The sequence below is a fragment of the Lycium barbarum genome, chromosome 3 (genome assembly GCF_019175385.1).
Source record: "Lycium barbarum isolate Lr01 chromosome 3, ASM1917538v2, whole genome shotgun sequence".
NCBI lineage: Eukaryota > Viridiplantae > Streptophyta > Magnoliopsida > Solanales > Solanaceae > Lycium > Lycium barbarum.
This window is the reverse complement of record NC_083339.1, coordinates 75,472,681-75,544,769: the sequence shown is the minus strand read 5'-3', so window position 1 is coordinate 75,544,769 and position 72,089 is coordinate 75,472,681. Positions and strand designations below refer to the sequence as shown.

The 72,089-nt window shown below is 38.8% G+C and overlaps 1 protein-coding gene across 6 annotated transcripts; it reads left to right on the top strand.

Moving 5' to 3' along the window:
- Positions 1-35,738: 35,738 nt before the first annotated feature.
- LOC132631573 (uncharacterized) lies at positions 35,739-54,695 on the top strand. Of its 6 annotated transcripts, none has more exons than XM_060347161.1 (13): positions 35,739-35,945; positions 36,624-36,743; positions 36,827-36,935; positions 39,904-40,155; positions 40,232-40,344; positions 40,530-40,594; positions 47,673-47,917; positions 48,003-48,150; positions 49,149-49,189; positions 49,265-49,444; positions 52,839-52,938; positions 53,041-53,165; positions 53,880-54,695. In XM_060347161.1, exons 1-10 carry the CDS (start codon positions 35,841-35,843, stop codon positions 49,372-49,374), a joined length of 1,308 nt encoding a protein of 435 aa, XP_060203144.1. In that variant the 5' UTR covers positions 35,739-35,840; the 3' UTR covers positions 49,375-49,444; positions 52,839-52,938; positions 53,041-53,165; positions 53,880-54,695. The 6 variants fall into 6 exon arrangements, with proteins under 6 accessions (XP_060203144.1, XP_060203143.1, XP_060203142.1 ...); XM_060347160.1 differs by having other exon boundaries at positions 53,037-53,165; XM_060347159.1 differs by having other exon boundaries at positions 52,839-53,165.
- The last annotated feature ends 17,394 nt before the right edge of the window (positions 54,696-72,089 follow it).

Genomic DNA, 72,089 nt, shown 5'->3' with positions numbered 1-72,089 from the left:
CTGCAGACATCTCAAATGGTGGCTTTTCTTTCTGATGAAATGTATCTCGATAATGTCTTAGCTTAGGGTCTTCATGTTGGCGCTTATTTACCTCTACTACTAACGATCAAACAGTTGGGTTATGAACAACAATCCCCGTACTGCCCGAGTCCATTATGCGAACTCCTAGGCTAGCTAGTTGTTGAAGCTCACGGGCTAATTCCCTTTTCTCAGGATGAACATCACATAGGCTGCCTAAGGATTTGTGTCCAAGAGCATCAACTGCCACGTTCGCCTTTCCAGGATGATATAAAATACTCACATCATAGTCTTTCAACCGCTCTAACCATCGCCCCTGTCGTAGATTCAACTCCTTCTATGTGAAGATATACTGGAGACTCTTGTGATCTGTATAAATATCGATATGAACACTACAAAAATAATGTCTCCACATCTTTAGTGCATGAATAACTGCAGCTAACTCAAGATCATGAGTCGGGTAGTTTTTCTCGTGTTTCCGCAACTGCCTTGAAGCATAGGCAATGACCTTACCGTGCTGCATCAACACACAGCCCAAACCCACACCGGAGGCATCACAACACAGAACATAACCTCCTGATCCTTTTGGAACTGTCAGAACTAGGGCCGAAGTTAATCTATCTTTCAGCTCTTGAAAGTTGTGCTCACAAGCAACAGTCTATTGAAATGTTGCTGATTTCTGAGTTAGCTTGGTCAATGGCGCAGAAATAGAAGAAAAACCCTCTACAAATCTTCTGTAATAACCTGCCAATCCTAGAAAGCAACGAACCTCCGTAGATGTTGTAGGCCTCGGCCAAGTCTTCACAGCTTCAATTTTCCGAGTATCTACTCGAATGCTATTAGTTGATATAATATGGCCCAGAAAAGTTGCAGAATTTAACCAAAACTCACGTTTTGAGAACTTAGCATATAATTCCCGAGTTCGAAGAATTCCAAGGACAGTATGTAGATGATCTGCGTGCTCTGCCTCCGATCGAGAATATACCTGAATATCATCAATGAACACAATCACGAATAGATCTAAAAAAGGCCTAAACACATTATTCATCAAGTTCATAAACACTACCAGAGCATTAGTCATCCCAAACGACATTACCCAAAACTCATGATGACCATATCTAGTTCGGAAAGTCCTCTTTTTTAACTCTCACTTGATGGTATCCCGATTATAAGTCTATCTTTGAAAACCATCTGGCACCATGTAACTGATCGAATAACTCATCGATTCTCGGAAGCGAGTATTTATTCTTTGTTGTCATCTTGTTCAACTGCCTATAGTCAATACACTTTCGTAAGGAGCTATCTTTCTTTATTACGAACAATACAAGTGATCCCCATGGCGATGAACTGGGCCTAATAAATCCCATCTCAAGCAAATCCTTCAGTTGTGCCTTTAGCTCTTTCAATTCTGCAGAAGCCATTCTGTAAGGGGGAATAGATAGGGGTTTGGTATCCGGCAACACATCGATAGTAAAATCAATCTCCCATTCTGGAAAAGTCCTGGAAGCTCATCTGGAAACACATTTGGAAATTCATTCACTACCAGAACAGATTAGAGAGTTGGTGGCTTGGCTTCGGGGTCATGAACCCGAACTAAATGATAGATATAGCCCTTAGTAATCATCTTCCTCACCTTGAGATAGGAAATAAAACTACCTCTCGGGGACGCTGTATTACCTTTCCATTCTAACACAGGTTCTCCGAGAATTGGAATCGAACCACCTTTGTTCTACAATCAACATTGGCATAACAGGATGCCAACCAATTCTTGCCCATAATAACATCAAAGTCCAACATCTTCAACTCTATCAAGTCAGCTACAGTATGACAACTACGCACTTTCTATATACTTGTCTAGCTATTACCGGGTCACCAACAGGAGTAGACACCTCAAAAGGTTTGATTGGCTCGGGTTTCACCCTAATACAATCAGCAATATAAGGAGTAATATATGACAAAGTAGAACCCAGATCAATCAAAGCATAAACATCACAAAAGAATACCGATAATATACCTGTGACCACATCAGAGGAGGACTCAAGCTCCTGTCGCCCGGCTAATGCATAAATACGGGGCTGAGGGCCACTTGAACTGGATGCTCCCCCTCCGCCTCTACCACTGCCTGATGGCACCTGCGAGCCTTGCCCTAAAGGGTGTACGAACGATGAGGAGCCTGTTGCTGATCCTGTGGGCTGGACTCTACCTCTGTCACACATCGATGGACAATCACGCATCATGTGCCCAGTCTGACCACAGGCGTAACAAGCATCTGAACCTTGGCGACACTGACCTGTATTTAATCTACCGCACTAGCTACATCGGGGTACGGGCGGTCTCCTCTGACCAAGATCGTCTCCATACTGGGATCTCAAAACTCTAGGGCTCTGACCTGGTCCAGAATAAATAGGGCGGTCAAATATCCTGCCCGCAAATCGAGGAGGTGCACTAGTCGCAGACTGACCTGAATACCTGAAATACAATTGCCCTTGATCCCCTTTATATTCACTGTGAGCACCTGCCGATCTGGCCTTTTTACTATGCCCTCTATCAATATCACACTCACCCTAGTGCAGCTGTTGCTGCTCTTCCAAATTCTGAGCATGGGCCTGGATACAAGAGATATCCATCCCTTCCTGGAGTGAAGCTGTCAAACAATCCTTAATCAACTGTGGCCCCAAACCACTCATAAACCGGTGGACACGGTCCCCCATGTCGGCTACCATAGCCAGAGCATATCTAGCCAAAGAATTACATCAAAGACTATACTCTCGAGCACTCATATTCCCTTGTCTGAGATTTAAGAATTTGTCAGCTCGGGCCCGTCGGACCTCTGGTGGCATATAATGGCGGATGAAGGCATCTACGAACTCCTGCCATATCGAAGGAGGCAGATTTTCCCCTTCAAAGATAGCTAATTGTTATACCAAAGAACGGCCACATCCCGCAATCTATAGGAGGCCAATTCCACCGACTCAGTATCAGAAGCATGTAGTATCCTCAACGTCCTCAGCATCTCATCTATAAATCCCTGTGGATCTTCATCCGATTTTGACCCGTAAAATTCTGGAGGATTCCCATCCTCTATTTCTTCGTTCCATTAATTTGTATTAGTTTTTCGGGTTGCGTCTCGATGATTAGACTGCCATTCTTTATTCTTAGAAGCTCCATAGTTTACATCCATTCTGTGGGTAGTTGAAGAGTTATTGGGTAACTCTTTGGGCACTTGTTATGTTTTGATTAAGTTATATAACATTAAAAACTTTCGCTGATTTTAATTTTGATATCTTGATTAGAATGCATTTATCTATAAACTGTTGGTAATTGAGTAGTGAACCTTGTGGGTTCTAGTGTTGGATTTTGAATGTTTAGGTTCATCCGATGTTGTTCATGACGTCGGATGCCGGTCACGTTTAGGGTGGATTTTAGGGCGTGACAAGCTTAGTATTAGAGCCTAGGTTTAGATTGTCCTAGGATTACTGTCGGTGTTTGTGGAGTTGTGTTTAGTGGAGTTTTCCTTGCGCAGCCTGATCACCTGCATGACCGAGAAACTCCCAGGACATTCATAGGTGTTTCCTATTCTTATTGATTCTAGATTGTGATGTAGAGCTTAAAGTTCTTTTAGGATCGTTCTAATTCGCTCGTTAATTCGTGTCTTGCAGAAATGGCCTAACTAAATTTGGAACTGGTAACTCAGGACGCGCCACAGGAACTCAAAATTTGGTGAAAGCAAACGCTGGTAATGGGAATAATTGTAGGAATCAGGCGCCACCTCTAGCACCACCTGCTCCTGTTGTTCCAGCTATGGGTGTGCCTGAGATTGGGTCAATGCAGACAGCGATCCAAATATTAACTCCATGAGTTGCAGCTCAGCATCAGAGTGGAGGTATGGAATCTCATGGTGGAGGTAGGCTTAAGCAGTTTCTGGATTTAAAGTCACCAGAGTTCTTTGGGTCACGAGAGTCGGATGACCTCTAATACTTTATGAATGAGACTTTCAAGGCACTGAGGGCAATGAATGCCCAGGGCTCTGAAGCTGTAAGGTTTGCGTCATATCAGTTGAAAGACGTTGCTCACGCTTGGTTTGAGGTGTGGGAGTCTAAAAGGGGTAATAATGTTTTACCTCCTACTTAGGCTGAATTTAAGGAGGCGTTCATGGAGAGAGGTTTACTATGGCTACCAAGTTCTAGAAACTTGAGCAAGGCACAAAATTTGTTCGTGAATACAGCTTGGAGTTCACCCGTCTGTCAAAATATGCACTGTACATAATTCCGACTGAGAAGCATAAGTTGACTCGTTTTGTATATGGGTTGGTCTCACGAATTAAGTCTGTATGTAATACTACTGCTATGTCTCCTACTTGAACTTTCTCATCATTAGTTGGGTTTGCTGAGCAACAAGAGAACCGGAAGAACGAGGAGAGGGTGGAGAGAGATCAAAACAAGAAGGCCCGATCTGCGGGTGGCTTTAGTGGTAATGTTAATGGAGGACAAAGGAAAGGGTACTCAGCATCTACTCAGTCTGGCACTTATTCTAATGCCAATGTGCCTTCTGGTAGACAAGGGCAGCGAACTAATAATGATCAAAACAGATTTTCTCAGAGTAGTAATCGACCAATTGTGTGGAAAGATCGTATTAGGCAACACTATGGGATTAGAGGCCACATTAAGAGAGAGAGTCGGAAATGGCTACATGAGATGGCTAATATGTCCAATCAGAGGAATAATTCGCCTGCTTCTACTTCTATTAGGAATTTGCCAGCTGGCAATGCTGCTAATAATCAGAATGCTCGTGGTAATAGTAAAGGAAAGAAAGTTGCTAACACTTCTAATGGAGGAACAACTCGACTTTATAGGTTGATTTTGAAGGAGGCAACTGAAGCCTCTGACGCTGTGGTTACAGGTATTCTTACTATTTGCTTATTTGATGCGTATTCGTTGATCGATCCGGGTTCAAACTTATCTTATGTGACCCCATATTTTGCTCTCGATTTTGGTATGGAACCTAAACTGTTGTTGGAACCCTTTTGTCGATACACCTTCCAGTATTCTTGTTATTGCTTCTAGGGTCTATAGAAATTGTGCTGTTGTGATTAAGGGTCGTGAGACTATGGCTGATTTATATGAACTTGAGATGGTGGATTTTGATGTCATTATGGCCATGGATTGGTTGTCCATCTGTTATGCTAATATGGATTGTCGCTATAAATTAGTTCGTTTTGCCTTCCTGATGAACCTATTATTATTTGGGAGGGTGAAATTGCTAAGCCCCGGGGTAGGTTTATTTCCTATCTTAAGGCTCGTAAATTGATTACTAAGGGGTTTATGTATCTACCATTTGGTTGTGGTTAATGATACAAAATCCAGAGTACCTGAATTTCCATTTGTTCCCATAGTTAGTGTCCCAAAGTATTTCCCGAAGATATTCCTGGTGTTGCTCCTGATAGAGTCATTGATTTTGGGATTGATGTTATTCCCGACACCCAACCAATTTCCATTCCTCTATATCGTATGGCTCCAGCGGAGCTAAGGGAATTAAAAGACCAATTAAAGGACTTGTTGGGCAAAGGTTTCATCCGACTAAGTTCCTCACCTTGGGGTGCTCCAGTATTGTTTTTTAGGAAGAAAGATAGTTCCCTTAGGATGTGTGTTGACTATCGCCAGCTTAATAAGGTGACCATTAATAATAAATATCCTTTGCCTAGGATAGATGATCTATTTGACCAACTTCAAGGTGCTAAGTTATTCTTGAAGATTGTAAGGTCTAGGTATCACCAATTGAAAATAAAGGAGCCGGATATCTCGAAAATAGCATTCCGTACTCGTTATGGGCACTTCGAGTTTCTAGTCATGTCCTTTGGGTTGACTAATGTGCCTACTACATTTATGGACTTAATGAATCGTGTGTTTAAACCTTATCTGGATCGTTTCATCATTGTTTTCATTGACAATATTTTGGTGTATTCAAAGAGTAGTGAGGATCATGCAAATCATCTCAGAATAACCCTGACAACACTTGAGGAGAACGAGCTTTATGTAGAATTCTCTACGTGTGAATTCTGGCTTAATTCTATGGCTTTCTTAGGCCATGTGGTGTCTGGCGACGGTATTAGGGTTGACCCTCAGAAAATTTCAACAGTGAAGGATTGGCCTAGACCCACGAGTGTGACTAATATTTGTAGTTTCTTGGGTTTGGATAACTATTACAGAAAGTTTGTGGAAGGCTTTTCATCAATAGCCTCACCATTAACTAAGTTGACGCAAAAGGCTGCTAAGTTCCAGTGGTCTGAAGCTTGTGAAAAGAGTTTCCGGGAGATTATGACAAGGTTGACTTCGGCTCCTATTCTGACTTTACCCTCTGGGTCCGGTGGCTATGTGTTGTATTGTGATGCCTCTATGATTGGGCTGGGTTGTGTGTTGATGCAGAATGGTAAGGTGATTGCTTATCCGTCGTGGCAGTTGAAAAAGCATGAGAAGAATTACCCGACTCATGACTTGGAGTTGGCTATTGTGGTATTTGCTTTGAAGATTTGGCGTCACTAGCAGCGAGAGTTGAATCTAAGACAATAGAGTTGGTTGGAGTTGTTGAAAGATTATGACTTGAATATCTTGTATCATCCAGGTAAGGCGAATGTGGTTGTTGATGCTCTGAGTAGAAAGTCTATGGGCACATTGGCATATTTACGTGCACATGACATGCCTATGGGAAAGGAAATTTGAAGACTTGCTAGTCTTGGTGTCAGACTTGATGAAACCGAAGATGGTGAGTTAGTGGGAATCACGCCAGCACGGTCTGCCATTGTGGAAAGGATCAAATCCAAGCAGTATGATGACTAACTTTTGATGAAACTGTGGGATGGAGTGGAAAAGGGTGAGTACATTTCATTCACTGTTGGGACAGGTGATAGTGTCCTACGGTTGCAAGGGCGATTATGTGTTCCTGGTATTGACCGACTTCGACAAGAATTGATGGTGGAGGCTCATAGTTCTAAATACTCTGTGCATCCAGGGTCCACCAAAATGTATAAGGATTTGAAACAGCACTATTGGTGGAAGAGCATGAAGGTTGATAATTCTAACTTTGTGGCTAAGTGTTTAAACTATTAACAAGTTAAGGCTGAACATCAAAGGCCTGGAGGTCTGGCTCAGAATATTGAGATTCCGCAGCAGAAGTGGGAAGTGATCAATATGGATTTCATTGTGGGTTTACCCCGTACAAAGGCCAAATTTGATTTGATTTGGGTGATCGTGAATAGACTCACAAAGTCTGCCCATTTTCTCCCTGTGAAGACGTCATATACCATGGTAGAGTACGCCAACTTATATCTAAAAGAGATAGTTAGATTTCATGGGATTCCGGCATCCATCATCTCTGACAGAGGTACACAATTCACTGCTCATTTTTGGAAATCCTTTCAAGAAGGTTTAGGAACTAGAGTGAAATTGAGCACTACCTTTCATCCTCAAATTGACGGGCAGGCAGAGAGAATTATTCAGACTTTGGAAGATATGCTGCGAGCCTGTGTTATAGATTTCGGAGGAAATTGGGATAAATATTTACCTCTTGTGGAATTCGCGTACAACAACAGTTATCAAACGAGTATTCAAATGGCTCCTTATGTGGCTCTTTATGGGAGGCGTTGTCGATCTCCAATTGGTTGGTTTGAACCAACTGAAGTAGAATTGTTGGGTCCTGACTCAGTTCATGAAGTAATCGAGAAATTTAATCTTATTGTACAACGACTCAAGACAGCTCAGAGAAGATAGAAGTCTTATACGGACATGAGGCGGCGTGAGCTAGAGTTTTCTATTGGTGACAAGGTATTCTTGAAAGTGTCTCCGATGAAGGGAGTAATGCGGTTCGGTAAAAAGGGCAAGCGTAGTCCTTGTTTCATTGGCCCTTATGAGATTGTTAGGAAAATTGGGGCAGTGGCTTATGAGTTGAAGTTACCATCTGATATGGCTATGGTGCATCCTGTGTTTCATATTTCGATGTTGAGATTGTACAAACCTGATCCTTCCCATGTGTTGAATCATGAAATGATTGAAATTAATGAAGCATAGTCTTATGAAGAAGAGCTAGTTCAGATTTTAGATTGTCAAGTTAGAAGGTTGAGAACAAAGGATGTAGCGTCAGTTAAAGTGTTGTAGCGAAACCATAACACTGAGGAAGCTACTTGGGAAGCGGAGGAGGACATGAAGAAAAGATATCCTCACTTGTTCCCTATTACAGGTATGCGTTAGAGTTTTGGTTATTTGTAGACGAATTGATTGTGTTTGTTGAAACCATTTGTGGTATAGTGAACTTCCTACGTTATGATTCTCATTCGAGGACGAATGATCTTAAGGGGGTGATAATGTAACACCTCGTAAAATTTAGTTAAGCGTTTGGGATTGAAATTTCCAACTTTCAGGCTTAGTACCATTTTCCGTAACATTTTAACAGACCGTCAAATGTTTTACGATCCGCAGAATGGACTGTAGAATTCCCTAAATTGTTAGATAAATTATACAGTGCATCTGAGACTTTATACGGACCATAGAAAATTCTACGAACTGTCAAATGGATCGTTCAAAGTGCTGTCCAAAACCTTGTCATTGGAACGGTTCTGCGGTTCATTATACAGACCGCAGAAATGCCCGACGGCTTAGAAACTATAAATACCCGAACGTCAGTTATTTTCTTCACTTTTCATATCATATCAAACCTTAAGGACGAATGTTTTCCCTCCAAGTCTTCCAACATTTAGGTATGAACATCTTTAACATTATTAATCGATCCTAGCATTAAACCCATGATTCTTAACATGATTTTTGAATGCAAAACCTAGGGTTTCAAGGTAATCTTTCTCAAAGTGACTCAAGCCATGGTTTTGGGTCTTCTTCATCGTAAAAGTGAATTGTTGAATTACGTAAGGCTTAATTAAGGTATGTCTCTTTTGAAAACCTTATTTTGGATGTGTGTCTCCTTTTAAAGGTTCTTTATTGAATAAAAAGGTTAACTTTTCATACTTTAAAACCGTATTTCATGCTTTGATTGTGGTTGGTGTGCGTGAGGGGACAAGCCCACATTACACCTTGATTGTATTATACACTATACATGTATACGTAATTCTAATCGTTTTCCTCTATAAGAGATGATCAACAATAATGGCTAAGGGTTTGGTAATGGTGTTTTATGATTAACTTAAATGCTAATTGATAATGTGACTACCTTGAGATATGATTTTGATTCGGCTTCTATGTCATGAACTTTGTTGTTGTGTTTGGCCTAGCTACTCGAGATGAAGGGTAGCCAGTATGGATCCTAGTGTGGTAATATCTAGCCATTCGGGAGGAAGAGTGGCCACCGCAGGTTCGCTACCCGGGTGCGGTTTATGCCTAGCTATTCGGGAGGAAGGATAGCCACCGAGAGTCTAATATTCCGATGTGGTGCGCAGTTATGTTTAGGGAACCTCAAAGGTCATCCCTTCGATGTGATTCATTCTTGTGCCTGTATTGGCGCGTGTGATATCTTTATCTCCTTATAAAAGTATTACTGATGATAATCTGGCAAATTGAAAGGACATAACCGAAAGTTGTAAACTTAATGAAAAGGGGATTTTCATTCATTTTGACAAGCATATTGAACCAGGTTTAGTAACTGTTTAACAATGATTTCACATGGTTTCCAAAACTGATTTCTTTACTTATTATTATATCTGATTTTTTATATGTCACATTGACCCCGAGGCACTCACTGAGTACGAAGTACTCAGGCATACCATTTTTGTTTTTTATGGTATGTTAGGTAATGAAGAAGGGCAAGTTCGTGGAGAATAAAGCGCTAGGAGAACTTGATGTTGCTGTTGATTTGGTGAGCCCACATGCTCATTCATGGGTCATCCTCTATTTATTCGTTCCATTTATTTATATTAATTTTTTGGGTTGCGTTCCGATGATTAGACGGTCATTCTTTATTCTTAGAAGCTCCATAGTTTACATTCATTTTGTAGGTAGTTGAAGAGTTGTTGCGTAACTCTTTGGGCATTTGTTATGTTTTGATTAAGTTATATAACATTAAATACTTCCGCTGATTTTAATTTTGATAGCTTGATTAGAATGCATTTATCTATAAACTGCTGGTAATTGAGTAGTGAACCTTGCGGGTTCTAGTGTTGGATTTTGAATGTTTAGGTTCTTTTGATAAAGTTCATGACATCAGATACCTGTCACGTCTAGGGGGGGTTTTGGGGCGTGACACCCAGTTCCTCCACTAGATGCCTCAAGCCAGAAGATGAGAGAGGTCATCCTTTTGCTGACCCAGTTAGTTGCCGCACAGGTCCAGCGGTAAGGTACGAGCCATGGTGATAGAGCTATCAGTGCCAAAGCCCGTGATTTCATTAGTTTGAACCCTCTAGAATTCTTTGGGTCAAAACCGGATGAGGACTTGCAGAGCTTCATAGATGGAATGTCGAGAACATTGCGAGTAATACATGCTTCGGATGTTGAGTCGGTAGAGGTAGCCTTCTATAGATTATGTGATGTTGCAGTTCACCGGTATGCTGTTTGGATGTCTTCTAGAGGAGTTAACGCACCTCCACCGATATGGCAAGAGTTTTTAGATGCTTTCCTCCGACACTATTTGCCGCCAGAGGTTCGACAGGCCAGAGCTGATAGGTTCTTAAATCTTAGACAGGGGAGTACGAATGCCTTAAAGTATAGCCTTCATTTTAATTCTTTGGCTAGGTATGCTCTAACCATGGTAGCTGATATGGGGGATTACGTGCACCAGTTTGTGAATGGTTTAGGCCACATTTAATGGATGAGTGTTTGACGGCCTCACTTCAGGATGGTATGGATATTTCTCGCATCCAGGCCCATGCCCAGAATTTGGAAGAGCGGCAGCAACAGCGGAGAGTGAGCATGAGCATGATAGGAGTTATAGTAAGAGGGCTAGATCCTTAAGTCATGTTAGTGAGCTTAGAGGAGGTCAGAGGCAGCAGTATTCTAGGTACTCAGGCCATACAGTGACTAGTGCACCTCCACGATTCGCGGGCCAGAGATTTGATCGACCTATTCACTCAGGACCGGGTCACAGTTTCAGGGTCCCGAGTTCTCAATATAGGGGTGATTCAGGCTAGATGAGACCACCCTTACCGCGATGGACTCAGTGTGGGAAGCTACATTGGGGAAAGTGTCGATTAGGTTTGGATGTTTGTTATGCTTGCGGCCAGTCAGGCCATATTATGCGTGAGTGTCCATTCTGAGGTAGTAGAGGTACGTTCAGCCTACAGGATCAGCAGTTGGTTCTTCGTCATCAGTACGCCCTCCGGGGCAAAGCTTACAAACACCAGTAGGTCGTGGTAGAGGTAGAGGAGGAGCGCCCAGTTCGAGTGGTCCTCAACACCGTATTTATGCACTGGCTGGCTGACAGGATCTCGAGTCTGTTATATCCCGTATTTTTGCATATTCGGAAAAATTTGAAATAACTTTGACTTGTAAGAAATAAGGACAAATTGATTTTTTTTATTTAATATATGTGTTGTTTTATGAAAATGTTGACGTGGAAATATGGAGGAAGGTCACGGGCAAAATGGGAAATTCGAGAAACTAGTTTCGGGAATTTTAAAATAAGACCCGCAACAATTTGGGCCTAAATGAAATGAAAAAAAAAAGGAAAGAAGGGCCCAATAACTATGGGGTGGCCGGCCAACTACATGGCCCAAGCCCATACATAAAGTAAAACCCATGTATATTAAAGGAAGGGGGACCATTTATTCTTCATCTTAGTAGAACTTTCAAGAACACAAAAAAAAAAAATTAGAGCAAAAGAGAGGGGCATTCGGCCTCTATAAAAAAAAAAATTGTTGGGCTCAAATCTTTGGCTCAAAATTCATCTCTTGTGAATTCCTACTAAGCCCGGAACCCTCTTCAACGTGGTATAAACCTTGAGGCAAGAAAGTACTTTTTTTACAAAGTGGAGAATTTGGAAAAGGTAAGGATTCTACTCTTTTTAGCTTGGAAGAATTTTATATATATGTTGTAGTATGTGGGAATGAATGTAGAGTATGAAAATTTTGTATCATGGGTATGTGTATGTGTGGCAGAAAATGGGTGTTGATGGAGAGGAATGATCAAATTTTATTTATTATGTTAATTGTGTTGTAATGGCCTTTTTATGCAAATGGAAGAATTCTAGTTTAAGTTGGCATGAAAATTGTTGTTAAGTTGTTATAGGAAATTTTGTGATTTTATTGTAGATTTATGTAATTATGGAAATGGAATTGTTAAGGTGTAAATTGTGGTTGTTGTTGATGAAATGGGAAGATGAAAAATGTGTTGTGAATGTTGTGCCGAAGGTTAGAGATTTCGGATGAATTCTAGTCTTGGAGGATGCTTTTTGTATACTTTGTAAAATGGTATGAAATGCGTTTGAATTGCACTTGAATGATCTTGAATTGGTAGTGGATATGTAAGAATCGATATCGGCTTGAAAATTCGTGATTGAATTGAATGTTGATGAATTATGTTGGAAAGGAAGGTTACTAATGTGGAATGCATTTTAAATTGGTTTTTGATGTTATTGGTTTGGTTTTTGGTATTGTTGGTATGGTTGTTGATGAATTTGGCCGAGTTTAATTCTCGAGGATGTTGAATTTACAGGGGAGGTGCTGTCGAAATTTCGGTAGACAAATACTAATTATAATTAAAAATTCTAAGTACTAGTAGCTAATTTTTAGGTAATTGATAATATTATTGTAGAGATTGGAGAGCCCGAGACTTGATTCGGAAATTGATTAGCGAGCGATTGAGGTATGTAAAGCCTATCGTTCCTTCTTTTTTTTGGCATGATCCTTTTTGGAAGAAACAAAATGTATATGTATGCTTATAAGGAAAATCCTATTCTTAGAGCCACTAGGTTGGCTAACATCTTTGACCTCCATAAGCTATTCCACATGGTTGGATACATATTCTATGATGTTCAAAGATTTTATTTGTTATGTTTCGAATGTTGTTCGAAAGAAAAACGAGAAGACTAAAGCCTTTGATGAATATTTCAATTTGAAAATATGGTCTTAAAGTCCCCATTTGATTTGATCCATAATGTTATCTGCAAGTTTCCTAGTATGAATATGGGATCCACAATGATGTCCGAAAAATATTTGATATGGCCAAAGTTTGGATATGTATATTTTGGATAGGTGCATATGATTCTAAAGCTCCGTTTGAAGTGCTCCATAATGTTATTTGAAAGCTTCTTAATATAAATGGTACTCGAATTTCTAAGTATGACTTATGAAATATTTTCAGAAAATGACCTATGATGTGTTTTTCGAAAGTTTTGTAATTTGAAAGTTCGTAACTTTTGTATACAAATTCCGATGGACTCGATGCTTACCTTGAGCCTTCTAATATCAGTATGTATATGTATTTATTCGTCGAGTCTTGGAATTCATTTAAATATGTATATGCATATGGTTTCCGCACTACTCCGCTCGTGCCTACTACTATGATATCGTTCGCCGGATCCCGGGCCGGTTTTGTGATCGTGCGCACTATGTTATATTCGGCAGTATGATGTGTTACGGTTCCCGAGACCTCGCCATAGGGCCGGGTTCCGCTTATATATATACGGCATTATGATGTGATATGACATATGATATGTTCTGATGTTTTGATATGATATGATGATATGATATGTTCGGGGATTGTACGGAGATTTGAAACCTTCTGGAGTATGATGTGTTGTGGCGCCAGCGTCGGAGTGGCGACCATGTTCCTGAGCCTTATGCATGATTTTATTTGCATTATTATGCTTTTAAAACAGGTTTGATATACTGATTCTGTAACCGCTTTCCATACTCCCTATTTCAGTTCTGACGTGGATTACTGTACTTCATGCTTTACATACTCAGTACATATTTCGTACTGACCCCCTTTCTTCGGGGGCTGTGTTTCATGCCCGCAGGTACAGACGTTCATTTTGGTGATCCTCCGATATAGGATACATATTCTGCCACTTGGAGTACTCCTTTTTGATCCGGAGCTCATATTTTGGTACATATCTTCTGTTATGCATATTCTGTATATATGTGACTATTTGGGTACGGCGGGGCCCTGTCCCGTCATATGTTTCTGTTATTGTTTGTAGAGGCCTGTAGTCATATATGTGGGTCATGGGTCATGTTTGTTCGTTTGTGATTATGATCTGCGTCTTAATGCGGCCCCGTTTGCTATTATGGCCAAAACGGCCCATTTGTCTGTATATGTGTATATATTTGGCGATGTGTATTCCGCCAATCTATCGGATTTGGATATGATGTTTCTGTACGGGCGACCGCTTAAGACGATATTTGCTTCCAGTATTTGCTTAAATTAATGTATGTTAAGTTTGATTAAGTTTTTGATATGTCGATCCGGTATGTAAGTCTGTTTGGGTGTCCAAGTAGGGGACCAGTCGCGGCCCACGGGGCTGGGTCGTGACAGAGTCTTCCCCTGATATTGTCACAGGTTTATTATCAGTATCTTCTCATGACGTATATGCATTGATTGATCCAGGATCTACATTTTCATATGTTATTCCTTATGTTGCTGGTCGATTTGGGGTGAACCCTGCATCAATTAAGCCTTTCGAAGTGTCTATACCCGTTGTGACCCAGTGATAGCTAGTCGGGTATATAGAAATTGTGTGGTTAAAGTCTGTGACCATCGCACCATGATAGATTTAATTGAGTTGAATATGGTATATTTGATGTTATTATGGGTATGGATTGGTTGGCTTCTTGCTATGCCAATGTGGATTGTAGAACCAAAACAGTTCGTTTCAATGTCCTAACTGTCAGCAGGTAAATGTCCTACTCGTCTCACTCATTTAATGCTCTTTTATCAACTTTATACTCAAATTGGAGGAAAATCATATTTTATATGGAAACGTAAATACCTTTATATACATATGCCTCTCGGCCATCAAAATAATATGTACATATAATAGCATTTCGTGAGACCATCTAACCCACACTACGCATCTACGAGCCTCTACTAGAGTACTAAACATAAGGACGGGGCAAGACCACGTCATGCCCAAAAATACATATACACAAATGTACACAAAAGAATCGTCATAAGCACCTCCGAACAAAGGAGTGCTTTCAATCAGCTGACAGCTACTGCGGGTCTGGGTCGAGCTCTCCTCCCTGTCTACCTTTGGGCATGATCACAGCATCCAAAGAAAACAGACGTCAATACGAATATTGTACTGAGTATGAGAGGCATAAACAAGGAAATAAGGCAACGACATACAAGAAGCATCAACATGGAATGATTGTATCTGGCTAACAAGTGTAAAAGAAATAATGCATGTTGGCTTACTCATAGTCATCATCAGGATATGCGTGCATAAATATATGTATATGAGCTGCCCGCCCATATAGGTATGGTGTAATAATGTATAAGCTGCCCGTCCATATCGGATCGGTGTGATAATCATAGCATTAGCCTGCGTCCAGGCCTCCCGCGTCCGGGGTATCATCTCATGGCGCCCACTAATGGTGTCTGCCCATGCCATTTGGCCATGGTGTATCGTATAGCTGCCCGCCTTAGCGATGACTACCTGACCAACTAGGCGCGGTGTTAAATCATCATCATACGTGCTCATCGTAGCATACTTATCATAATACATGCATAAGGCTTATGAACAACTTTACTTTATAGGGGTGACGTAAGGTCGTGGTCCCCCGATTCCATTATGGAGCAAGTATTGACATCCTGCCTCACCTTGAAGGAACTAACATATAAGGCGAGTGTGAGCAATAAATATCATCATATCATATTTCTTATCTTATGTTACCATTCATAGATGTAGGCTTTTAGCTTTCCGGAATATAGGAACCCATGAAGAGGAGGAAAAATTATGCTATGAGATTCATGCCATTAGAAGGAAGGGACTAGCCTCACATACCTTTGACGTTTAACTAAGCTATCGTTTGCTTGTTCTCCTTCGATATCGCGTTTCTACCTTCAAAAGAAAATTCGCACTTACGTTAGTTAATCGACTATAAAAACGCGCTACTATTTCTAGGGAAAATTGAGCGGCACTTCCTTTGTTATACTACTTTTCCCATATTCTATATTAATTCTCAAACGCGCACAACAACGTTCACAATATTGTATTCAACAATCATCATTTATCTACATTTACCACATTCCACCATTTTTCTCCAATTTCTCCACATTTATGGGCTTTATCTCATCATCACATTTTCTCATACATCACACCTACTTCATGGTCTACACGTCATTTATAGCATATTTACACTCCCAACTCATCAACATTCATAATGCAATCCAACTATCATTCAACTATGGCACTATTCACATTTTATGACCCATTTACTACACTCTTCTATAATTCATGTGTTTCAATGTATTAATGCTTCAATCATTATGAGAAGGTCATCAAACTTACCTTGGGTAGTGTTGGAACAAGCCTTGAGTAACAACACTTTTTTATGCCAAAAACCCTATTTCACTTCCTTTGATATTTCTTGGTGTAGATGAACTTTGATAGGCTTCACACTCTTAATTTCATGAATTTGGTGTTGTTGATCTTGATTTTCCTTTGATTCTCTTGAATTCTTGTGGATGGGGTGTTATGGAGTATTCTAGAGAGTTCTTGAATTGTGAAGATGAGAAATGAAATAAAATGAGCTTGGGGTCCCTTATACTTAACTTAAAAAATCTGATTTTTGTGAACAGTAGTCGGGGTGTACAGTGGCCGTAATCCCAGTTTACGAGCCGTATTCTGGTTTACGGTCCGTCCTTCATGACCGTATTTAAGCATATCAGAAACAGAAAGGTTTGCTGTAGGTCATGGTGGTTTACGGTCACAGTTTACGGGTCGTATTTCAATTTACGATCCGTATTCTGAGTCGTATTTTACCATTTCAACATTTGACAGAAAGTTGAAGTTTTGATAGTTGGAAGACGATGGCACTTTACGGTCCGTAAATCACTTTACGGGTCGTATTCTGTTTTACGACCACTGGGCCGCAATGCAAATCCGCAACCTTCGCGTTTTCAAAACTCATGGGTAGTCATTCCCTTCTTAGTAGAACATCGTACACTCATACTCTTCATTGGTCTATTCATTGTATGCTCACGAAAAATTTTCCGAGGTGTAACACTTAATCCTAAGGTGGTCGAAATTACAAATCCTGTGGAGCGAGTGCATGTTGAATAGAATGATAAGGTTGTGAATCTAACACCAATGAACAAGGGGAAACGAGGTGATATTATTCCATTGCTCCTAAGGTCTTTCTAGAGGTAATGAACTACACTCTTATTTCTTATGTTGATGAATTTATTAATATTGAAGATGATGTTATTTTGCTATATAATAAGTCATTAACTATAACCTCTAAGTTCAAGCATAAGAGTAATTTGTTCCCTTTTAAGATTGAGCATGGCATAGTTGATTGTGGATTCCCACTTGTTGAAAAGAGAAGAGGCTTGCGAATGAGCTAGATGATTCTCCCTCTCTTATTATAGTGTCGAATGAGTTTTCATGTGATAACTTGTTGGAATATGATTCTTTCTGTATGCTGGGACATAATTCTTCAAATATTGGTGATTGTGAGCTTAAAAAGGTGTTTGCTACTAGTGATAAGGAGATACATCATTATTATGATAATAGTGATCAAATACTTTTTGTTGAACGTACCCGCGATTCCTCATTCGAGAATTTGAGCCATTACGTAGAATTCAATGAGTTTGAAAAATATTATTTGTGATGATCCTAATAATGGGCTCGAATTTAATGGAGATTTTATTTAGGAACTTAAGGGTTCTTCTATCTTTCATGAAAACTCTTGTGCCTATGTGAATAGATTTTATGTGGAAGAAATTTTTGGGAGGTGTAATTGAAGACGCTAAGTTGTATGATACAAGTACTCAATTTGATGCATATTTTAGGGATCTTGTGTCTTCTGCCCATTGGAATACTTTGTTGATAGAACTAAATTGGAAAGGCATGTATCAGTCCTACGACATACAGAAGTGATTTTTGTTATGCTTACATAAGTATATAAGTAGGAAAATTATCTATTGAGATGATGACGTTCACATGCTTTATAAGGGTGTATTTATACACATTAGGCTTGATTAGGTTAAGTGTATGCATGGTCACTAGCTTGTTTTGTTCCTACCATTCTTGCTTTCAATTAACGAATGTTGTTTACTAATGCATGTCTTCTTGATTTTGCGAGGTTCAAATTCGGGGACGAATTATTTTCAAAAAAAAGGGAATGATAGCATCCGCAGCGGCATACTTCAATTAAAGTTGACGAGCTTCATAGAAGATGAACCCAAGAATGAGCCCAAAAATTATTACAAAAAGTGGTTATCATTCACCGAACTAGGGCCTAGGCGTAACACGACACTTCATGCCTGACTGCATGTGATCGAGCCAACCACATGGCTTTCTGAATCAACATGGAACATGTACTGATGCAAAATATGAGTTCAAACATGTGACATCATAATAATACTGAAAATACTATTTTAAAACATAAGTGCGGAAATAATCTGAAAATATGATAGTGTAGCCCACAAGGCTGAAGATAACTGAATATCTAACATGACATACTGAATGTCTATGAAACCTCTAACATGAGTCTGAAATATTAAACTGTTGCTGGGACAAGGCCCCTAGCATACCTGACTATCTAACATGATATGACTACTGGAAAGATGTAACGACTCGTTTGGTCGTTATGGTGTTTTAACCCATTTAACCTTGTTGACCCTTCCCCCGGTCCCTTTAGTACGACCTATGACTTAGTGAAGTCATTGGTTTGGGTCCCAAGGTGTTCGGGGATGTTTTGAGTCTCGAGTAAAGGCTTAGTTTCATAGTGTTGAGGTTGACTTGGTCAACTCCAGGTTAAAATGATATCTTTTGGGAATTCTGAGGTCACGGTTGAGTCCGTAACGTGGTTTACAATCAAAACGCATATATGGTTTGTGTTCGGGAGGTTCCGGATGAGTTTCGGGGGCTAAAACGAAGTTTTGAACATTTCAGAAATTTAGGCACCCGCTGTAGCGACGCGGCCACCTGCTGCAGCGAGGGGTGCACCTGCTACAGCTAAACTTTGGGCAAAAAAAGTCGTTTTTAAGTGCAATTTTCGAGTCTTTCCCCTCATAAACCCAAAAACACTTCCCTAGAAAGTGAGGTTATTTTCCTAGGGCTAGGGTGAAGTTCCTCCTTGAAGGTAAGTGCAAACCCTTATATGATTCATTATCTTCCCTTCTTCAAATCCCATGACAAGTTTAAGCCCCATTAATGGTGGGTGAAAGATTAGAACCCAAGAATTGATGAAACCTTCAATAGTTGAAGGGTTGGGGAGATTACAATGGAATAGCATTCACAAGCACTTTCGGGTAAGATTCTAATCTAGTATTCATTATTTATTGTTGATTTTCATCATCTCATAGTTTTCCTACACACTAATTGTGAAGAACTAATGGGTGGAGAACCTTAGGGCTAAAAATAGAAAAGATGAATTTAGATGTCTTGTGATGAATAGAATTTCATGAAATTAAGATTGAAGGTTAACTAGATGATGGGTAACATAATTGTGCACTAAGTTTCCCGTTTTACCCTCATGAACCCGGAATCACATTATAGGGGTATTTTGGGTATCTTTCTAAAAGTATAGCAATATGGGTATCGTTGGACACATGTAGACTCATAGAGTAATATTTTGACTATATGGTATCTGAATTTTCAATAAAATTACAGTTTTGCCCTCGTGGCTCGGGTTTGGCTATTTTGGATCCATTTTTGGGTTTTGGGTAAAACTATGGCAATATGCGTATCCTTATATTCGTATTCTGATGTATAATTCATATTTTATAAACGTTAATCGTTTCGAGACTCTCCAAAGAGGAAGGCAAGGCTAAGGTTTGACGGTTCGAGACTGTTGTTCGGCATTCCAGGTAGGTTACGGTTTACTTTAGTTAGACTTTGATTACCGAAATGTATATATTGTGTAGAATTGACGGGAGAAAGCATGATTAGGTCTTCGGACATGGTGTTTTGATTGGATATTAGCTAGGTTGGTATGACTTCTGATTTTGTGGGCTCGACGCCATTACTTTATGTACTGAAATATGAGGTTTAGTTGTATTCATACTGTGGTTATTCGGGATGGATTTCTATTAGGTTGATTGTTGTTGATGGTGGCTCGTTGCCCTATTATTGTGATTAGAATTATTACCTAAATTGTCGTGTTGTACTCAGTTCTCTCTTATTGTGACATATATCATCGGAGAAAAGGAAGGATAATGAGTTTAGACTTGAATTGTGATATAAACTTATGACAGTACGTAGATGAAAACTTGATGTATGATTTACTGTTGATGATAATATATAGAAAAATGCAGCATCTTGGTGATACAAGACTTAGTTGTGAGGCTGTCACGACCCGACTAGGGCTGCGACGAGCACCCGGCGCTACCCCACCCGGGCACCCCTTTAACATACTTTCACATAACGTCTAGGTAAGCCATAAATCAAATCATGCATTCTAGCCATCAATCATACTAGTCCTAATTGGACGACAACATTTCTTATATCATCATAGGCATCTATGCCACATCAATGTACATGGGCCGACAAGGCCAACAAAATGACATACAAAAATATAGGCCGACAAGGCCAAACACATCTAACCACATACACATGTCTACGAGCCTCTAAGAAGGTTATAACATATCACATGAGCGGGACAGGACCCCGCTATGCCCATAATTATGTACACAAAAGAATAAGTACCCAAAAGCTATAGCTCCGAATGAAATGGAGCTCCGCTATGTAGTCCCTAAAAATATAGCTATGGATCAAGCCTGTCTCCCTGTGCACCTGCGGGCATGACGCAGCGTCCACAAACAAAAGGACGTCAGTACGAAGAATGTACTGAGTATGTAAAGCATGATCAATATCAATATGAAAGCTTAAGAGTCAACATATGAGATAGCATAACATGGGAGATAATAATATCGTCGTCATAGCACTTACTTGTTTTCCACAAGGACATTCCATTTCTATTGCGTATCCGTGTACATACATCAATATCCGTATTTATTTACCTTCACATTCATTTTTATAACATATTCGTACTCATATTGATGTCATACACACACACACACACACACACATATATATATATATATATATATATATATATAGCTATAGCGTGCCCGACCATAAAGGTTCGGTGTTTCATACATACTTGGCCAACCAAGGCTCAAGGTCATACATACCTGGCCCTACCAAGGCATCAGGGTTATCCGTACCTTCTACAGAAGTGCGCGCGCGTTTCATAATCATATACATACTCTATACATATTCATATACATATATTCTTACCCGGCGTCATAAGCTCGGGGTCTTATTATAGCCCTTCATAAGCACACATACATATAATAGCTCATAAGCATCTTTAGCATCATTTTATTCTCATCATCATTACTATCATTGTCATTATCGCTACATGTACCCTATAGGCTTACTCGTCATATGAGGAACTTAGTACAATCGTAGCACATCGAGCATCGGGAGCTTACTAGCTCGGAGAATCAAATCGTTTGAAGGGAATCATAGTCTTATAGGAGATTTAGACGTTTGGCCAAAGAACCATGCCTTATGAAAGAAGGGTTAGCCTTACATACCTTTTCGTTCGACTATATAACACTTGCACGTTCCCTTCCACTCTTGCGTTTATACCTTCATCAAGGTCATACTATCGTTAGAATTGACAACTAGCATAAATGGCTAAAGCTAGGGAAAATCGGACAGCATCTCCTTTATTTATACAACCTTCCTCCATATCGTAATTCAACTCCCAAACGTCAACAATACATTTACAATATCATAACAATAGCCTTTAGTCATCTACATTATCCATATTCTCAATTCACTTCCAATTTTTCATATTCAAGACCATAACACACGATTTCGTCCATTCACATACAATGCCTATTTCATGATCTTAACGTCATTTATAACCCATTCATGTCACAACACAACAACAATCATGATTCAATTCAAACTATTTCTCAAAACGTCACTATTCATCTTTCATGACCCATTTTTCTATACTCTTCTAAAATCCAAGCATTTCAACTTCCAAATACCATAAATCTTACCTTAGATGTTGTAGGAACAAGCCTTAGTCGAAATACTCCACTTGAGCAAAAACCCTAGTTTTTTTCCATTTGGATTTCTTGACTTGAATGATCTTTAATGGGTTTGCTTACACTTGATTCCCTTATTTTGTGTTGTTGATCACTAAAAACCCTTGAAAACTTGTGGAATATATGTAGAGAGATGTTTTAGAGAGAAGGGGTGTCAAGAAGAAATGAAATGAAATAACCTTGGTCCCTTACATTTATTGGACAAAATCTGTCCCGACCAAGCATACGGACCAACATACGGTCCGTATAAATTGTACGGGCCGTATGTTTGGTCGTACAATTGGTCCAGAGAGTTTGTCCAATCTGGGTTGATTATACGGTCCCAAACATACGGACCGTATAAATTATACGGCCAGTATGTTTGGCTGTATAATCCCCAGTGATCCCAAAGTTCGTTTCGTCGTCTCGTTTGATCTCCAATCCTTATGAAACCTTCTTAACACTTGTTCAACACTTCAATACCAATCCAAGGGACGTTATCACTCTTCTCCAAGACATCATTAATCCCTTACTAACTCGTTACTCGTAATTTCTTTCTGATGCTTATCAAAATACTTTACCTTCTCTTGGCAATCCTCTTCCCCCATCTCTAACATCTTTGAACTCTCACCTAGAATCATCGAATGTCATTGCTTGCCCATGAAAACATCGTATACTCATACTCCTCACTAGTTCATTCACTTGCGTACGAACGGAAGATTTTCTGAGGTGTAACAGAGGCGTACTTGCTATATATGGAACTAAACAGGGACATAAACTCTTATGTTGGTTGAGACGGTTTGTAGGATTCATTTCATGATTGAGTTGATCTATGTCTTAATATGACTTGTGGCTTTGCGATTTGCACCGTCACTGTTGCTTTATTAGGTTGCATTGATTTGCCATGTTTACACTCATTTATGCATTCATAAACTCATACATGATGGAAATGGTTAGGTAACAACAATTCATGAAAGACTTGTGGCATGATGCCTTGTGTTTAACATTGATTTTGCTAATTGTTCATAGTCCATACATACTAATGAACTGGGATACGTGGAGACATACATTGTGATGTGAAATTAGTGAAGAAGTTAATATAATCTTCTTGTTGAACTTATGATACTACTTGTGATACTATTTGATGACAATTGTGGTGAGAAGTTAGTATGATCTTCTTGATGAAAATGATATACTACTTGCTAATCGATCGTTGAAAAGGCACATTTGATCGGGGGTGAGGATGTGGCCTAGTTGTGAGCTCGTGGTCCAAGGTTCGTTTCGGAACGAGTGGTACATGGACCTCATGGGCCCCCTACAGGTCATAGCTATTGGGCAAAGACACCAATTAGCATGTATGTACAGTTCAAGTGATTGGCCAGTGCATTGCATTGCACAATATCATATTTTGCATTGCACATCATTACATTTTATTCTGCATTATTATATGCTCATTCGGTTCTGATTTTGATATGGATATTGAATGCCTATTGGGATATAAATATGACCATTGACTGAGTTAAATTGTGGATTAGCGACTCAACCTAGGGACAGAACTTGAAGTTGTGATTATTGGGTGAGATTATTGAGACTTGACAGACTTGTGGTTTAGAAGCTTCATTTTAGGCTATGACTCTATTACGGGATATTCTGTGACTTGGATTTGAGTATTAAGTGCCTATCTGTTTATCTTGTTGATTTTATGCTTATATACGTGAACTAATCTTAGTCGGCCTATGATGCTTACCGGTACATAGTGTTTGTACTGATACTTACTTGTTGCACCCTTTTTGAGTGCAGATTGTGTGCCAGAGATTTCATCCAGACCACATCTCTAGCTTGAAGCTAGTTAGCTTAATCAGATCCGAGGGTGAGCTTCTATCCATGCTATGCCACCTGAAGATCTCTCTTTCTAGATGTCTACTTTCATTCCAGACATTATTTGTTATTATATTTGAGATATACTTCAATCTTTAGACATTGTTGGTTAGAGTCCTTGTACGATGACTTTCAGATTTTGGGGTGTAATAGTTAAGACTTCCGCACTTATATTATCTATTAATTATGACTTGTTTTATTTAATTAGTCATTCACTTATCTATTGACTGTTAATAAATGAGTAAATAAGTTGAAATTGGCTAATGATTAATGGGTTAACGGGTAGGGGTTCGCCTACTAGTGATAAGGTAGGTGCCCGCATGATCGTTAATTAGGGTCGTGACAAAAGACAATGCCCGAAGTAAGTGAAGCTTACCAACTAGCTGATACAATGATGTCCTAATGAGCAAACACGTCATCTTGAAAATTAGTACCTGCATCGTGAAAGGCAGGCCCTGGGCAAAAGGAGCGTAAGTGTCACGACCCGCCTAGGGGCCGTGACGGGTACCGGGGCTAATCACCGAGCACCGCTCATTCTACTACTCATCATACTCATTAAGCGTTCTTTTATCCAATTCATACTCAAATCGTAGAAGAAAAAAAAATCTTTTTTTTCTTTTGAGAACATAAATACTTTTATAAACATAAGCCTTTCTGCTATCAAAATAATATATGTATACATACAGTAGTGACCTTGTGAGACCATGTAACCCACACTGCGTATCTACGAGCCTCTACTAGAGTGCTAGACATAGAGACGGGACAGGACCCCATCGTGTCCAAAATATACATATATGTGCACAAAAGAATAATCAAAGGCACCTCCGGAACAATGGAGTGCTCTCAAATCAGCTAACAGCTCCTATGAGTCTGGATCGAGATCACCTCCCTGTCTACTAGTGGGCATGAACACAGCGTCCAAAGAAAACGGATGTCAGTACGAACATTGTACTGAGTATGAGAGGCATAAGTAATGAAAATACGTCAATGAGATAAAGGAAGCAACAATAAGGGAGCAATTGTATATGACTGTCACTTATAAAAGAAATAACACATGCTGGCTTACTTCAAAATCATCATATCATATATGCATAAATGTATAAGCTGCCCATCCATATCGGATCGGTGTGATAATCATTAGCCTGCGTCCAGGCCTACCGCGTCCGGGGTACCATATCATCTCATGCCGCCCACTAGTGGTGACGCCCATGCCATCTAGACATGGTGTATACGCTGCCCGCCTCAGCGGTGTCTGCCCGACCATATAGGCGCGGTGTAATATCATCATGTACATATCATAGACTTATCATATTATCATCATAATGCATGACTGTAAACTTAAGACAATTATACTCTATCGGGGTGACATAAGGTCGTGAACCCCCGATTTCATTATGCAACATTTATAAGTATTCTGCCTCACCTTGAAGGAAATAGTAGACATAAGGTGAGTGTATACAATAAATGACATCATTAGCGTTATAGGAACACCATATCATAAACTCTAGAATCCTTATACTTAACTCATCATCATTATTATTGAACTCATATCTCTCATCTCATGTGGCTACTCATGAACATAGGCTATTAGTTTTTCCGGAATGTAGGAAATTCATGAGGAGGAAGGAAAAGTCATGCTATAAGATTCATGCCATAGAAAGAAAGGACTAGCCTCACATACCTTTTTCATTTAACTAATCTATCGCTTGCTTGTTCTCCTTCGATGCCCACGTTTCTACCTTCAAGAGAAGTCGCATGAACATTAGCTAATCGATTACTTAAACGTACTTACTAAAGCTAAATAAAATTGGGCAGCATTTCCTTTGTTTATGCAACTTTCCCCATATTCTATATCCACTCCCAAACATTGATAACAACATTCACAATATCACAAGCAACAATCATCATCCATCTATATTATCCACAATTCACAATCTCACTCCAATTTCTCCATAATCATGGTCATAGTTCATCATTGCATTTTCTCACATATAATACTTATTCCATGCTCTAAATGTCATTCATAATATATTCACAATCACAACATATCAATAATCATGACTCAATCCAAACCTTTACCCAACAATGTCACTATTCACACATTCATGACCCATTTCTTATATCTTTGTACAATCCAAGTGCTTTTAAATTTCAACACCTTAAACAACCAAGAATGATCATAAAACTCACCTTAGATGATGGATGAACAACCCTTGAGTGGAACTTCTCTTCTTGCACCAAAACCCTAACTCACTTCCCTTGAGTTTTCTTGGTGTAGATGAACTTTTGTAAGGTTTCATATACTTAATTTCGTGGATTTGGTATAGTTGATCATGGTTTTCCCTTGGTTTCTTGTGGATGAATAATGGAGAGTGTTCTAGAGGTTTCTTGAAGAGTGGAGAGTGGAAATGAAATGAGAGAGGGGTCCTTATATTGATTCCTAAAATCTGTCCCGACCAACATACGATCCGTACATTTTATATAGGCCGTATGTTTGTTCCAGTGAGTGATGCCCCTCTTGGCTAATTACGGCCTAACATACGGCCAGTATAATTTATACGGCCAGTATGTTGGGCCGTATAATGCCCAGCTGTTCCGATTTCGTTCTCGTCAACTCGTTTCATCTCCAATCCTTATGGAACCTTCTTGACACTTGTTTAACACCTCAATACCAATCTAAGGGACGTTATCACTCGTCGCTCATAATTCTTACCCGACACACGACATATCCTTTGCTTTCCTTGACAACCTTCTTTCCTTACGTTTAATGTCTTTGAATCTCGATTAGGATCATCAAATGCTATCTCTTTCTTATCAAATCATCGTATACGTTGTGCTCTTTGCTATCCTATTCGCTGTACGCTAACAGGGAATTTCCAAGGTGTAACATTCTTCCCCCCTTTTGGAACATTCGTCCTCAAATGTTAAACACTCGGGAATTCTACGAAAATTTCGTAGAGTTTCCCCTGTAATATGGCACTACCATCTTGTCACAACAACCCATAATAATATTGCCTCACAGGGCCACAACACAATAACTATATAAATTGGCCACACATGACCAAAAATATGAAAATAAAGCGTACATGCCTCATGTTATGCTAGTGTTGATTGCCGAATGAAAGTGGTTCGATTTCAATTTCCGGGAGAGCCCGTGCTTGAATGGAAGGGTAATACAGCATCTCCATAAGGTAGGTTTATTTCCTACCTTAAGGCAAGGAAGATGATAGCTAAGGGCTACAATTATCACTTAGTCCGAGTACATGACACCGAAGCAAAGTCGCCAACTTTCCAATCCGTTCCAGTAGTGAATGAATTTCCGGATGTATTCCCAGATGAACTTCCAGGCCTTCCTCCAGAAAGAGAGATTGACTTCGCTATTGATGTGTTGCCTAACACCAAGCCTATTTCTATTCCTCCTTACCGAATGGCTCCGACAGAATTGAAAGAGCTAAAGGCACAGTTGAAAGATTTGCTTGAGAAGGGGTTTATTAGACCCAGTTCATCACCGTGGGGAGCACCAGTCTTGTTCGTGAGAAAGAAAGACGGTTCCCTGTGCATGTGCATCGATTATAGGTAATTGAACAAGGTGACAATAAAGAACAAATATCCTCTCCCAAGGATTGATGATTTATTTGATCAACTAAATGGTGCCAAGTGGTTTTATAAAATAGACTTGAGGTCGGGTTAAATCTCCTACCCGTAAATCGAGGAGGTGCACTAGTCACTGACTGGCCTGAGTGTCTAAAATGTGTCTGCCTTGATCCCCCTCTGTAATTACTTCCTGCCCCCATAGACCTGGCCCTCTTGCTTTGCCTTCTATCAATATCACGATCACCCCTTTGCAGTTGTTGTCATCCCTCTAAGTTCTGGGCATGGGCTTGTATTCGGGAAATATCCATCCCGTCTTACAATGAAGCCGTTAAGCAATCTTTAAATAGATGTGGCCCTAAGACACTCACAAAGCGATGCACTCTATCTCCCATATCGGCTACCACAGTTGGAGCATACCTAGCCAAGGAATTGAATTGAAGGCTATACTCCCGGGAACTCATATTTCCTTGCTTTAAATTTAAGAACCTATCCGCTCTAGCTCGGCGGACCTCGGGTGGCAAATAGTGACGGATGAAAGCATCTACAAATTCTTTCCACACGGGAGGAGGTGCATTTTCTTTTCTTGATGTTTAGCCAATTATTGTACCACAATACCGCCACATCTCGGAGTCTATAAGATGCCAACTCCACAGATTCAGTCTCGGAGGCATGAATGATCCTCAATGTTCTCAACATCTCATCAATAAAACCTTGCAGGTCTTCATTCGGCTTTGACCCGAAAAACTCCGGAGGATTCAAACTCATAAAATCACGGGCTCAGATGCTTGCTATGCCTGTGGCCAGGTTGGCCACATGATGCGAGATTGCCCGTCGATGAGTGATAGAGTTGGGGTTCAGCCCACAGGATCCGTGGCCGGTTCATCTTCAGCGGGCCCGGAAGGGCAGACTCCCCAGATATCAGCAGGTCGAGGTAGAGGCAGAGGGGGAGCATCTACTTCAGGTGCCACTCAGCCCCGTGTGTATGCTTTAGCCGGACGACAGGATCTTGAGTCCTCCCCTGATATTGTTCCAGGTATATTATTAGTATCCTCTTATGATATGTGTGCATCGATTGATTCGGATCCTATGCTGTCATGTATCACCCCCGTTGTGATGATTGTGTTGAGGTGAAAAATCTGAGCCAATCCGACGATTCGAGATGACTATATTTGTTGTAACCTAGTCATAGCCAGAATCGTGACTTACGAGTAAGTTGATGGACAGTGAGTGAATATAAATAATATATGTATACATACAGTAGTGACCTTGTGAGACCATGCAACCCACATTGCGTATCTACGAGCCTCTACTAGAGTGCTAGACATAGAGACAGCACAGGACCCCATCGTGCCAAAAATATACACATATGTGCACAAGAGAATAATCAAAGGCACCTCCGGAACAATGGAGTGCTCTCAAATCAGCTAACAGCTCCTATGAGTCTGGATCGAGATCACCTCCCTGTCTACCTGTGGGCATGAACACAGCGTCTAAAGAAAACGGACGTCAGTACAAACATTGTATTGAGTATGAGAGGCATAAGTAATGAAAATACGTCAATGAGATAAAGGAAGCAATAATAAGGGAGCAACTGTATATGACTGTCACTTATAAAAGAAATAACACATGCTGGCTTACTTCATAATCATCATCATATCATATATGCATAAATGTATAAGCTGCCCGTCCATATAGGATCGGTGTGATAATCATTAGCCTGCGTCCAGGCCTCCCGCGTCCGGGGTACTATATCATCTCATGCCGCCCACTAGTGGTGTCTGCCCATGCCATCTAGACATGGTGTATACGCTGCCCGCCTCAGCGGTGTCTGCTGGACCATATAGGCGTGGTGTAATATCATCATGTACATATCATAACTTATCATATTATCATCATAATGCATGACTGTAAACTTAAGACAATTATACTCTATCGGGGTGACATAAGGTCGTGAACCCCCGATTTCATTATGGAACATTTATAAGTATTCTGCCTCACCTTGAAGGAAATAGTATACATAAAGTGAGTGTATACAATAAATGACATCATTAGCGTTATAGGAACACCATATCATAAACTCTAGAATCCTTATACTTAACTCATCATCATTATTATTGAACTCATATCTCTCATCTCATGTGGCTACTCATGAACATAGGCTATTAGTTTTTCCGGAATGTAGGAAATTCATGAGAAGGAAGGAAAAGTCATGCTATAAGATTCATGCCATAGAAAGAAAGGACTAGCCTCACATACCTTTTTCGTTTAACTAATCTATCGCTTGCTTGTTCTCCTTCGATGCCCACGTTTCTACCTTCAAGAGAAGTCGCATGAACATTAGCTAATCGATTACTTAAACGTACTTACTAAAGATAAAGAAAATTGGGCAGCATTTCCTTTGTTTATGCAACTTTCCCCATATTCTATATCCACTCCCAAACATTGATAACAACATTCACAATATCACAAGCAACAATCATCATCCATCTATATTATCCACAATTCACAATCTCACTCCAATTTCTCCATAATCATGGTTATAGTTCATCATTGCATTTTCTCACATATAATACTTATTCCATGCTCTAAATGTCATTCATAATATATTCACAATCACAACATATCAATAATCATGACTCAATCCAAACCTTTACCCAACAATGTCACTATTCACACATTCATGACCCATTTCTTATATAAAGCTGCAATCCAAGTGCTTTTAAATTTCAACACCTTAAACAACCAAGAATGATCATAAAACTCACCTTAGATGATGGATGAACAACCCTTGAGTGGAACTTCTCTTCTTGCACCAAAACCCTAACTCACTTCCCTTGAGTTTTCTTGGTGTAGATGAACTTTTGTAAGGTTTCATATACTTAATTTCGTGGATTTGGTATAGTTGATCATGGTTTTGCCTTTGTTTCTTGTGGATGAATAATGGAGAGTGTTCTAGAGGTTTCTTGAAGAGTGGAGAGTGGAAATGAAATGAGAGAGGGGTCCTTATATTGATTCCTAAAATCTGTCCCGACCAACATATACGGACCAACATACGATCCGTACATTTTATACGGGCCGTATGTTTGGTCCAGTGAGTGATGCCCCTCTTGGATAATTATACGGCCTAACATACGGCCAGTATAATTTATATGGCCAGTATGTTTGTTACACCTCGGAAAAATCTTCCGTTGGTACGCAAGTGAATGAACTAGCGAAATACGAGTATCGGGTTAATGATGACTTAAGGGCATTTTGGGAAAGAGTTATAACATCCCTTAGATTGGTATTGAAGTGTTAAACAAGTGTTAAGAAGGTTCCATGAGGATCGGAGATCAAACGAAGTGGCGAAACTAAGTTCAGTGACTGATGAGTTCTACGGCTCATTATACGGACCGTATAATGTTATACGGACCGTATAGTGGACCGTAAAACCATCACAGTGAAGGTTGGTTGCTGGTGAAATTTTACGGTCAGTTATACGGACCGTATAACGAACCGTCGAATGGTCACAGTGAAAGGTTGCTCACTGGTAACGTTTTACGGTCAGTTATACGGACCGTAAAACTGTTTTACGGACCGTCAAGTAGTCACAGTGAAGGGGTGTTGGGCAGACCCATTTCACGGTCTATTATACGGACCGTATAACCATTATACGGACCGTATAATGGACCGTATAATGGAACCCGACAGTTCAGTGATGATTTAATAAATAAAGACCAAGTTCATGAAAATCATTTCCACATTTTCTCTCTCTCTCTAAAACATCTCTCTACAACTTTTGTACAAGTTTTCAAGGGTATTAATCCATCAACCACATTAAACAAGTAAATCCAAGGTAGAAACCCATCAAGGATCATCTAAAGTCAAGAAACCCAAATGGAGAAAAACTAGGGTTTTACTCAAAGTGGAGTATTATCAACAAAAGCTTGTCCCTATAACTTCTAAGGTAAGATTCATGATTTTTATATGATGTTTACGGTATTGGAGAATTAAAATGCATGGATTGTAGAAAACATGGTCCACTAGGGCATGAATGATGAATAGTGACGTTTTGAGACATAGTTTGAATTGAATCATGATTGTTGTTGTATTGTGATATGAGTGTGTTATAAATGACGTTAAGATCATGAAATAGACATTGTATATGGATGAACGAAGTTGGGTGTTGTGACCATAAATAGGGACAAATGGAAGTGAATTGAGAATGTGGATAATGTAGATGATTAAATGCCATGGAAATGATATTATAAATGTGTTGTTGACGTTTGGGGGTTGAATTATGATATGGACAAATGTTGTATAGATAAAGGAGATGCTGTCCAATTTTCTCTAGTTCTAGCCACGTGCACTAGTTATCGATACTAATGATAGTATGACCTTAATGAAGGTAGAAACGTGAGCATCGAAGGAGTACGTGCAAGTGTAGAATAATTCGACAAAGAGGTATGTAAGGCTAACCCTTCTTTCATAAGGCATGGTTCTTTGGCCAAACTCCTAATCCCTCTATATGAGCATGTTGACTACAAATGTTTCACATTCCGAGCTCATAAGCTCACTATCCTTGATTGGTACTACGAATGCGCTACGCACCTCAGGTGACGAGTAAGACTACGATATAGAAGTAACGATAACGATAATGATAGTAATGATGATGGTGATTATAATGATGCTAAAGGTGCCTACGGGCTGTTATACTCATACGTGCCTATGAAGGGCTATAATGAAACCCCGAGTTTATAACGCCGGGTAGAATATATGTGTATGAATATGTATAGAATATGTATACGATTACGAAACGCGCGCACACATCTGCAGATGGTACGGATAACCCTGAAGCCTTGGTAGGGCCAGGTATGAGTAACATTGAGCCTTGGTAGGGCCAGGTATGAGTAACATTGAGCCTTGGTTGGCCAAGTATGTATATGAAATACTGATCCAATGAGGTCGGGTACGCTATGTAAATGCCATGTATACGAAATGACTATGCATGTATATATTATGTAAAAGAATGTGATGAGACTATGTATAAGAATACGAATAAGGACATGTATACTAATACGAGCACAAGTATGGTACGAGTTTTATTAAGGGGCACGAATGACGATGTGAGTAAGTAAGCGACATGATGATGATGATATTATTGTCTCCCCTCCTATGCTATTCCATATATTGTTCATTATGTTATATATCAATGTTAATCATGCTTTACATACTCAGTACATTCTTCGTACTGACGTCCTTTTGTTTGTGGACGCTGCGTCATGCCCGCAGGTGCACAGGGAGACAGACTTGACCCATAGCTGCCTATTTGAAGATTTCATAGAGAGCTCCATTTCCTTCGGAGTCATATCTTTTGGGTACTCATTCTTTTGTGTATATAATTATGGGCATAGCGGGGTCCTGTCCCACTCATGATATGTCATACCCTTAGAGGCTCGTAGTCATGTGTATGTGGGTAGAGATGTTTGGCCATGTCGGCCTATGTTTTGTATATCTTTTGTTGGCCTCGTCGGCCTTGTATATTTGACATGGCATAGATGCCCATGATATGTTAATTGATGATGGTCGTCCAATGGGACTAGCTTGATTAATGATTTAAAATGCATGAAATGAATTATGGTTCACCTAGATGTTATGATATGCATGATAAGGGGGTGCCCGGGTGGGGTAGCACCGGGTGCTCGTCGTGGCCCCCTAGTCGGGTCGTGACAATGTTGGGCCGTATAATGCCCAGCTATTCCGATTTCGTTCTTGTCAACTCGTTTGATCTCCAATCCTTATGGAACCTTCTTGACACTTGTTTAACACCTCAATACCAATATAAGGGACGTTATCATTCGTCGCTCATAATTCTTACCCGACACATGACATATCCTTTGCTTTCCTTGACAACCTTCTTTCCTTACGTCTAATGTCTTTGAATCTCGATTAGGATCATCAAATGCTATCTCTTACTTATCAAATCATCGTATACGTCGTGCTCTTCGCTAGCTTATTCACTGTACGCTAACTGGGAATTTTCCAAGGTGTAACAGTAAGTACACAAGAATTGTACTTGTATGTAAAACAACTGAATGAAAGAACAGTAAGTGAGGTCTCGGGGAATGAGCAACCCAAATCAATAACTGTAACTAAAACCTAGACCTGATCATGATCTGGCATGATGATGCTGTAACATGAGTAGAACATTTTAAGTATATATATCTGTGGGAGAGCCTTAGTATAACCGACAAACTATAATCACCACGTGAGTACGTCCTTACTGAGGTATGAGACATAAACTGACATAAATGGATCCAATCAATAATTTGAAGGTATCATCCTAACTGGCGGGGCGATCCTTATCCTACGTTGGCATACGTAGTTTCAGGTGTTTAAACCTTCTCGGTAAATCTATTCTACTTCCATAAATAATGAACATCTACGTGATTGGCTGAAAAGCCCATGAATTTCATAAACATGATTTGTTAATAGTTTTACATTAATATATATATATATATAGATGCCTGAAACATGGAAACATGTAAAAATCTTAAGAGTGGAACAATCTGGGTTCATAACTTGTATCTGAGAACTCATGGAAATGATAACAAGAGCATACATGGATTACGGACAGAGTCATGTCAACTATAATGATATGCCTGAATACAATTATCTGAAACATGATTGAGCATATGACAATATATATATATATATATATATATATATATATATATATATATATATATATATATATATATATATATATATATATATATATATATATATATATATATATATATATATATTGTATCTGAGGTTTATCATAAACTGAGACGTAATTCTCTAACTCTGAGGAGAAATAGTGTTTTCGTGAATTAAGCGTGGTGTGGGGAAGACCAACGATGTTCCCACACGTAGATAGAAGCCTTACATACCTGTAAACGCTCCAATTCAACAAACTAGTTTGCTTATCTGACGAAGAACACCAAAACCCTACCTTTGAATCACTTGAGAAGGATTAGCTTGGATATCCTATGTTTTCATTTAAGAATAAAGGATTACCTTGGATATCCTATGTTTTCATTTAAGAATCATGTTAGGAATAATTTATTTAGTGCTAGAATTGATTAAGAATCATAGGAATGGACTTACCTTGATGTGGGAGGTTGAGAGGAGAGGAAAACGTCTTTCAGGTGTTTTTCTACGAAGTTAGAATGACAGAAAAATGAATTTTTGGATTAATTGTTGAATTTATAGGACTGGGTTCGGGATGGGTTAGCTTGCTGGGCAAGCTCCAAAGCTAGGGGCAGCCTCGCCATGGGGTTCGCTCAGCGAGATACTGCCTCGCTCAGCGAGCCGCCCTGTTTTCTCGATACTTAGTCAATTTTCCGATTTCGCAGTTTTCAGCGAGGCCTATAGTGAGACCCTCTCTCGCTCTGGAGCTCCCTCTGCTTCGCAACACTTAGTTATAATTCGCTAATTTTTTAATACTAAGATCAATTAGGGTTCTTAGCACTTATTTTAAAATTTGGGGATTTTATCTTTCGAATTTGGCATATCTTTACATTCATGTCTTTAATCTTCGTATTTTCGCTTCCACATTATTTTCTTGTTTTTATTCAAGTAACCTGATTCTTATCAGAAGATCTTGGGATCTTCTGTAACGTCTGAACTCGAAGCTTTGCCTCATCCGGTCGATATCCTGTGCTTGGTCCCACTCCTCCAGAACGGCTACCCGATGATTGCATGCTTGATGGGACTGTCGGCTGGGCACACGAACTGAGCCGAGGACATTATATGGAGACTCGTCTCCATCGCCATGTGCTCGCACTTGACTCGACCACATGGCGACTTTGGATTTGGCCCCTTTTTTTGTAGAAATATTTAGCTTTCATAAAGGGCATAAAAGTCTATCAACATTTCGAATATTTTTCATCGTTCAGTAATTAGCATTTTAACGTTTGCGATATAGAATATAGTTATTATAGATATAGATAGTTATAGGAGTAAAGAATAACCATTTTTGATAAAAACAAAGAAATTTAGCAATAAAGATCACGATTAAAAGCCTGGTTGGACTTTTAATTAAGAAATCCCCTTCCCGCCATGGAGAAGGAGTCCCTCTGCCCCCAAAAACTGGAGTGAGTAGAGTAGAAAGAAATGGAGTTGAGAGTGAGTGGAAATGCACTGAAGACATTCGCCCGATCCATCACGTGCCTTGCACGCATTGGCAATGAGCTCGCCATTCAAGCCTCTTCTACCCAGGTTTGGTTCGGTTCTATTTCGCCTTAAGATCAAATACTAAAGTTCCTTAGTCTTATACGTAGTAATTAGGGTTTTGTCTGTTGTATAATTCTCTCTACACTAGACTAGACTAGACTAGAAGCTTCAGATTTTGTTGTGAACCGTATACCTGAGCACTGCTATCCCCATTCCTATCCGCACATGAATGTAACATCTTGTCTATAAACTCATATCGATCACTTAACTCATGTGTATTTCTCACTTTTTGATTTAAATTCCAAGGTTTGACATAAATATCAGGTGCGGATAAGTATTTTCCTACCTTCAAGCCAATTATTAATTTCCTATAGTATGAGGGTTGCAAACTCCACCCTATAAGGGAGCAAAATTCTCCCCCTTTTTACCTAGAATATATAGGGCTGGGTTCTATATTTTGGATCAGACTCTTGATAATTTGAGATAACACATCGGAACTTAAGATATTTGTTAGTTTACAGTAAATTGCATCATTATCTGACAAAACAAGGTCCTTTAACCTTGGGAAATCTTATTAAGAGGAAACAATTCAACAACATTTGACAACACCCAAGTTTGTCCCATCTTGTTAAACTGGAAGCCATCAGCATTCGTGTGAAATTATAGTTTCAGTTCATTTGTTTCCTTCTTCCTTTTTTTTTTTTTTTTTTTTTTTTTTTGCAGCTCACATTTCACACTCTCAACTCGTCAAGGTCGGCGTATCAGTCAATTACATTTAAACCTGATTTTTTTGATGTCTTCACTGTTTCTGGCCCAGAGCTGCAATGTTGTGTGCTCTTGAAGGTATATGCTTTTAGACAATGCTGTGTAGTCTAAACTGTTTTGGTTTTCCAGCTACCTAATTTTAACTTACCTTGATTTTATAGGCCATTTGTTCTGTACTAAGAACACCAATTGCCAGTATAGATCATTTGTGTGTGTCATTGCCTAATCCTGATGCATCAAAGATGCAGTGGACATTGAACTGCCATAATGGTAAGACTTTTTCTACTGTATTTGTCTTTACTTTCTTCAGGATTTCCAAAAATTGAAGGAAAATAGATTCTTTGGTTAGGAGCTATAAATTAGGGCATAGTGTTTTTAGTTTGATGGATGCACCATGTAGAGACTCACACAGCTATAGTGTCAAAGGTCTGTTGAGTTTTGATATGATTCTCATGAATAAATTGTCACATTGTGTCTTCCCACGAATGACCTTCACATTTGGTCACAGGGTGATGTAGTACCAAAAAGGAGTAAGAAGAAAGATACTGGAGTCAATGTTAGAATGGGGAGAAACCAAAAAAGAAAGTTAAAAGGGAGGGGGTAGAGACTACGGCAACAACCTTTGAAGCCTCACAATTTTGTCCCTTTGGGCTTTAATCCAAAAGGCCCTTCAACAGTTGGAATCACTAGCTCGCCTTTTACAGACTTTAACTTTCCCCTCCCATTCTGATGGGGATTTGCCTAAGGCATGTTTTACATTGAACCAGCGTCCAAGTTCAACCGCCAGTTCTCCTTGGCTTTTGAACTAAATGGCTCAAGCCCAATTGCCAAGGTGTTGTCCACTCTATCCAAACCTTTGGGGCCTTATGGTTTTTCTCCCGTAGGCTTTAACCCAAAAGGTGCCTCAATAATTAAAGTCGTGAGCTCACCTCTTTAGGGCCCTAACTTTCCTCTCATATTCTGATGTGTTATTTGCCTAATGCAAGTTTCACAGCGAACCTCCTTTCAAATTCAGCCACCTATGGTTAGTAGGTTGTCGTAAGGTACCGTCTCTTATACCACTTGTAATGGCCCAGGTCAAACTGTTAAGGTATTGTCCGCTCTGGCCTAACCTCTGGGGCTCACAGTTTTATCCCCTTTGTTTTTAACCCAAAAGTGCCGCAACAATTAATCTTTTGAATTTGTCTTTTATGGTCCTTAACGTTTTCCTACCATTCCAATGTAGGATTTGTCTAAGGCAAGTTTCACAACAAACTCCCTTTCGAGTTCAATTGCCGGGCATTCATAAGCTATTACATTCATTAACAAAATGTACACTATGGTCCTATTAATAAATTAGGGAACTTCAATATCTAATGTAAAGACAATGGTAAAATCAAACTAAAATTCTTAATACTAGTAAGGGACAAATCTATTTATCTAATCATAATCTGGATAAAACATAAAATAAAATTAATGTAAAATAATCTGAAAAATCTAGAGTTTGGTATAAAATATCTCATCTTTTAGAGCCCGCTTCATGCTCTTTTGGTGGGAAAAACTCGACTCACTGTAAGATAAAAGATTAGGATAATTCGAACAGAATTCATTTTCATAAATTTATGTAGCATCACGTGACTACAGTAAAGTTGTCTCCGTGAGACCTATAGGTCACAGGTTCGAGCGTGGAAGCAGCCATTAATGCTTGCATTAGGGTAGATTGTCTACATCACACCTATTGGGGTGCGGCCCTTTCCCGGACCCTGCTAGCACGGGCTGCCATGTGCACTGGGCTGCTCTTTTTTTATGTAGCATCATATGACTGTTGATCCTTTCACTGAATGATTAGTTTTTCGTGGGTTGTTTCTGAGAAGGGTTTCTGTTTTGAAGGTTGTGTGTGTATGGAAAAAGAATTATTGGATCACCTTACATTAACTAAGAATTAAGCAGAAAGATAAGTGCCTCAAGGTTGTCAAATCCTTTACTTTTTAGACTGTTTTGCAGAACCTTAACATTGTCTTCAACTTTCAAAAGCTTAAAATAGCTAAGTTATTGTTGAGATCACCTCCTTGCAATAGTCCCATGAATGTTGTGAAACAAGTGTCTGTTGAACACTATAGATAGGGTTATTTGTTAGAGGAGAGCGTGACGATTATTTTTGCAAGTACAGTTATTGAGAGTGCTATGTAATGAATTAGAATTATGCTCTTACACTAAGATTGATGTAGTACCAAAAAGAGAGATTTGAAAGGTTAGGAGAAGAAATGAGGAAGGGAAGTTTTATAGGAGAGGTGAGGGAGAGAGATGTAGTGGGAAGATCAATTCGTTTCTGGTCCTGCTTATACAGTAGGGAACTTTGAACAAGGTAAAACTCACAAGATAATTAAGACTATCTCTAATTAATTGATAAAGATAATTTCAAACTCAAGCAAGTGATAATAACAATGAATTAGATATGATAAAGAGAAAGTCAAAGTATAATATATTAGATAAATATGACTTAATTGAAGAATCTACTGCTTTGATTTGCTTTTCTTTGAGCTGAGGGTATACCGGAAGCAACCTCTCTACGTCCCATGGTGGGGGTAAGGTCTGAGTAAAATCTACCCTCCCCAGACCCCACTTGTGGGATTACACTGGGTATGTTGTTATTCTTGATGACTTAATTGAAGAATCTAAAAAAGAATACAATTAAGTATTGAAAATTAGCTGAAAATCTCAAAGGTATACGATAGATTAGCTTTTTCTACAATAAAATCTCCTATATCTAACAGGAAAACCATCCTAAGTTAACCTTGGTTTCCAAGTATGAAAATCAAAACAACTTAAAAATAATATATGCTCCATACTATTTTTTGCTCTAATCGTTGAGTATTATTGAAATAGCGTAACTATGTAGTTTGTCATATTTTGATCTCCTGGAAGTGTTATGCTTAGATTTATCATATTTTAATTTCCTGGTAGTGTCATGCTTACGTCAGTCTTATTTTAATCCTGGAAGTGTTATGCTTAACATTCTTATTTGGGTCAGTTTCCGACATTTTCTGTTTTGGACTTTTCTCAGCATATATTAGCAGTCTTTGGGTTGAGCTTTTACAATTTTGTATCATGAAGGAATCATTTGCACCATTGAGTACATCACGAGAAGTTAGAGAGATGTCCCATGTATCTCTTAACACTGCAAGAGCCGGTTAATCTCTCAGATTACATGAAATTATAATACTGTTAGCAGCATCGCCTTACCATGCCACTTTGACAGGTATGAGGAAAGCTTATTGGATAACGTGCAACGTTGAACCTGACATACAACACCTATCCCTTGATAGGAGAAAGCTTCCAAGCAGCTTTGTGGTGAGGCCTCGTGATCTGAATAGGTTATTGTCCAATTTCCAAACAACTCTTCAGGAGATCACAATCATTGCTAACAATCCAACTTCCTTGCCTCCTGATGCTGCAACTGAATTTGGAGGGAAAGCTGTTGAGCTCAGAAGTTATATAGACCCAACAAAAGGTATAGTGGGTCAGCCACTTTTTCTTTTCTTTTTTCTCTTGCCTGTTTACATAAGCTGTAAATCTTTTTTTTATAGAAAATGATTCATCACTACACACTCAGTTGTGGATAGATCCTACTGAAGAGTTTTTGCAGTACAATCATATTGGAAACCCTGTGGATGTGACGTTTGGAGTGAAGGAATCGAAGGTATCTTCATTTGTCATGTCTTCTGACAGGAACTTTTCTAATCCAATTAAAGCTTTTCCAGTTCTGAGACCTTTTTCTCTATTTATTTCGTATAATCACAACTTTGATGCTGTAAAATAGTGTTTGTGTTTCCTGGAGGTCTTTGCGTGTTTGCTGAACCTCTTTTTTGCAAATTTTCTATTCAGGCTTTCCTTTCTTTCTGTGAAGGATGTGAAGTTGACATACAGTTCTATTTTGATAAAGCTGGCGAGTAAGATAATCTTACACTCTCTGCTTCTGCATTTGACATCAGTCCCTTGCTGTTTTCTTTAACCTATCCTTGTCTTCAGTAAGAGGAATCCTATGTATTTAGGATATGCGCACAGAAAGCTATTTTGAAGTCCTGACATATTACATACTTTTGCCTCCCTATCAGCACTTGTTGGCTTGGATGGTTGATCACTACTTCTGAATGAACTTAAAACTAATTTTCTTTCATCACAGCTTTATTCGCTGTTGTTATCGTTCTCTTTTTTTGTTCTGAATGCTATGTACTACCTTCCTATTAGTTGCCATGTCTTCTTCACTGCCATATTTCCTTTTTCATAATTGCTTTGAAATGCTTTACTTGTTCCGGGGTCTATCGGAAGCAGCCTCTCTCCACAAGGTAGGGGTAAGGTCTGTGTACACTCTACCCTCCCTAGACTCCACCTGTGGGATTACACTGGGTATGTTGTTGTTATACAGCTTGATGATTTTTTTTTTTTGAGAAGGTAACATATTGTATTATTTATATAAACAGCAGCTGAGGTTGTGCTGAAACCATATTTACAAGTGAGAGAAGAAAAACTGCTTCAGAAACCTAACAAAAAACAAGAGTGTCTATCATTGAAGCAATATCTTCTATATATCTCTGATTGGACCAAAAGCAAAAGAGTCTAAAGCAATTCAACTTAATCTTCTGAATTGAATTGCTAATATCATCACAACATCTGGAATTCCTCTCTTTCCAGCCTGTCCACCAAATACAAGCTGGGACAATCCTCCATCTATCTCTGTATATCAATCCTGCTCCTGCTTCTTCCCAACTAAACAAGACTTCAATAATCTTCCTCGGCATTGTCCAAACAATGCCTCTAAGGCTAATGAAGATCTTCCATAGCATGTCTGTGACCCTGCAGTTTAGGAATAGATGGCTGACTGTCTCGGATTCTTCACCACACAAGCAACACTTTGAACAAAGATTGATTTTCTTCTCACTAAGGTTGTCATGTGTCAGCACCACTTCCCAAGCTATCAACCAGGAGAAGCAAGATACTTTGTATGGTATTTTAACTTTCCAGATGTTCTATCTGTTGGTTATCTTTGTTGAGTAGCTTATATGCTGAACTGACTCTGAAGAGTCCTTTGCTGTCTATTTGCCAACATAATCTATCAGGTCCCCCTTCTGTACCTTTGAATTCTTCCAATGTACTGAACAGTTCTGCTAGTCTATCCACTTCCCAATCATTTAGGTTTCTTCTGAACTGAAAGTTCCATCCCTGTGTTGACCATGCTCTATCTACTGTTATCTCTTTCTGTAGGTCCAAGGCATAAATGCTTGGAAAAAGATCTTTTAGACATGAATTTGCTATCCATTTGTCCCCCCATAAAGATGTTTTACAACCATTGAATACCCTGATAGTAGTGTTAGCCTTCATTAAAGGCCAAAGTGCTCTAATAGATCTCCATAAACTCACTCCATAAGGGGAATTTACTTCCTTTGTTATCCAGTTGTTATCTTCACCATATTTTGCTCTGATTATGTCTACCCAGTAAACTTGAGGATCCTGAGAGTATCTCCACAACCATTTCAATTTGAGTGCATTGCTCTGCCATTTCAAATTTCTGATTCCTAAACCACCTTGTTTCTTCCCGTGTATCACCTTGCACCATTCAAGTAGATGGTATCCCTTTTTCTCCTTGTTGCCATTCCATAGGAAATCCCTTCTAATCTTGTCAATCCTCTGTATCTAATCTTGTCAATCCTCTGTATAACCCCAACTGGGATTGGAAATAGAGACATCATATAAACTGGCATGGCATCCAATACTGAGTTTATGAGAGTGACCCTGCCCCCCAAGGATAAATATTGAGCCTTCCACCCTGTCAACTTCTTCTCACATTTCTCAATTACTGAATCCCAAATTTCTTTGAACTTTGATTTGGCTCCCAAGGGCATTCCTAAGTATGTAGTAGGCAGTGTATCTACTTCTCTTCCCAAAACCTGAATCAAAAGTTCCATATTAGGCACCGAGTTAATAGGGTACAAAAAACTCTTCCTCCAATTAATGTGCAACCCTGAGATGCCCTCAAACAAAACCAGAATTGCCCTGAGTACTCTGAGTTGGTCCTCTTCAGCATCACAGAAAATTAATGTGTCATCAGCATATTGAAGGTGTGTGACTTCCTTGCTAAACTCCAAATTGCTGGCCATTTCAAATCCTGACAGTCTCCCAGTTATTTTAGAAATTTTGATCATGTTGTTCAAACCTTCCATCACAAGAATGAAAAGAAAAGGATATAAAGGGTCTCCTTGTCTTAACCCTCTCTGTGCTAAGAAAAATCCTTCAGGTCCTCCATTAATCAAGACTGAGAATTTAACAGTAGAGATACAATAACTAATCCATCTGATCCATTTCTCCCCAAAACCCATACATTCTAACACCTTGAGAAGAAACTTCCAATTAACATGGTCATATGCTTTCTCAATGTCCAGCTTGCATAAGATACCTGGCTTCCCCTGTTTCAATCTTGTAACCACTGCTTCATTGGCAGTCAACACTGCATCCATTATTTGTCTCCCCTTAATGAAAGCCATCTGCTGAAAATCAACCAGCTTGTCAATCACCTTCTTCAGCCTTTCTGTCCGCACCTTGGACAAAATCTTATACACACTGCCTATCAGACTTATGGGTCTGAAATCTCTTAATTCCTTTGCCCCTTTCTTCTTTGGAATCAATGCTATGTAGGTTGCATTGTAGCTTTTCTCAAAGATACCATGTGTATGGAAATTGTGCATAGTATCCATGATTTCTTGTTTCACAACTTCCCAGCATTTGATGAAAAAATCCATAGTAAACCCATCAGGACCAGGTGCTTTATCCATAGCACACATCGTCAAATATTCAAAAACCTCTTTCTCATCAAAATTCCTTTGTAGAAGCTCCTTTTCTTCTTCGGAGATTTTTGGACTGTCAATTAGGTTGCAGGAAGGTCGTGTACAACTTCTGGTAGAAATCAGTAATTTCCTTTTTAATTCTTGTGGGGTCTTCCACTGTTTCCCCCTGTATCTCCAGTTGGCTGATATTGTTGTTTCTCTTGTGTGCATTGGCCACTTTATGAAAGAAACTAGTGTTTCTATCTCCTTCCTTTAGCCAAAGAGCTCTAGACCTTTGCCTCCTCGCCACTTCTTCATTCTTAATATGTTCTTCATATTCCATTAAGAGGGATTCCTTTTGTGTTGATTCTTCTACAGTGAGAGCTCTAGTTTGTTGGATAGCATCAAAAGAGGCAAGATGGTTCAAAATTTGAATTTTCTGCATGCCCAAATTCCCTTGACTACTCCTGCTCCACTCCTTTAATTTTGCTTTAAGTGCTTTGAGTTTACAAGCAAGAACATAGTCGGGTTTCCCTAAGAAATCAAAAGATATCTACCAGCCTTCAATTCTGTCAACAAAATCTTCAGTATTCAGCCACCAATTTTCAAACTTGAAGTAAGATTTGTTATACTCCCAGACACCACAATTCACAAGGAAATTGGGCAGTGATCAGAAGCAATTCTTTGAAGTATGCTATGTTTGATATTCCTTAATCTATCATTCCATTCTTCAGAGAAAAGAATTCTGTCTATTCTTGAGGCAATTCTATGATTATCTCCCATGAACCATGTATAAACGCCCCCTTCCAAAGGAGGGTCCAACAAATCCAGATCTTCAATACAATCTGAGAATTCCTCCATTGCAACAGTTCTCCTTATGCAGTTGCTTTTTCAGAAGGGTACCTTGTGATGTTGAAGTCTCCACAAACTGCCCAAGGACCATCCATTAACCCCCTAACTGCAACTAATTCCTCCCACACCACACTTCTTTCATAACTACAATTAGGTGCATATACCCCAGTTATGTGACACTCAAAATTTTGCAGAAGTGCCACAAACTTGCAAGTGAGAGTATATGCTCCAATCTCCAAAACTTCCCCTCTCCATACCCTACTATCCCAAAGAATTATAATTACCCCTCTAGTACCACTAGCATCAAGACAAACATATCTCACCCATCCCCCTCCCCAAATCTCCTTAATAATGTCCCCCACCTCCCCTTCTAATTTTGTTTCTTGCAAACAAATGATGTCTGCCTTCCAATCGTGAATTAAACTACTAATCCTCCTTCTCTTGTCTCTGTCATTTAACCCCCATACATTCCATGAAATTAGGTTTGCCTTCATTGAGAACCAGCTCCACCCTCCCCCCTGCTCCTCTTCCCACCACTTTTGAAATTGACATCAAAATTTCTTAAAACCCTTGAGCTCTTGAATTCCTTTATATCTTGATCTTTTGATGATAACTTCCAAACTCGTATTCCTGGCCTGTCGACTACTATCAATTTGAATTAACAACTCCAAGGCTTCCTGCTCATGTCCTCGAAAGTCCACCCCAAAGATTTTCGCCAATTTCAGCATATTTCGATGAACCCAGATTGTTGCACCCATTTCTTTGTCCAGAAACAGATTTTGTTCTTGTTGGATTGGCTCTCCATCTTCCACCACCAATTCTCCAAAAGCTGCATCTTTAGTCATAGCCAAAGACCCACACAGGTCTTTTTCTACGTTTTCCCCTTGTATTGAATTTTCCCCAATTGTTGCTATTGCCATATTGATAGTGTTCTGTTCTCCAAGGGATTCTGGTAGATCTTCGCTGATTTTGTCTCCGGAAGAATCTAGGCTTGTATGTGTGTCTTCTCTGTTGTTTGTCAGTGGAGCGGAATTGGCCAAGCTTCTAAAATCAGTTTATTTTAAAAAGTAAAAGTACCTTTTTTAAAAGTACTTTTTAAAAAAGTATTTTTGGCGAAAATTAATTTGTGTTTGGCCAATTAATTATAAAAGTATTTTTGAACAGCAATTAGTGTTTGGTGAAGCTTTTAAAAAGTGTTTCTATTTGTATTTTTCTCAAAAGTACTTTTAAAAAAAGTGCTTTTGGGCAAAAGCAGTTTTTTTAGCTTCTGAAAAACTGCTTCTGCTACACCCCAGACACCCCAGAAGCACTTATTTTCTTGCAAAAGCTTGGCCAAACATTTCACTTTTTTTCAAATAAGTACTTTTAGGGGGAAAATAAGCTCGGCCAAACAGGCTATAAGAATTGAAACTGCTTCCAGTCAATTCTACAGTTAATGGGTCAAAATAATTCAAAGGCTGGATTTCATTTAAGTGATTTGGGCTGCTGGGTCTGGCCCAATTTTTGAATTGGCGCCAGTGGGCCTATTAACAAAGCTCAATTTTCTTAAAAAATTCACTGCAGCCTCCACCTCCCACTCACGTGCCCTAATTTGATCACCAAAAATCTGAACAACTGTCTCCACGTGCTGTGTCATATGTTCAGACTGAGATTGCGACGTATCAATATCTGCTTCCCCTTTGTGTAAAGCCTTTACCCTAGGGTTCAAATAAAGCTTCGACCCAGCAGGTTCTTCACTTCCCTCCGTCGCCGGAGTTGTCATCTCAAATCGAGCTTTGCGCTCGACCCATATCGGAAAATGGAAAATCTTCCCATCTCTTTCTATCGACACTTCCGAAGGACAATTCCTTCCATCTCCCCCAATTTTGATTCTCGCCCATTTTGAGATGATTCTTGAGCTCAGATTCTTCCTCAGTAGCCACCCAACCACCGCATTGATTTCCTATTTCAACGAAAGTCTTCTGCGACCAGAGATGAAGTGGAATGCCAACTGCCCTAATCCATGTGCCATCGGTCTTCTCGGATGCTGGTAAACAACCTGCTGCGAAATTCCACCATTGCAAGTTGATGCTTCTATTCTTCCATCTCCATTCCTTCAGCATGGTTTGTTCTGCCATGTTGCTGTTTGGGAACTCAAACAAAAACATGTTTCCACCCATTTCATAAATGTTGACTTCAATTGCAGCCTTCCAAGAGATGGAGGACCATTTTCTTATCTCCGATAAGGTGATGATTTCCTTCTCCTCCTCACCAAATTTTCCGGTGACACACCTGTTGAGTAGGCCCATTTCCTTGCTTTCCGATGTCTCAGCAATACATATGTCACCATTTTTTGTAGAAACTGTAGATTCTCTGAGCGTATTTGATTGCCATTTACTCTCCCGTACTGCTTTGGCATAAGAGTAGTCTTCCTTTGCTCTGTGAGGCTCTGTGATATTCAGTTGGTTTTGGCATTTAATGAACCTTTCAATCTTTAAGGCTATTTCATTCCAACCTCCATTTAATGCCATCTCAGGGATAATTATAACAGACCTCTCTTTCCCTTGTAGCGATAGGATGCTCATGTACCTGCCATGTTCATTGAACTTCCTAGTGCAGAAAAATTCTGAGAGTTTGTCCTTTGTTTTCCACCTCCTGATCAAGTTTGTCTTCTCTTTCGATGCCTCTTTGAGAATGTTACAGATCCAGGACATTATTCTTGTGCTAAGAGTTGATCGTCTCATCATGTTTCTGCTTCTTTCGACCCATTCAAACCAGCTCTCCTTGTTGTCTGACCACCTGGTAATGTCAAAAGATTTGAATACGGCATTGAAGTATATCCTGTTGTCTTCCATAGTCAGATGAGACTAAACCTTACAAAGAGAAGGGAAAGATGGAAGAGAAAAGAAGAAATTGCAGAAGTCACGACAGCTTGATGATTTAGAATGTATATTTTGCGTAAAATGGATAAACGAGGATATTCATCAAAAAAGAAAAGGTGAGCACAATAACATCAAAAGACATGTTTATTGCCACATAATCAAATAAGCTAGTATGTTTAAATTACTTGCAGTTGATTGTTGTGAAAGATAAGTTTGGCATCTCCCCTGACACCACGGGTTACAACTTTTGGCTTTACCTGTTACCAGGTACAGTAGATACTAATTCGATGTCTCGTGGATCTAGTTTATAGACCATGTTAAACTACCAATGAATGTACATTTGTGTGCTTATGTGTGTCTTCAACTTTTATGACCTTTGATTTTTAAAAGCTTTTGTTTTTTCAATTCATTAATAGATCTCTTTTGCTGTGTTAGGCACATCTTTTTTGCTTTTCATGTAAGATATTCCTTCTGATCAAACCTGAATTTATGGACAGGCCAATTTTAATGGCTCCAAAATTTGGTTTAGACGATGGCTCCAACTCAACTTTTGATGCCACCTTGGTACTTGCAACCATGCTTATGTCACAGCTCAGCACAGCAAGCTCCTCGGAAAATCCACAAGTTGCTGGCACTTCCCGTGGGCAGGCTAATGATGGAAGACAGGCCCCAGTCCAGGAGAGGTCAAAAGGGAATTCTGGGCTTCCATCTGATCAGACCAGGATTTGGTCCGATCTTTCAGGTTAGTATTTTCTGAACTAGTCGGTACAATATAGTTACTGGAAGGGCATATTTACTTAATTTTCATACAATTCAACTTTATATAGGAAGCAGAACAAAAGGTGGTAATGGTACTGAACGTGAAGGGGAAAGAAATGACAATGATAATGAGCAAAGGGAAATTCAGCGAATTGGTGCGATACACATATCTGAAGCTGGAGCTGCTGGAAGAAATATGTCTGACATTCATAATGAGTATCCTGAAATTTTTTTTGCTGTCAACATTGTTAGCAATTTCAATGCTCCATCTTTAACCCTATTTATTTCCTGTAAATATAAAGTGAAGTGGTTAAAGCTAGCTGACATGTCAAGTTATTTTGGTTTGCAAAAGTTTCAATTATAGGTCATAATTTACAATCTACTGAGGGATAATAAGCATGAGGTTTTGGTCCCTAACTATTGTGGTAACCATGATAAGTCTTGACATGTATGAGTCTCAAGTATTTGCAGCTAATGTAACTGGAAGGTATGGTCATCTGTATCAGCTTTTTCAAATTTCTTGCACATTTGTTATGTATTTTCCACGGATTACTCCAGGATGCAGTGGACAACTTGTTTTGCTGAGTAAGCATCTCCTTATGTTCAGGGACAATTGGTTGGTCCTGAAAGGAAAATAATCCCTGTATGAAATTCCGTATATCTAATACAATGTTTCATTTGCAATATAAAACTCTGCATTACTACTGTAATCTCTGCATAATTAATGCAATGTTCGTTTTCAGGTGTAGAACTCTGCTAAATTTGTGCAGCGCTTGGTTTCCGACATTAAACTCCATTTACTAAAAATGCATAATTTATGTGGGAATATATGTATTATTTTATGTGGGATATAATGTGGAATAATAATGCACATTAGCAATTCAAGGTTACAAGCGTCTAAAAGACAAATATATCCTTAAAGTAGGCAATCCCTGCATAACAATCTCTCTGTCATTATTTACCAGATAACATTCTCTGCATTATAATCACTGCATAACAATTCATGTATTATAAACCGTTGTTTAATTAGTTCATTAACCAGACAACCCCGAAGAGTTTCCAGGATGGACATATTAACCTGAGGAAACCACAAATATATACCTAAATGATATATGTGAGCGATATTATGGATTTTGAAAATAGGTTTGAAATTCTAAGTACTTTACGAGTGTACTTCCCAGAAGACAGTGACTTTTCTTGACTGCATCAATTAGCTTCCGTTCTGTGGACGGAAATCCTCTGGAAGAACCTCAAGGTTAGTCGCGGTCCCACTCTGGATATTTAGTTTTTGTAGTCTACTCAGCTGAAAGCTGCTCCAATTGTATGGCAGATTTGAAAGCTCATGCTTCTCAACACCATCCTAGTAATTGGGTAGATGCAGATGATGATGATGGAGACGAGTCAGAGTTGTGTGTTCAATCAACACCCCCATATCATTAGGAATACAGCAACTCTCAAGTTGTTCTATAATCGTTTACAAGCAGTTGGTTATTGATGACCTCTGTTGTAGGTATGTACAATCGTGCTCCACTAGTCTACTTTGTACTTGGTTTCTTCTTACCTATGCAGTTCTCTATAGCTAAATCATGTTTACCATGGAATATAAATGGCCTTCAGCAGATTGCACTATTCACTTTCAAAAAAATAACTGGCCGTCAGCAGATATGATGATACAGCTCATTAGTTTGTCGTTTGAAAATTTGTTTTCTAATTCTGGTAAAATAAAATAACACCATAACGAGACGCTAGAAAATCAATACCATACAATTCAAATCTTTAATTAAAGAAGGATCATTTGACTTACCAAAAAGCTAGACAAGAATAACCTCTTTTCGGAGAGGTTCGGCGTATTGCATAATCTGAAAAGCGGCTTTTAAGTGAAATGATATCTGCTTCTCCATATAAAAATTGGCAGATCACTCCTGTGTTGTAAGTATAAGCAATGTCTGCTGATAAGTATAGAAAGGACTTCCAACAAGTCTCCTTGCAAGTAGATGAATCCTTGTGAATTCCTTTTGAATTTCTCTCGTTTCATAATCTGAAGCAGTCAGTCCCTTGCATGAGGTAATACAAAATCATTATCTTCCCTTAGGTAGAAAAATCACTTGGTCTAGTGTAATGTCATCCCCTGAATATTAGATAATAGATGCTAAGTTTGAGAATGCTGAAAAGTTCAGGTTGATTACTTTTAATTATTAATCATTTCATGCTCTTATCGCGTGAGTTGTGAAGATTGCAATAAAGCTATATAAGATTACTTTTGTTCCCCTATTAGTAGACGACTACACTTCCCTTAGCATTTCGGACAAAACTTTGGCCTTTTTTAGTATTTGTCTGGATTTACTCACCTTAGGTAGCTTCAAATGGTATGCAACATGTCATCACTCTAAAGAAAATTCTAGGAGTCCTTGTGATATAAATGTAGTGAACAATTGTAGGAGTCCTTTGGGATATAAATGTAGTGAACCTAGTACTATTATGTTGTGTGAATGTCAAAAGAGTCAAGCTTTTGACTCCTATGAGTGTATAGTAGCTAGTGGTGTCAAGTATTAAATTCTTAAAATTGACGATTCCATGAATGCTCACATCATCCTCTGTATTTTTAGTCAATGTTCATTGCTAGTCCCAGATCAACTGAAAATTAGACAATGATCTTCAATGTCATGGATGTGATACAAAGGCTGGATAATATTTAAATGGTTTACTTTGAAATAGCTTAGAGAAGAGCATTTATCTTTGAAAGTTACCCCTTGTAGAAAACTATTTGCATCTCTCAACAAAGAGGGTGATAGAATGTTTATCAAATATTTTTTAATTTGCAATTAATTTTGAAGCAGTAGTTGTTTAGCTAGCTTTTGTATCTTTTAATGACGCTCTTTAATTCCATTGCGGACAGGTTTCTGATTTTAGACTCTTTGAACTTGCTGATGAGGAACCTCAGAAGATTTTTGCATGGTTTCCATCTTATCTCTGTAGTTGACTATCTCATATAGGTGAAAGATTACTCAAAAGTATGGAAATGTTGTGGATACTTTCTGAATACCTGGAAGATTAACTGAAGCGATTGTCAATCATCAACTGGACTTTTTCCTGCGTCATACACTTAATGTTACAATGATCCTAGAAAGCGGTTACATGCCAGGACGCCACTCAGCTCGTTATTTTATTTTAACTGACTATTCTACTCTTAGGGTGTGTTTGGTACGAAGGAAAATGTGTTCTCCTTGGAAAATAAGTGAGCTTCGTACATATTTTCTAGTGTTTGGTATGTAAGTAGGAAAAATATTGTCCTAAGCTGGGGTAGACACCCTAAGTCCAGGGGTGTCGCCCTGTCATCGGACACCGCTTTCGTCGATTTCTTTTTGTGTGTGTGTATATATATAAAATTTGAAAAACCGGAATATATGTACGAGTAATATAGCCGACCCTGCTTGACCAAATGAGCTTCGTTGGTTTGGCGCCTCGCTAGTGCAATGATCCTCCCAAGTTTGAGTCTCAGCAAGCGCACTAACGCGTTCTATTTTTACGCTTTTTCGTAAGTGGTCCATCTGTACTAAAAAAAAGTTAATGTTGCTTGTGAGATTTGAACTTCCAATTCCTTGTCAAGCTAGGACAAAATAGATCAGCCTAACTAAGATTCAATCTATATCTATATATAATATAAAGCTAGGCATAGATGAGGTGATGTGACACCTCTTTATAATATCCATTAATATTTATCTTTTTTCTTAATTTTTTGGCTTTTTTCTCTTATATTTCTCTCAAAAAATTAAAATAACTCTATCAATAAATCCTTAGTTGTCCACATTCATTGCTCAATTAAAAGGGCAAGTCATTTAAGGATATTAACTTTTTTCCCCTACATTTTGTGACTTTTTTTCTCGCGATATTCTACCTTAAAACTTTGGCAAATATTAAATATATACTCATTTATTTCCTTCCTCATTAATTACTATTAATCTCCTTTCATAAAGCTTTCTGAATTTCTTGTTTTACGTGGCCTTTTTTCCTCCCCACAATCTCATCTCATCATTAATGCTATTTATATCTTTTCCTTAAATTGCTCCATTTCCTTTATTTGCTCTTTTTATTTTCTTTTATTTATTCAATCTCTGTAAGTGGTAAGCCTAGCATTTTCTCTTCTTTATTTGATAGTATTTCAGTTTTTTTTTTTTTTTTTGGGAATTTTAGCTTCTTTTCTTTTTTGTGGAAAAAATTATTATATTCATGAAACCATGATGACATTAATGTTTACAGTATATTCCAAGAATAGCTATTACATTTCAACCTTTTATATTCATTATAGAAGAATAAGAGTCCCTTAAAGTCTCCAACAATCTATATCTATCTATCTATCTATATATTATATTAAAAACATGAACATAAATACTTCCAACTCATTTAATTAACATAAAATTATTTAAATTACAAAAATATCCCACTACAAATTTTTTCGAAGAGGCACCAACGGGACTTCTGGGCAGATGCCTTATCCTACAAATACATGTACGATGCGCTGCGCTGCCAGCTTGAAGAGACATGTCACTACAAGTTCTTCCCCAAGAATTGCACCGTTGACTCTGTACATGTTAGTATTTGTTTATGTTTTTGTGCATGTTTCTCTTTTCTATAGTATATATCGTATTTTATTTTTGAGTTTTGAGTTCTCTTTTTTGAATCTGAGAGTGCAACGAATTAAGGGTGTGATTTATTTTTTCTTTAAGATGATTTATACTTTTGGATTCCATTCTTATTTTGCTTGATTACTTTTCACATGATTGTGTGCTGCTAAAGACTATCGTTGCGTTTGACTTTTATTTTTTTAATGAGAATTTTCCTTCTTTATGGTAATGATCTTAAGGCTTTGCTAGATTTGCTTTCCAAGTTTGATTCTTTCTTTATAGTTATGATCTGATGATCAATTGGATGTGGAGACTATGTATAGAAGGAAAATACTATCTTCACATAATCAGGTGTCTTTGTTCCGACTGATTGCATCATGAGGTAACCTTAACCAATTGATATAATGAGGTTCATCAATTTTTTTTTTTTTTGAATTATACAAAAACCAAGAGGAGTTTAATACAAATATTTAACTAAAGGTAGGGAATGAGAAATATATCAAATTGGAGATTCGCACTTTATTTAGTATCTATCAGCCGTGTGATGCCTAAAGATGTGGGAGGCTTCCTCAATTGCTGGCAGGTACAGAATATTGAAAGAAGAAAGAGGTAAAGTCACTTATCAAGTTACAATACTTTTGCTGTAAAATGTAGATGCATATAAAACGTTATACTCTTGAATCTTCATGTAGGAGTAATACATTGGAAATGCATAATTGCTTTTGGATTTTTTTGCTGGGATCATGTTCTAATCTTTAGTACTTTTGTAATACCTTCTTGGTCCTATAATTACTAAAATAAATAAAACTTATATATGAGCAAGTTTGAAATTAGTTTACTTATTCATTAATGATCAGAAACATTTATTAAATGTATTTAATACAATTAAATAATATAATGCTTAATTGAAAATTTTAAGGATGATCCTTAAATTTTGAACTTATGGGGCGAACCAGCATAGAAAGATGGTAAATGCTATAAAAATTGATCAACAAAAGACCTGTTATAGCGCTATGATTTTAGAGATACAACACACAAAGATAGTATATCAAAAACATTTACTATATTTATAAAAAAGTTATCTTTTAAATTATGCTTTACCTTTTGTATGAAGTTTTCGAAGGGAATATCGTAATATTTGCTATAACTGTTAGTAATGTTGATAAATTCAATGTTTAAAAAAACAACTACTCCCAAAATAATAATATACAACTTGCAAGAGATGCTACGAGAAAGTGAACTTTTTAACCTTTTTTTTTTTTTTTTTTTTTTTTTTTATGGGTCCAAAGGTCATATATTATACTCTAAACTAAAGTGGTACAGGGGGCCCTATTACAAGGTCGTGTTGCCTATTGCTATGGGAGGATTGACTCAAAGTGGAGTCACTACAAATGGGGACTGCTACGTCACAAAAAGGGGTAGCAACGCCTGTGCACTGTGATGTTATTTGTAGTTGCGATGTTATGATGTATATAGAGTCAATATCTCAAAAGATTATATTATCTTTTTATTTAATTGTTACGAAATATATCAAGTAAGGCAGTTGTATGGTTTCAGTAAATTATACATTCAAAATAACGTACTATGTCTTTTGGTAAAGAAAGAAGAACTCAAAATTATCAAAGACCGGCGTTGAGTAAGGAAAAATCTTTCACATTTCTTGTCAAAATTGACATAAAAATGGAGGAGATCAACTTGGAAGATGTTTGATACAAGTCGAGTTGCCTCAAAGATGTTGTCATGGGCCGTCCCGAGAAGTCCAAGAGTGCATGATAGCATGGGAGGACGGATTGGAGATGGATGCACATTGAAGGGGGCCAAACGAGCAAGGAAGGCTATGTCTGCAAGAGGCCACATTCACAAATTCAAGATTTCCATCTCCACAAGACTAGCCAAACAAGGTCCTTGCCTCATTAATGACATTCATGAAATAATAGGGTCTTCTATTATTTAGTTAGTATAAATAGATAGTCTTTTATTTCATTAGGGAGCTTTTTGATAAATTGATGAAAATGTTAGTATGTTTGTGTTGTCTCTAGAGAGAGAAACAATTGTGAGAGTCTTATGGATTTAAGCTCTTGTTGATTTAAGATTTGTTGAGAGGTTGGTTGCAAGCGAATGTAATTCCCTTGAGGTCTTCCTAAGAGTTTGATGCTTGTTAATGTTAATTAATTGAGGTCTTTAGGTTTAATATACCTTTAGGTTGCTTTTAGTTCCATTTTCTTGTGTCTATCTATCTTTACTTTCCTTATTATTTTATTGCTTTCGCGTATCCGTTCTTGTATCAATTGATACCAGAGCTTAGCTTAGGTTTGTTCCAACAAATCTAGTCTTGGGTTTTGATTCAACAAAAAAAAAAAATCAAAATTCAAAAAAATAAAAAATCTCGAATTTTTGTGTTGTTTTGTTGAATCTAGTGTTGGATTCGAATTCCTTAGAGTTTTAGGGTTTCAGATCTGAAATTTGAGTCAATTTGGAGTTGAGATTTGTGTTCCACCATTGTTGAACTTCAAACCTTTAAGAACAAGGTTGGTGGGTTTGAAGAAAGAGAAAAATTGAGGGTTCAAGTTGATTAGGGTTTGTTCTCTAGTTGATAAGGACTCTAAATCCGAAATTTGGAGGTATTTGGCCAAGAATTGAAGGGTCTACCATTTTTGGAATTTGAAGCTTTGAAAAACTTCAACAACTTGAAAGTGGGTCTTGTTGATTAGGTGAAAATTGGAGGTTAAGTGTTATTGGGTTTTGTTCTCTACAACAAGGAGACCCCAGATCTAGAATTGGGAGTGATTAGGAGGTTAATTAAGGGTGGTTGGATTTTTGAATGTTCTTGAAGACATTCATTCATATCTTCATAGGAAGAAGATGACCAAAAAGCTTGTTTGATCCAAAAATTTTTAGGTCAAGTGTAGAAAGGTGTTTGTGAGCCAAAAAAAAAAAAGGAAAATGCTATGTTGTGTGGGCCCAAGCTACCTCACCAAAATCTAAAAAAAAAAAATTCAACCCAAAAATTTCAAGGATTTGAAAAGAAAAAAAGTGCCACGTCAGCAGCCCGCCACGTCATCCTAATAAGAAAGTGGGCCCAAGTCACATCACCAATTCAGAAACTCCAGCCCAAATTTCGAGAAAAAAAAATGGAAATAGAACAAAATGCATTTGAGGAGTGCATTTTACACAAAGAAAAAAAAACCACATCAGTGTGCCACGTCAGCACTGATCAGAGAGATTCAGAGAGGGGCTCCTTGTGCGATTGGTGTGTCACGCACACCCATAGCATGACCTGTGTTTTTCCGAAAATTTTTCTAAGTGTTCGTCCGGGTTTGTCTACTTCTTAACTTCATTTCTTTGATTCTTCTAACTAATTAACAACTAGTAATTGATCCTTATTTGGTTTTTAACTAGTTCTTGAGTCCTTTCTTTCAAGCCAATTTTTTCCGTTCTTTTTCTCGTTTTGCAACTTCATCGTTGATTTTTGATTCAAGTCCGTTTGATTTAATTGAGTCGTTCGTTCTTCTTGAGTCTACAAGAATCCATTCCGATCTCGAGTAGTAATTGTGCACCTTGGAAGCAACCGAATCCAATCAAGAATCAACATCGGCCGATCCAATTGAGTGGTAAAAGGCACGAGAGTGTGAGTTCATTTGAGTGGTGCTAGCCAAGCACAAAAGTGTGTAAACACGAGTGTGGTGAAATTCCTATACTACTAACGTTGTTTGCTTGTTTTTAAGTGTTCTTAAGTAGGTATGATGACAACGGTGAAGGAAACTCAAGTTCCCACCGGGGAACCTACACTTGGTGATGTGATGGCTATGATAACCGAAAAGAAGAGTCTAATGGCTAATTTAAAGGGAAAGATAGGAGCCTTGGAATGCAAGATAAGAATAATGGAGAGGAGTAAGGGAGTGCAAAGTGGCAACTCAAGAGTGGAAAAAGGAGAGGAAGTGTGGAGTGATGTGAGAGAGTTGCCACAAATTCAATCTAACCTTTCTATTTTGTTACACCTTGGAAAATTCCCCATTAACGTACAGTGAATAGGCTAGCGAAGGGCACAACGTATACGATGTTTTGATAAGTGAGAAATAGCATTTGATGATCCTAATCGAGATTCAAAGACATCTGACGTAAGAGAAGAAGGTTGTCAAGGAAAGCAAGGGATATGTTGCGTGTCGGGTAAGAATTATGAGCGACGAGTTAATGATGGCGTAAGGATGTCTCGGAGAAAAGTGATAATGTCCCTTAGATTGGTATTGAGGTGTTAAACAAGTGTCAAGAAGGTTCCATAAGGATTGGAGATCAAACGAGTCGACGAGAATGAGTTTCGGAGAACTGGGCATTATACGGCCAAACATACTGGCTGTATAAAACATACGGACCGTATGTTCAGCCGTATGTCTTGCCCAGAATGAGGGTCCTCATTGGACCAGATCTACGGCCAGACATACGGTCAGTATAAATTATACGGACCGTATGTTGGTCCGTAGAATCTGGTCGGGACAGATTTTAAGTTGATATAAGGACCTCTCTCTCATTTTATTTCATTTCATTTCACTTCTCCACACCTCAAGAATCCTCTAGAATTCTCTCCACTCTCCATCCACAAGAAACCAAGAGAAATCTATGATCAACTACATCAAACCCACAAAACTAAGTGTGAGAAACACATCAAAGTTCATCCAAGTCAAGAAATTCCATGGGAAGTGGAACTAGGGTTTTGCTCAAGTGAAATATTTCCACTTAAAGCCCATTCCCACACTATCAAAGGTAAGTTTTATGGTATTTACATGTTATTTAAGGTATTGAAAAGTTGAAACACTTGGATTGTAGAAAGATATAGGAAATGGGTCATGAATGTCACGACCCAACCCCGTGGGCCGCGACTGGTACCCTAACTGGGTACCCATACGTACCTACCCGACCGAATTTCGAATCATACGGATTTTTTTTTTTTTTTTTTTTTTTTAAAACCGAAATTACAAAAGTAGGCCGATACAATTACGGCACGCGCGTAACTTACATATATATATACATATACCTGAACATACAGACATTTACAGATAAGCCGATAAGGCTAACATACAGACGAAACCCGTAACCCACATATCCATCTACAGGCCTCTACAGACATACAGAATCATATGACGGGACAGGGCCCCGCCGTACCCAGAATATACATACATACGGAGTACACAGAAGACAGAAAATATATACCAAAAGATATGCTCCGAGTCAAAGGAGCTCTTCGAATGGCAGAGTCAGAACCTACGCTGGCGGCGTGTCACCTGGCGCGTCTGTACCTGCGGGCATGTAGCGCAGCCCCCGAAGAACGGGGGTCAGTACGAAAAATGTACCGAGTATGTAAAGCAGAAACATAACAGATATAAACATAGTCCGAACCGGAGTCACAGAAATATAACAGACAGAACCATAAATCAGACTGACGGACAGAGTTATGATCCAGACAGACATACAGAATCGTGTTCCATACAAATAAACAGAATTATAGTTCGGACAGACAGACGGAATCATAATACGGACGGACGGGCAGAATCAGAACCCATACGGACATACAGAGTCAGAATCCACACGGACATACAGAAATAGTCGAAGCACAGACGGACAGACAGTAGTATGTCAGACAGAATTATGCATGCAGAGTAGCACAGAGTCATACAAAATCATACAGAGGCGTGTGCTTTATAAGTACAGATAGCACACGCATATATTCATACAGATCCCGGCCCTGTCTGGGGGCGCGGTAACAGAACCCGGCCCTCTTAGTACGGGACGCGGTGGACAGACAGAATCAAATCAGATCATATGCCATCCTGGCCGCCATCCCCATACACAGATCATACAGACATACAGATCCCGGCCCGTACGCCGAGGGACGCGGTGAACAATGCAGAGAAATGTGCACGATAACAGAACCTGGCCCGGGTCGCAGTGAAAGAATGCATTGAGACAGACACGAATCGATAAATGAGAAACCACCTACCTACAGACTCAACATACAGACTCAATCAAACTGAAGGGTGCCAAACGGCGAGCCAAAATCAGAATGTCCAGATAGTATGCATAGTACGCGCCTATAACCTAGTTGGGAAGGCACGACAGATTATCAGAATGGGATGCTCAGATGTTCAGAAAGCATGTTATATAGATTACACAAAAATAGCCATAATATACACAAAATAATAATTCAGAAGTTTTTAGAGAAAATCGGACCCGAAACAGAAGTATTTAAAATCGTACCGGAAGTATCGGGCCTTATGGCCCACCTCGGACCAACCCGAGGCTATATACGTAAATTATTGCTAGTTGACCTTATGAGGTAACCCATACTCATTCGGAAGTGTTCCGACTCCGTTTGGGGAAGTTTTGTACAAAATCTCACTTTAAGGGCAATTTGTAAGAAAATAGGTTCAATTGAATTGAAGGAATTGGAGCGGTTTTCCGTCTCGAATTCCGGGGAACGGAGTCGGACCTAAGGCTCGCGGCCGAGCCTACCACATCCAGAACATGCCTAGGAACGTAGAGAAGTGCTTCACATACCTCGATGGCGCCTTATGCTCTCTTGGCGTCAATCCAAATTTCGCCCAAAATCTGGAAATGGTCAAGTTCACCATTTGGTTAGTTCCATTCTTTCAATATTCTAACTTTACACATAATTGCCTACCGAAATTTCGGCAGCATTTCCTCTGTATATACGACATCCCCGAGACTTAGCTCGGCTCAATTTAGCAACACAACAACCCAGAGGAGACATCCAAACAACAACAAACATCAATAAACACTAAATCATACCCTATGGCATTATTAGCCACCTTTCGACACGACGAATTATCTTTCGTTTCAAACTTACATTTCCAACCAAAACTTATTATTTTCATAGCCATTATCCATCAAAATCATTACGACATACATCGGAGGCATCCATAACATGTTCACATAATATTCACAAGATATTCATAAAATTCACAAACATTCAACTTTCCATCAAGTCACTACTTTTCCAATCCCTTCCTAACTTTCAACATGCAAACTCATCAACACATTTTTATATTCCAAGTTCATTGTCATAAGCATAATTTGCCTCTTAACACTTTCATTTTCACTTATACACAAGTCATAACAAAGTTCAATAATTTCCTTCAACAACTTAATAACCAATCTTCCATAACAACATAATTAACATGCTAACAAGATTCAATTCACCTTCCAACACCAACACACACCACACGGCCACATGCTATATTTTCCAAATTTCACTAGTTCATTCCACTTTCATTTCTAATACAATTTCCACCACACTACAACTAACTTACACAAGAATTCAAACCATTAAAATCATGCAATAACCCTATATGCATTCGGCCACACATCCAAAAATTCCAACACACCAAATTTCCATATTTTTCATTCATTCACACACACTACAACATACATACATCATTTTTAACACAACAAAATCATGAAATCCTTACCTTTCTTCAAGTTCTTCACTTGGGGTTGAAGTTGTTTCCTTGTCAAGATGCTTACATCAACTTGTAGAGAATCTTGTGCTTAGCAATAATCTCTCAAGAGTTGAACTCTTTAGACCAAAGGATTGGCTCCAAAATGTTTTTCTTTATTTTCTTTCTTTCTTTCTCCAAAACCCGAAATGGCTTCTTTCCCCCTTTTTTTGCTTCTCTTTGATTTCTTTCTTGAATATTCTTAAGGATAGGGATGCTATATATTAGCACATGGGAATTAATTAATTCCATGGGCTTTGGATCAATGTACATGGCTGGTTGGGCCTTCCCACTTGGGCCTAATTTTCTCTCTTTTTTTTTTTTTTTGAGCCCACTTGGCTAATTTTGTAATTTTATGGGACAAGTTTCCAAAATTCCAATTTTTGCCCTTGGCCACCTTTTGTAATTCCACACCATTGCATTCATAACCTACACATTCATACCAAGTAAGGTCCAATTGTGGCCTTATCCATCACAAGTCATTTTATCTTGAAATTTTCGAATGAACAAAAATGTCGGATGTAACAATGAATGTGTGAATAGTGTCATTGTTGAGTAGTAGTTTGGGGTGAATCATGAATGTTGGTATGTTGTGAATGACATTTAGAATATGGAATAAGTATTTTGTGTGAGAAAATGCAATAATGAACTATGACCATGATTATGGAGAAATTGGAGTGAAATGGTGAAATGTGGGTAATGTAGATGAATGATGATTGTGCTTGTGATATTGTGAATGTTGTTATCAATGTTTGGGAGTTGATATAGAATACGGGGAAAGTTGTATAAACAAAGGAAATGCTGCCTAATTTTCTTTAGCTTTAATAAGCACGTTTAAGTAATCGACTAGCTAATGTTAATACGAACTCCCTTGAAGGTAAGGACATAAGCGTTGAAGGAGAACGATCAAGAGGTGGAATAGCTAAAGGAAAAGGTATGTAAGGCTAGTCCCTTCTTTCTAAGGAATGAATCCTATAGTATGATGTTCCCTCCCTTCTTCATGATTTTCCTACGTATCGAAAACTATGAGTCCACGATTATAAAGAGCATCACACAAGATAAAGAAAAGAGATATGTTACGAGCATGACGATACCGATGATGAATATAAGTCTAGAAGTCCTAAAGCTCAGGATACGACATTCTTACGAAACTAATTGTAACAACCCCAATTTTAATGGAGGGTTAATTTATAATTTATCAAAAGGGAATTAAGTATTATTGAAAAGAAAAGGAAAATAAAGAAATGGGCCAAGCCCAAAAAAAGGGGGGGGGGGGGGGGGGGGGGGAAAGGAGTTTAAAGTCTGATGGTCTAAATGTGAGAAACAAAAATCAGAAAACAGAGATAGAACGCAAAAAGGGAAACGCAGTGCAAGAAAAGAAAAGAAGGGAAGAAAAAGAGGGGAGAAAAATAAGGATTTTCAACCCAAATCATCAAGGTAATGCCTCTGATCTTTTATTTAAGTTTATTATGTAATTATGGGTGAATTTTTATGGTGAAAACATGAGGATATTTTGAGGAATTGAGAAAGTTTAACCCTGGGGTTCTTCAACCTAAATTATTAATTTGAAGGGGCAAACAACATCAAATTTTAGACTTCTATATATTGTTGGAATCGTCTTGTCGAAAGCTTCCCTAAAACATAAGTTTTGTCAGGTTTTGAACACATTGACCAGAGGGCGTTTTTGTCCTTTAAAATTTGACTTTAACCGTTTAAGCCTCTAAAAATATAGAAGTGGTTTACCCTAAGGGTTTTGACCATTCTAAATCCGTTTTTGTGTAGTTTGAGGCAATCCGGAGACTCAAGAACGCAGTTTTGATTTATTGGGAAGTGTGCTTGAATTGTGAATTTGAGGTAAGTGAGACTTTAAGCTTTGGGTACTTGCTTTTCAAAACCCGTTTTAAAAATATGTTTTCTCTGCCTGGTCCATGTGTTGGGACGAGCGTGTGCTTGGCAGAATCGGTGGTCCTTCAGGCCAACCGCATATATTTTATTTTCAAATAATCCAAAACTCTCTTTATAAATTATTTTGTGATGTGATATAGCTGTGAGCCATGATATTGGGGCATTGTGTATGCTTCCTTTAGCATTGTGTATGCTTCTTGATTATATTGGGGCATTGTGTATGCCTCCCTTAGCATTGTGTATGCTTCTTGATTATATTGGGGCATTGTGTATGCTTCCCTTAGCATTGTGTATGCTTCTTGATGATATTGGGGCATTGTGTATGCTTCCCTTAGCATTGTGTATGCTTCCTGACATATTTGGCACATTGTGTATGTTGCAGTGGATTCATAGTGTTGACTAATTCTTTAACTGCTACTTATGACGGTTCGTAGTGTAAATTGTGTTGAGATATATAATATATTTGATAAACAGTGGTTTGGACCTTGGTTGCTATTATATAATGATATATTTATGCGCATAATATTTTTGTGCTTGTTGTGTGTTTGTATTTTCTCACACTTGTTCCAGGGGTATTTAAAGTGGTGGGTCGAGGATCTTACTGGGTTATATTTACGTATAGCTCACTCTTTACCTGCATGTCCATGCAGATACTATTGGTGACGACGAAGCTAGTAGCTCACGAGTTTGCTAGAGTTGATCTATTAATTGAGGTGAGCCGCCGCTTTGTTCGTGGAGGCTACCAAAAGTGTCTTTATCATTTATTTATTAATGTTTTTTTTTTTCTCTTTTGGGATTTAAAAATCCAATCCTTTTGTAATTCTCTTAGATGCTCCATGGTCTAGTGTGGGATTTGGGAAAGAGTATTTGGTTAATATTTTGAGACACTAATTATCCACAATTAATTATTATATTATTTGAGTTCTTATTTAATTTGGTTAATGCTGCAAAATTATGATTAAGATATGAAAATGTGGTTCGCCTAGCTGGTGGTGTGTGCTGGGTGCCAATCACGTCTAGGGGGTATTTTGGGACGTGATAAAGTTGGTATCAGAGCCTAGGCTTTAAGTCTCGGGTCATGGAGCAGTGTTTAGTAGAATCTTGTTCATGGGTATGTAGGCGCCCATACTTATGACCTTGAGGCTACTGAACATCTAGGATGGTTTCCCTTCTTTCATTCCTTATTCGTGCGTTGAGTTGAATCTAGTCTAATTGTTGTAATACTTATTCCGCAGATGGCTAGGACATGCATATCCTCCTCTGCTAGATGTCACAGTTGATTCGAAAGTTTTTTTTTAACGTCATATGTGCAACTGAGAGTGATACTGAGTACATGGAATGTTGTGTGCGTTGATTGTAGTTGAGATTGGACCGGTGTACACTTTGGGATAGTTTCATTTACAAAGAAAATTCTGCCAAATACTTTTTTGAATGTTTAGGAGTTAGTGAAAATTTTGAACGTTAAGAAATCGTTGAATGAAAGGGTAGCGTCTGCGGGTTCCCTAGTAAAAAAAAAAAGTGGTCAAATGATATTAAAAATAAATAAATTGTGTAAGAGCGACCATCCAAATCTGGGGTTGTTGGTATAACTTTATATTATGAGTCTTATCGGTAAAGAGAAAGAGGGTAGCGGGAAAGTAAGAAGTGTAATTGCATACCCGCCTTCACTCTCATTCTTTTGACTCTTGCTTTTGTTGTTCTCTCCATTCTTTTCTTGTGACAACTCACTCGCTTTTCACAACTGAAACTTTCCTTTTTCCTCTCTTGAGTTGCCATTTTGCACTCCCTTACTCCTCCCAATTTTGTATCTCTCTTCCTTATCATTTTCTTTTTCACTCAGTTCTTTTATTCTCTCATCTTCTCTTTTTTCTGGAGGTCTTGGAACTTCTGTTAGTGTAAGAGAAGTTACACATGATGAAGAGTCACTCTTTTGTTCACAACTTGACTCCTCCTCTTGGAAGATTACATACTTAACCATCGTATTGGAACAAATAGGACTTTTGGAGTTAGCTTCATCTTGGGACAGTGTTATAGAATGAATGCACCTCAATTCCTCCTTTAAATCACTCCACGTCAAAAGTAGCCGATTAAATTTCACCCAATGAGGGTTACGATAATCATCGACTAATTTCCGTAATTTCAAGGACAATGCCCTTGTGGCAAACTCCAATTTTTTCATCTCCCAAAAATTGTTACAAGCAAATATATGCTCCATATAGTATTCCCATCGTAGGTAAGTTTCTTTACTAGCACACATGCACAATCTTGGTAGTACCACATGATTACTACCGCACTTGGCCAATCCTTCATAATCATAGATTCTTGCAATTGTGAAAGACAGTTATTTTAAAGAAATGTATCACTCAGTTTTTTTTTTTTTTTTTTTTGGCTTTTTCCCTCAATTATTCTCACCCACTCTTGCCTTTTTCCCCTCAAATAACCTTTGGGAAAACACTTTATGGATTTATAATTAAACCCCACTAGAATCAAGCCCTTAGTAGTAAAATAAAGAATTTTAGGGCACTAAAGAAAGTGAAGAACCAATCCTAGAAAGAATTAGAATTTAGTTGAAACAAGACTCGAACAAAAAGGACTTTTTTTTTAACAAGATAAAAGGAGTAAGAAAAAATTGATTGCTTCTTAGCTTTAAAGATCTAGGATCCCCTCTTCTTATTTTCTATTTTAATCTTTAGAAAACAAATAGATGGAAGAAATTTCTTGGTGAGCAAACACCCAATTTTTTTCCGTCACTGTTCACTGCTACAGTGCTTTTTTTTCTTCAAGAAATCCCCAAGATTATCAAGAACGGAATCTTGATAAAACCGCTCTGATACCACTTGATAACAACGAGGTTAGGGAGATCCCAAATTTATAATTAAAATATAAGAAGTGCGGAAGCAAATATAGAAAAGAATCTAAAAACTAGAAAATAAAAAGATATGGGAAATTCGAAGGAACAATCCACGAATTTCCAAGAACGTAAGTTCCAAAGTCTTGACAAGATCCAAGTAACAACATATAGATTTATAGGAAGAAATCTAACGCCTTTACTTGAGATAACAAATCAAAAACAGTAGATTCGGATCCCGACCGCTTTATGAGTAACTTAGGACAACAATTAGTATTTAGAACTAATCGCCTTCGAAAGAATACCAAAAAGAAATCAAAGATATCAAAGAAGAAATTATCTTACTACCTTGAACTAAGAACTAGTTAGGTTGAAAGATAAATCCTAAAGTAATGCCACAAAGGTTCAAAAGAACTCTCAATATAATATATTCTTCAAAATCTGATTTACAATGAATGACAATCAACCCTTTATATAGTTGTAAAGAAGGAGCTAGTCAAAATAGAAATAAATGAGAATTATCTTCCCTAGAAGCATAGAAGACTTCCCACACTTGGACCAAGGCAATCAACATAGATTAAAACAACCTAGAAGACTACCCACACTTGGACCAATGCAAGTCAACATAGATTAAAACAACAATTAAATATTTATTCTAGAAACTAATATTTGGGCTGCTGGAAACTTCTTCTTTTGGGGCTGATTTGGGCCTCATTTCATCTCACTTTGGACTTTAATTTGGGCCTCCAAATAGGTGTAAGACTTGAGGAAAAAATCTGAATAGGGCTGGAGTTCTTCTGCCATCACAAGACAATTTTTTAATTGCTAATTGAAGCCCGTTGATCTTGACATAACATTTCCTTGTCCTTCAATGGCGTTGAGCTTCCATGGCTGCTATCAGAATGTTACACCTCTCATTTTATTTCAAGTAGATTTTGACTTATTGGTGGTGTATACCCTCGGTTCGGTAGTCCGCACCTGAGCTTTAACTCACGAGACATTTTACATTGTATGTGTACAGGAATATAAGTAGGCATCCTTGACATTACAGGGGAGTTAGATGTGAAACGAATTGAATCGGAGCAAAGCGAAGCAGTTCAGGCAACTGCTGCAACCAGTCAGCATCGCCGGCCACGTCGACGAGCCATCGACACGTCGACGAACCTTCGACTGGTGCCGTCGACAGGGTTCAGAACTCAGACATTTCAGGTGGTGGTTCGACGGCGCACGTCGATGAGCCGCCGATCTGGAAGTTTCTAGCTGTCACGTCCCAGCTAGGGGCCGCGACGGGTACCCGGGGCTAGTCACCGAGCACCACTCGTTCTACTACTCATCTTACTCATTTAATGCTCTCTTATCAACTTTTATACTCAAATGGTAAGAAAATCGTATTTCATATGGAAACATGTGGAAACATAATTACTTTTATATACATGTGCCTCTCGGTCATCAAAATAATATATACATATAATAGCATCTCGTGAGACCATCTAACCCACACTGCGCATCTACGAGCCTCTACTGGAGTGCCACACATAAGGACGGGACAAGACCCCGTCATGCCCAAAAATACATATACATGAATATACACAAAAGAATCGTCATAAGCACCTCTGAACAAAGGAGTGCTTTCAATCAACTAACAGTTACTGCTGGTCTGGGTCGAGCTCTCCTCCCTATCCACCTGTGGGCATGATCACAGTGTCCAAAGAAAGCGGACGTCAGTACGAACATTGTACTGAGTATGAGAGGCATAAACAAAGAAATAAGACAATGATATCATATGAAATATGAACAGCTTTACTTTATTGGGGTGACGTAAGGTCGTGATACCCCGATTTCAATACGGAGCAATTATTGACATCCTGCCTCACCTTGAAGGAAATAGCATATAAGGTGAGTGTGAGCAATAAATAACATCATGCCATTTTAGGATCATCATATCATATCTCTTATCTTATATTACCATTCATACATATAGGCTTTTAGCTTTCCGGAATATAGGAACTCATGAAGGGGAAGAAAAATTATGCTATGAGATTCATGGCATTAGAAAGAAAGGACTAGCCTCACATACCTTTGACGTTTAACTAAGCTATCGCTTGCTTGTTCTCCTTCGATATGACGTTTCTACCTTCAAAAGAGAATTCGCACTATCGTTAGTTAATTCGACTATAAGAACGCGTTACTAATTCTAGGGAAAATGTGGCAGCGCTTCCTATGTTTATACTACTTTTACCATATTCTATATCAACTCCCACACGCTAACAACAACATTCACAATATCGCAATTAACAATCATCATTTATATACATTGACCACAATCCACCATTTCTCTTCAATTTCTCCACATTTATGGTTAGAGATTACTATCACGTTTCCTCATATCTAATACTTATTTCATGGCCTAAATGTCATTTATAACGTATTCATAATCACAACACTCCAACATTCATAATCCAACCCAACTACTATCCAACCATGACACTATTCACTCATAAATGACCCATTTCCTATGTCTTTTTACAATTCAGGTATCTTAACCTTCCAATACCTTAAACAACATGTTTTAGTCATGAAACTTACCTTAGATGATGGTTGAACAAGCCTTGAATGGAATTACTCCTCTAGCACCAAAACCCTACTTCACTTCCTTTGGATTTTCTTGAGAGAGATGAACTTTAGCTAGGTTTCATACACTTTGTTTCATGGATTTGGTGTTATTGATCATGGATTTCCTTTGACTTTCTTGTAATGAAGAGTGGAGAGTATTCTAGAGGCTTCTAGAGAGAAATATCGTGGAGATGAAATGAATTTAATGAGCTTGGGTCTCATTTTAATGACTTAAAATCTGATCCAGAATGAACAGTAATTGAAGTGCACAGTGGTCGTAAACCCAGTTTACGGGCCATATATCGTGGTCGTATTTAAGCATAACAAAACCAGAAAGGTATGCTGGGGATCATGGCGATTTACGATCGCAGTTTACGGGCCGTATTTCAATTTACGGGCCGTATTCCAAGTCGTATTTAACCATTTGAACATTTGACAGAAAGTTGAAGTTTTGTAAGTTGGAATACGACATGGTGGTTTACGGGCCGTATACCACTTTACGGTCCGTATTTCATTTTACGGCCGGCTGGGCCAAAATGCAAATCTGCGACTTTCAAGTCTTCAAAACCTATAATTAGTCATTGTGGAGCATAACCTATCTCTTGTTCCCATTGCCTTTGAAATCTTACTTAAGGTCGTCAAACGTCGTTCCCTTCTCATTAAAACATCATGTACCCGTATTATTCGTTAGTCTATTCATTGTACGTTCTCGGGGAAATTTTCGAGGTGTAACATTCTTCCCCCCTTTTTGAACATTCGTCCTTGAATGTTAAACACTCGGGATTCTGCGAAAATTTCGCCAGAGTCTCCCTTGTAATATTGCACTACCATCCTGTCACAATAACCCATAATATCATTGCCTCACAGGGCTACATCACAATATCAACATGTCTATGGCCACACACGACCAAAAGCATGAAAAGTAAGCATATATATATATATATACCTTATATTGTTGGTGTTTCATCTTGAATCTCTTCTGGGGGTTAGAATAAATGTGGGTACTTGGACTTCATACTCTCTTCCGCTTCCCAAGTCATTTCTTCTCGGTTATTGTTTCGCCACAAGATTTTAACTGAAGCTATCTCTTTATTTCGGAGTCTTCGCACTTGCCTGTCTAGAATAGCAATAGGCACCTCTTCATAGGTTAGCTTTTCTGTCACTTGCACATCATCTATCAGGACAATCTTTGTGGGATCTCCAATACACTTGCGGAGCATCGAAACGTGGAAGACTGGATGGACTGATTCAAGCTCCGAAGGCAAGTCCAATTCATAGGCTACATGACCTACCTTGCGGGTAATTCTATAGGGTCCAATGTACCTAGGACTTAGCTTCCCTTTCTTGCCAAATCTCATCACCCCTTTCATTGGCGATACTTTAAAAAATACCCAATCACCAACTTGAAATTCCAAGTCTCGTCAGCGATTGTCAGCATAAGACTTTTGGCGACTTTGGGCTGTTAACAATCGATCTTGGATCACCTTTACTTTTTCCACCGCTTGCTGAATCAATTCAGGGCCTACTAGTTGTGCTTCTCCTATTTCAAACCATCCGATTGGAGATCTACATTTCCTTCCATATAAAGCTTCATAGGGAGCCATTTGAATACTGGAATGATAACTATTGTTATACGCAAATTCGATTAACGGTAAATGATCGTCCCAACTTCCACCGAAATCCAGCACACATGCTCGTAGCATATCTTCCAAGGTCTGAATAGTACGCTCGGCTTGTCCATCAGTCTGCGGATGAAATGTCGTGCTAAGCTTCACTTGAGTGCTTAGACCTTCTTGGAAGGACCTCCAAAACTTGGCTGTAAACTGTGCTCCGCTATCCATAATAATAGATAATGGAATACCATGAAGTCGCACAATTTTCTTGAGATATAACCTCGCATAGTCTTCTGCTGAGTATGTGTCTTTGACTGGAAGAAAATGGGCTGCTTTTGTCAACCTGCCCACGATCACCCATATGGAATCATACTTACCTCGGGAACGGGATAATCCCACAATAAAATCCATGTTAATCACTTCCCATTTCCAAGTAGGGATTTCTATTGCTTGTAATAAGCCTCCTGGCTTTTGATGTTCGATCTTTACTTGTTGGCAATTTGGACACTGTGCTACAAATTCGGCTGTCTCTCTTCATGCCATCCCACCAATATATTGACTTAAGATCATGATACATTTTGGTGGTACCTGGGTGAATAGAATACCGAGAACAATGTGCTTCTTCTAGAATTCGTCAACGCAATTCTGCTACATTCGGCACACATAGCCTGCCTCGGTAGCTAAGAATTCCATCCATAGAAACTTCAAATGAGGACTTCTCTTTCCCATGAGATGTGTCTCTGTAACGACACAATTGAGGATCTTCATATTGCCGTTCTTTCACTTTCATATCCAAGGATGAAATTATGGGATCATTAATAATAATCCCCACATTACCCGAATCGATTACACGTACTCCAAGATTAGCTAATTGGTGGAGCTCATAAACTATCTCTTTCTTTTCCGGAGGGACTTCACATAAACTGCCCATTGACCGGCGGCTAAGCGCATCAGCTACTACATTCGCTTTTCCGGGGTGGTACAATAAGTTCACATCATAATCTTTTAACAATTCTAACCGCCGCCTCTGCCGCAAGTTCAACTCCTTTTGCTTGAAAATATATTGAAGACTTTTGTGATCTGTATAGATATCAACATGCACACCATACAAATAATGCCTCCATATTTTTATGGCATGAATAACCGCAGCCAATTCGAGATCATTAGTTGGATATCTTTTCATGTTTCCGTAATTATCTCGAAGCATATGCAATAACTTTACCATGCTGCATCAATACACATCCTAATCCGACACTGGAAGCGTCACAATATACCACGTAGCCATCTGACCCTTCTGGAAGTGTTAAGACCGGAGCTGAGGTCAATCTGTCTTTCAACTCTTGGAAGCTGCGCTCACAAGAATCATTCCATTGGAATTTGGCTGACTTCTGGGTTAGCTTCGTCAATGGGGCTGAAATAGATGAGAAACCCTCTACGAATCTTCTATAATAACCTGCCAAACCCAGAAAACTACGAACTTCGGTAGGCGTCGTAGGCCTTGGCCAAGTCTTCACAGCTTCAATCTTCTGAGTGTCAACTCGAATGCCATCATTTGAAATAACATGGCCCAGAAATGTCACAGAATTTATCCAGAACTCGCACTTTGAAAATTTTACATACAATTCCCGGGCTCGAAGAATGCCAAGAACAATTCCCAAATGATCTGCATGTTCTGATTCTGTGCGAGAATACATCAGAATATCATCAATAAATACTATCACAAATAAGTCCAAGAGAGGCCTGAATACATTGTTCATCAAATTCATAAACACGGCCGGAGCATTAGTCAACCTAAACGACATCACTCGAAATTCATAGTGACCATATCTCGTTCTGAAGGCCGTCTTGGGAATATCCACTTCTCTAACTCTCACCTGATGGTAACCTGACCTCAAATCTATTTTAGAAAACCACTTAGTACATTGCAATTGATCGAATAAGTCATCAATCCTTGGAAGAGGATATTTGTTCTTTATCGTTACTTTATTCAATTGCCTATAGTCGATACACATTCGTAGACATCCGTCTTTCTTTCTTACAAACAAGACCGGTGCTCCCCACGGTGATGAACAGGGCCTTATAAACCCCTTTTCAAGCAAGTCTTTCAACTGCGCCTTTAGCTCTTTTAATTCTGCCGGAGCCATTCGATAAGGAGGAATAGAAATAGGCTTGGTGTCCGGCAACACATCAATGGCGAAGTCAATCTCTCTTTCTGGAGGAAGACCTGGAAGTTTGTCTGGAAACACATCTGGGAATTCATTCACGACCGGAACTGATTGAAAAGTTGGCGGCTTTGACTCGGTGTCATGAACCGAACTAAGTGATAAATATAACCCTTGGCTATCATCTTCCTTGCCTTAAGGTAGGAAATAAACCTACCCTTTGGAAGCATTACCCTTCCATTCAAGCACGGGCTCTCCCGGGAATTGAAATCGCACCACTTTCCATCGACAATCAACATTAGCATAGCACGATGCCAACCAATCCATGCCCATAATTACATCGAAATCTAACATTTCCAACTCAATCAAATCAGCTGTGTTCTAGCGATCACATATCACAACTACACAATTTTTATACACTTGTCTTGCAATCACGGGATCACCAACTGGTGTAGACACCTCAAAAGGTTTGATTGGCTCAGGTTTCACCCCAATACAACCAGCAACATATGGAGTAATATAAGAAAGAGTAGAACCCAGATCTATCAGTGCATATACTTCACGGGAGAATATAGACAATGTACCTGTAACCACATCCGGGGAGGACTCAAGATCCTGCCGTCCGGCTAAAGCATATACACGGGGCTGAGCGGCACCTGAAGTAGATGCTGCCCCTCTACCTCTACCTCGGTCTGCTGACATCTGGGGAATCTGTCCTGCCGGGCGTGCTGAGGAAGAACCAGCTACTGAACCTGTAGGCTGAACTCCAACTCTACCACTCATCGACGGGAAATCTCTCATCATGTGCCCAACTTGGACGCAAGTTTAACAAGCGTCCGAACCCTGGCGACACTGTCCGGAATGCAATCTACCGCACTGGCTGC

What these genes read in the sequence shown, in the direction of transcription:
- LOC132631573 (XM_060347161.1), top strand. Translation starts at nt 35,841, where the DNA reads ATGGAGTTGAGAGTGAGTGGAAATGCACTGAAGACATTCGCCCGATCC. An exon ending in AATGTTGTGTGCTCTTGAAG is followed by an intron (nt 36,744 to 36,826) that starts GTATATGCTTTT and finishes TTGATTTTATAG; the next exon opens with GCCATTTGTTCTGTACTAAG. An exon ending in TTGGAGTGAAGGAATCGAAG is followed by an intron (nt 40,345 to 40,529) that starts GTATCTTCATTT and finishes TTTTCTATTCAG; the next exon opens with GCTTTCCTTTCTTTCTGTGA.